We start from the raw sequence: 72,089 nt of genomic DNA, 5'->3' as shown, positions 1-72,089 counted from the left end.
TAACACATAGAGAGTAATGAACAGAATAATGCTATCACTACATGCATATTTGGCTGGTAGAAAGCTCTATGGTTACTGTTTTGCAAAAAGCCAATTTTTCCCTACTGCAAAGGAATAAATTTTATTTAACTATCATGGTGGTTGTTAAACATTGAGAATGGTTGACAGCATTCTCAATCCCAATTAAGTATCATCATTAACCCAAAAAAATTAATTAAAGTAACATGATGAGATTCACATGATAATCCAAGTACTAGATACTCAAGATGTCCATAACCGGGGACACGGCTAACCATGATTAGATTGTACACTCTGCAGAGGTTTGTGCACTTTTCCCCACAAGACTCGATCGCCTCCGCTTGATTCTCGCACTACATGATGTTTGAGAAACGGATGACCGAGACACAGTCTTTCAGAAGCGTTAGCACCTTACGATGGGTAGACCGGTACACCTACATCCCCTACATCTGCTAGTCTACCACTGTAAGAGTTCACACAACTTAATCAACTATGCTAGAGCCCATAATAGCTTGTGGCTGCACACGGAAGTTTCTAGCATGAATAATCTCATGATCCCTTTGAACCTGGGTGGCGGTCTAAAAGAAACAGGCAATCCTGGAGTACCCAGGTACCTCAATCCACCCAGATGTGAGTTTTAGTTGCCACCTTAAGTTTAACCATATATTAACAATCTCACATCTGTCATGGAATACACTCAAACCCAATCCACGTCTACTAGCATAGCATAGCAATATAAGCAAACGTAGAAGTAACTCCCAAGGGTTTGATAATAAAACAGGTAATAGGTACTACCTCAACTACTTCCCAATACCCACAATTTAATTAGATCCTAACCATGCAATGTTTGAGGATTTGTATAATGCGATAAAACTGGGTAGTAAAAGAGGTATGATCAAAGTGTTACTTGCCTTGCTGATGATCCGTGAAACTTAGAGATTCGAAGTAGCAAGCGGCGCACTCCGGGTACTCTATCGCAAACAAACAAGCATACAATAAGCACTCATCAAATGTACAGGTAAAACTCAAATAAAAAGATCTAACCAGAAAGTTCAGCTTAAGAACTCCGATTTACAAAAAGAATCAAATCAAACGAAGCAACGAAAGTCAAACGGCGAAAGAAACAAGCTTCATGTACTAATCTGGATCTAAGTCAAATTTTACAGTAGCAAAACTTGTTTGAGTTGATTAAACAGAAAGAGAATTTTGAGACGAAACTCTAGGCGCTTGAATCGCCTGATTCCGATAAACAAGCGAAAAGATAAACCAGAACGAAAATCTGATCAGAAATCGCAATCTGGAATAATCGCGGAAAAACCGACGAAAAAGAAAACTGACGAACAGTTAAACGAACGGACGTTCGTTAACAGCGACTAACCGACGAACACGTTCGTTAAAACGAACAGATCGGTGAACGTTCACTAATTAATTAAACCAAAAAAATAAACCGATCTAAAAAAATAAACCTAGGGTTTCGAAAAAATAAACCGAGCGGTTTTAAAAAAACCGGGCGGCGGCGGCGGCTCGGCTACCTCGGTCCGACGGGACTCCGGCGGGGTCGGAACGGGGCTCCGGCGGGTCGGGCGAGGGGCGGCGGTGCTCGGGAGTCGTCGGGGGCGGCGTCGGCGGCGGCATACGGGCTCCGGGGCGGCGGCTCCTTCGGTGGCGGGGTTGGGCGGCTCCGGCGGCGGGCTCCTCCGCCGTCGGCGGGTGCGGGAACGAGGTGAGGGAGAGGCGGCGGGGTGGGGGGGTGCTGGCTTGGGGAAGGGTCTAGGGGCGGCGGCGTGGCCGTGCGGGACTTGGCGGCGGTCGCGCTGTCGTGCCCGAGAGGGAGACGGGCGCTGGGGACCTGGGCCGTCGGCTGGGCTTCGGCCCAGTCGGCGCGCTCGGCGTTTTTTTTTAATAATTCCGCCGAACTGAACTAAAAAAATTCTAGAAAATAAATAAAAATGCCAAAAATGCCAAAACAAATTTTCACCGTCTAATTAAAATAATTAGAACGAGATGAACATTTTCTTGGCCTAAAAATGCAGTTTTGAAAACGTGCAATTTTTTTAATGCAATTAAAATTGCAAATAAAATCCGAATAAAACCAAATATTTTTATTTTAATATTTTTCCTCCAATATTTCAATTATTTTGGAGAAGTCATATTTTCTCCTCTCATTTATTTTAATATGAAATATTTTTCGGAGAGAGAAATAATTAAAACCCAAAATCCTCGTTTTATTATTTGATAAAAATCAAATATGAAAACCGGGAAAAATCCCCAACTCTCTCCGAGGGTCCTTGAGTTGCTTAGGATTTTCGAGGATTTGCCAAAATGCAATAAAATATGCTATGCAATGATGTTCTAATATATAACATTCCAAATTGAAAATTTGGGATGTTACAAGCCCCCGAGATTCGGGCCAACTGCGTAGCAGTTAGGTCGAATCTTATCTTGCTGTCTCGCGCTGATCGTTTCCTTCTGTAGCAACTTGACTCCTACCGGGTCAACGTCTTCAACCGGCTCCTCGATACGCATCGGCGTCTCCAGGAGAGGCTTGCCGCCAAGGAGGAGGAGCTCCGTGTTGCAGCAGGTACTTCTTCTTCATGCTCTTTTCTAGTGGGGGCGCGTGAAGGAAATATGCCCTAGAGGCAATAATAAAGTTATTATTTATTTCCTTATATCATGATAAATGTTTATTATTCATGCTAGAATTCTATTAACCGGAAACATGATACATGTGTGAATACATAGACAAACAGAGTGTCACTAGTATGCCTCTACTTGAGTAGCTCGTTGATCAAAGATGGTTATGTTTCCTAGCCATAGACATGAGTTGTCATTTGATTAACGGGATCACATCATTAGGATAATGATGTGATTGACTTGACCCATTCCGTTAGCTTAGCACTCGATCGTTTAGTATGTTGCTATTGCTTTCTTCATGACTTATACATGTTCCTATGACTATGAGATTATGCAACTCCCGTTTACCGGTGGAACACTTCATGTGCTACCAAACGTCACAACGTAACTGGGTGATTATAAAGGTGCTCTACAGGTGTCTCCGAAGGTACTTGTTGGGTTGGCGTATTTCGAGATTAGGATTTGTCACTCCGATTGTCGGAGAGGTATCTCTGGGCCCTCTCCGTAATGCACATCACTTAAGCCTTGCAAGCATTGCAACTAATGAGTTTGTTGCGGGATGATGTATTACGGAACGAGTAAAGAGACTTGCCAGTAACGAGATTGAACTAGGTATTAAGATACCGACGATCGAATCTCGGGCAAGTAACATACCGATGACAAAGGGAACAACGTATGTTGTTATGCGGTTTGACCGATAAAGATCTTCGTAGAATATGTGGGAGCCAATATGGGCATCCAGGTCCCGCTATTGGTTATTGACCGGAGACGTGTCTCGGTCATGTCTACATAGTTCTCGAACCCGTAGGGTCCGCACGCTTAACGTTACGATGACAGTTTTATTATGAGTTTATGAGTTTTGATGTACCGAAGGAGTTCGGAGTCCCGGATGAGATCGGGGACATGACGAGGAGTCTCGAAATGGTCGAGACGTAAAGATCGATATATTGGACGACTATATTCGGACATCGGAAAGGTTCCGAGTGATTCGGGTATTTTTCGGAGTACCGGAGAGTTACGGGAATTCGTATTGGGCCTTAATGGGCCATACGGGAAAGGAGAGAAAGGCCCTAAAGGGTGGCCGCACCCCTCCCCATGGACTAGTCCGAATTGGACTAGGGAGGGGGGTGCCCCCTTCCTTCCTTCTCCTTCTACCTTCCCTTCTCCTACTCCAACAAGGAAAGGAGGAGTCCTACTCCCGGTGGGAGTAGGACTCCCCCCTTGGCGCGCCCTCCTCCTAGGCCGGCCGCCTCCCCCCTTGCTCCTTTATATACGGGGGCAGGGGGCACCCCATAGACACAACAATTGATCATTGATCTCTTAGCCATGTGCGGTGCCCCCCTCCACCATATTACACCTCGATAATATCGTAGCGGTGGTTAGGCGAAGCCCTGCGTCGGTAGAACATCATCATTGTCACCACGCCGTCGTGCTGACGAAACTCTCCCTCAACACTCGGCTGGATCGGAGTTCGAGGGACGTCATCGAGCTGAACGTGTGCTGAACTCGGAGGTGCCGTGCGTTCGGTACTTGATCGGTCGGATCGTGAAGACGTACGACTACATCAACCGCGTTGTGTTAACGCTTCCGCTTTCGGTCTACGAGGGTACGTGGACAACACTCTCCCCTCTCGTTGCTATGCATCACCATGATCTTGCATGTGCGTAGGAATTATTTTGAAATTACTACGTTCCCCAACTGTGGCATCCGAGCCAGGTTTTATGCGTAGATGTCATATGCACGAGTAGAACACAAGTGAGTTGTGGGCGATATAAGTCATATTGCTTACCCGCATGTCATACTTTGGTTCGGCGGTATTGTTGGATGAAGCGGCTCGGACCGACATTACGCGTACGATTACGCGAGACTGGTTCTACCGACGTGCTTTGCACACAGGTGGCTGGCGGGTGTCAGTTTCTCCAACTTTAGTTGAACCGAGTGTGGCTACGCCCGGTCCTTGCGAAGGTTAAAACAGCACCAACTTGACAAACTATCGTTGTGGTTTTGATGCGTAGGTAAGAACGGTTCTTGCTAAGCCCAGTAGCAGCCACGTAAAACTTGCAACAACAAAGTAGAGGACGTCTAACTTGTTTTTGCAGGGCATGTTGTGATGTGATATGGTCAAGACATATACTAAATTTTATTGTATGAGATGATCATGTTTTGTAACCGAGTTATCGGCAACTGGCAGGAGCCATATGATTGTCGCTTTATTGTATGCAATGCAATCGCCCTATAATGCTTTACTTTATCACTAAGCGGTAGCGATAGTCGTAGAAGCATAAGATTGGCGAGACGACAACGATGCTACGATGGAGATCAAGGTGTCGCGCCGGTGACGATGGTGATCATGACGGTGCTTCGGAGATGGAGATCACAAGCACAAGATGATGATGGCCATATCATATCACTTATATTGATTGCGTGTGATGTTTATCTTTTATGCATCTTATCTGGCTTTGATTGACGGTAGCATTATAAGATGATCTCTCACTAAATTTCAAGATAAAAGTGTTCTCCCTGAGTATGCACCGTTGCCAAAGTTCGTCGTGCCCAGACACCACGTGATGATCGGGTGTGATAAGCTCTAAGTCCATCTACAACGGGTGCAAGCCAGTTTTGCACACGCAGAATACTCAAGTTAAACTTCATGAGCCTAGCATATGCAGATATGGCCTCGGAACACTGAGACCGAAAGGTCGAGCGTGAATCATATAGTAGATATGATCAACATAATGATGTTCACCATTGAAAGCTACTCCATTTCACGTGATGATCGGTTATGGTTTAGTTGATTTGGATCACGTGATCACTTAGAGGATTAGAGGGATGTCTATCTAAGTGGGAGTTCTTAAGTAATATGATTAATTGAACTTAAATTTATCATGAACTTAGTCCTGATAGTATTTTGCAAATTATGTTGTAGATCAATAGCTCGCGTTGTTGCTTCCCTATGTTTATTTTGATATGTTCCTAGAGAAAAATTATGTTGAAAGATGTTAGTAACAATGATGCGGATTGGATCCGTGATCTGAGGATTATCCTCATTGCTGCACAGAAGAATTATGTCCTTAATGCACCGCTAGGTGACAGACCTATTACAGGAGCAGATGCAGACGTTATGAACGTTTGACTAGCTCAATATGATGACTACTTGATAGTTTAGTGCACCATGCTTAACGGCTTAGAATCGGGACTTCAAAGACGTTTTGAATGTCATGGACCATATGAGATGTTCCAAGAGTTGAAGTTAATATTTCAAGAAAATACCCGAGTTGAGAGATATGAAGTCTCCAACAAGTTCTATAGCTAAAAGATGGAGGAGAATAGCTCAAGCAGTGAGCATGTGCTCAGATTGTCTGGGTACTACAATCGATTGAATCAAGTGGGAGTTAATCTTCCAGATAAAATAGTGATTGACAGAATTCTCTAGTCACCATCACCAAGTTAGTAGAACTTCGTGATGAACTATAGTATGCAAGGGATGACGGAAGTAATTCCCGAGCTCTTCGTGATGCTGAAATCGACGAAGGTAGAAATCAAGAAAAACATCAAGTGTTGATGGTTGACGAGACCACTAGTTTCAAGAAAAGGGCAAAGGGAAGAAGGGGAACTTCAAGAAGAACGGCAAGCAAGTTGCTGCTCAAGTGAAGAAGCCTAAGTCTGGTCCTAAGCCTGAGACTAAGTGCTTCTACTGCAAAGGGACTGGTCACTGGAAACGGAACTACCCCAACTATTTGGTGGATAAGAAGGATGGCAAAGGGAACAAAGGTATATTGGATATGCATGTTATTGATGTGTACTTTACTAGTGTTTATAGAACCCCTCGGTATTTGATACTGGTTCAGTTGCTAAGAGTAGTAACTCGAAACGGGAGTTGCAGAATAAACAGAGACTAGTAAAAGGCGAGGTGACGATGTGTGTTGGAAGTAGTTCCAAGATTGATATGATCATCATCGCACACTCCCTATACTTTCGGGATTAGTGTTGAAACTAAATAAGTGTTATTTGGTGTTTGCATTGAGCATGAATATGATTTGATCATGTTTGTTGCAATGCGGTTATTCATTTAAATTAGAGAATAATTGTTGTTCTGTTTACATGAATAAACCCTTCTATGGTCATACACCCAATAAAATGGTTTGTTGGATCTCGATCGTAGTGATACACATATTCATAATAATGAAGCCAAAAGATGCAAAGTTAATAATGATAGTGCAACTTATTTGTGGCACTGCCGTTTAGGTCATATTGGTGTAAAGCGCATGAAGAAACTCCATACTGATGGGATTTGGAATCACTTGATTATGAATCACTTGATGCTTGCGAACCATGCCTCATGGGCAAGATGACTAATGCGCCATTCTCCGGAACTATGGAGAGAGCAACAGATTTGTTGGAAATCATACATACAGATGTATGTGGTCCGATGAATATTGAGGCTCGTAGCAGGTATCATTATTTTCTGACCTTCATAGATGATTTGAGCAGATATGGGTATATCTACTTAATGAAACAGAAGTCTGAAACATTTGAAAAGTTCATAATAATTTCAGAGTGAAGTGGAAAATCATCGTAACAAGAAAATAAAGTTTCTACGATCTGATCGTGGAGAAGAGTATTTGAGTTATGAGTTTGGCCTTCAGTTAAAACAATGTGAGATAGTTTCACTACTCACGCCACCTGGAACACCACAGCATAATGGTGTGTCCGAACGTCATAACCGTACTTTATTGGATATAGTGCAATCTATGATGTTTCTTACCGATTTACCACTATAGTTTTGGGGTTATGCATTAGAGACAGCTGCATTCACGTAAAATGGGCACCATCTAAATCCGTTTGAGACGACACCGTATGAACTGTGGTTTGGCAAGAAACCAAAGTTATCTTTTCTTAAAGTTTGGGGTTGCGATGCTTATAAGAAAAAGTTTCATCCTGATAAGCTCAAACCCAAATCGGAGAAGTGCGTCCTCATAGAATACCCAAAAGAGACTATTGGGTACACCTTCTATCACAGATCCGAAGGCAAGATCTTTGTTGCTTAATATGGATCCTTTCTAGGGAAGGAGTTTCTCTCGAAAGAAGTGAGTGGGAGGAAAGTAGAACTTGATGAGGTAACTGTACCTACTCCCTTATTGGAAAGTAGTTCATCACAGAAATCTGTTCCTGTGATTCCTACACCAATTAGTGAGGAAGCTAATGATGATGATCATGTAACTTCAGATCAAGTTACTATCAAACCTCGTAGGTCAATCAGAGTAAGATCCGCACCAGAGTGGTACGGTAATCCTGTTCTGGAGGTTATGTTACTAGACCATGACGAACCTACGAACTATGAAGAAGCGATGGTGAGCCCAGATTCCGCAAAATGGCTTGAGGCCATGAAATCTGAGATGAGATCCATGTATGAGAACAAAGTATGGACTTTGATTGACTTGCCCAATGATCGGCGAGCCATTGAGATTAAATGGATCTTCAAGAGGAAGACGGACGCTGATAGTAGTGTTACTATCTAGAAAGCTAGAATTGTCGCAAAAGGTTTTCGACAAGTTTAAGGTGTTGACTACGATGAGAGTTTCTCACTCGTATCTATGCTTAAGTCTGTCCGAATCATGTTAGCAATTGCCGCATTTTATGAAATCTGGCAAATGGATAAACAAAACTGCATTCCTTAATGGATTTATTAAAGAAGAGTTGTATATGATGCAACCAGAAGGTTTTGTCAATCCTAAAGGTGCTAACAAAATATGCAAGCTCCAGCGATCCATCTATGGACTAGTGCAAGTATCTCGGAGTTGGAATATACGCTTTGATAAGTTGATCAAAGGATATAGTTTTATACAGACTTGCGGTGAAGCCTGTATTTACAAGAAAGTGAGTGGGAGCACTACAGCATTTCTGATAAGTATATGTGAATGACATATTGTTGATCGGAAATAATGTAGAATTATTCTGCAAAGCATAAAGGAGTGTTTGAAAGGAGTTTTTTAAAGAAAGACCTCGGTGAAGCTGCTTACATATTGAGCAGATCTATAGAGATAGATCAAGACGCCTGATAAGTTTTTTCAATGAGTACATACCTTAACAAGATTTTGAAGTGGTTCAAAATGGAACAGTCAAAGAAACAGTTTCTTGCCTGTGTTACAAGGTGTGAAATTGAGTAAGACTCAAAGCCCGACCACGGCAGAAGATAGAAAAAGAATGAAAGTCATTCCCTATGCCTCGGCCATAGGTTCTATAAAGTATGCCATGCTGTGTACCAGATCTATTGTATACCCTACACTGATTTTGTCAAGGGAGTACAATAGTGATCTAGGAGTAGATCACTGGACAGCGGTCAAAATTATCCTTACTGGAATAAGGATATGTTTCTCGATTATGGAAGTGACAAAAAGGTTCGTCGTAAAGGGTTACGTCGATGCAAGTTTTGACACTAATCTAGATGACTCTAAGTCTCGGTCTAGATACATATTGAAAGTGGGAGCAATTAGCTAGAGTAGCTCCGTGCAGAGCATTGTAGACATAGAAATTTGCAAAATACTTACGGGTCTGAATGTGACAGACCCGTTGACTAAAATTATCTCACAAGCAAAACATAATCACACCTTAGTACTCTTTGGGTGTTAATCACATAGCGATGTGAACTAGATTATTGACTCTAGTAAACCCTTTGGGTGTTGGTCACATGACGATGTGAACTATGGGTGTTAATCACATGGTGATGTGAACTATTGATGTTAAATCACATGGCGATGTGAACTAGATTATTGACTCTAGTGCAAGTGGGAGACTGAAGGAAATATGCCCTAGAGGCAATAATAAAGTTATTATTTATTTCCTTATTTCATGATAAATGTTTATTATTCATGCTAGAATTGTATTAACCGGAAACTTGATACATGTGTGAATACATAGACAAACAGAGTGCCACTAGTATGCCTCTACTTGACTAGCTCGTTGATCAAAGATGGTTATGTTTCCTAGCCATAGACATGAGTTGTCATTTGATTAACGGGATCACATCATTAGGATAATGATGTGATTGACTTGACCCATTCCGTTAGTTTAGCACTCGATCGTTTAGTATGTTGCTATTGCTTTCTTCATGACTTATACATGTTCCTATGACTATGAGATTATGCAACTCCCGTTTATCGGAGGAACACTTTGTGTGCTACCAAACGTCACAACGTAACTGGTTGATTATAAAGGTGCTCTACAGGTGTCTCCGAAGGTACTTGTTGGGTTGGCGTATTTCGAGATTAGGATTTGTCACTCCGATTGTCGGAGAGGTATCTCTGGGCCCTCTCGGTAATGCACATCACTTAAGCCTTGCAAGCATTGCAACTAATGAGTTTGTTGCGGGATGATGTATTACGGAACGAGTAAAGAGACTTGCCGGTAACGAGATTGAACTAGGTATTAAGATACCGACGATCGAATCTCGGGCAAGTAACATACCGATGACAAAGGGAACAACGTATGTTGTTATGCGGTTTGACCAATAAAGATCTTCGTAGAATATGTGGGAGCCAATATGGGCATCCAGGTCCCGCTATTGGTTATTGACCGGAGACGTGTCTCGGTCATGTCTACATAGTTCTCGAACCCGTAGGGTCCGCACGCTTAACGTTACAATGACAGTTTTATTATGAGTTTATGAGTTTTGATGTACCGAAGGAGTTCGGAGTCCCGAATGAGATCAGGGACATGACGAGGAGTCTCAAAATGGTCGAGACGTAAAGATCGATATATTGGACGACTATATTCGGACATCGGAAAGGTTCCGAGTGATTCGGGTATTTTTCGGTGTACCAGAGAGTTACGGGAATTCGTATTGGGCCTTAATGGGCCATACGGGAAAGGAGAGAAAGGCCCCAAAGGGTGGCCGCACCCCTCCCCATGGACTAGTCCGAATTGGACTAGGGAGGGGGGGCGCCCCCTTCCTTCCTTCTCCTTCTCACTTTCCCTTCTCCTACTCGGGAGTAGGACTCCCCCCTTGGCGCGCCCTCCTCCTAGGCCGGCCGCCTCCCCCTAGCTCCTTTATATACGGGGGCAGGGGGCACCCCATCGACACAACAATTGATCATTGATCTCTTAGCCATGTGCGGTGCCCCCCTCCACCATATTACACCTCGATAATATCGTAGCGGTGCTTAGGCGAAGCCCTGCGTTGGTAGAACATCATCATTGTCACCACGCCGTCGTGCTGACGAAACTCTCCCTCAACACTCAGCTGGATCGGAGTTCGAGGGACGTTATCGAGCTGAACGTGTGCTGAACTCGGAGGTACCATGCGTTTGGTACTTGATCGGCCGGATCGTGAAGACGTACGACTAAATCAACCGCGTTGTGTTAACGCTTCCGCTTTCGGTCTACGAGGGTACGTGGACAACACTCTTCCCTCTCGTTGCTATGCATCACCATGATCTTGCGTGTGCGTAGGAATTTTTTTGAAATTACTACGTTCCCCAACAGCGCGCTAGCGCACCCACTGGGTGTAGCCCCCGAGATTTGGGCCAACTGCAAGGCAGTTGGGTCGAATCTTAAAATAGTACTTCGTTGCTGAGTTTTTCTTCTGCAGCCGAGGTGCTGTCTTGGAGGACCCGGCTGATTCGGGCCGATTTTCACTATGACCGGCTTGTCGCAGACGTCGGCCAGCTCGGGGCCGAGGTGGAGAAGGCGAAGGCGGAGGCGACGGGAGCCCGGCAGGCGCTCGACGAAGCCAGCTGGCTGCAGGAGCAGTTGGCGGGCGACAAGAGCCGCCTCGAGGCCGAGGTGGAGCGCCTCAAGGCAGAGGCCACCAAGGTCGTGGAGGCACAGCAGGCCCTTGCCGAGGCAGACCAGCAACACGGCAAGCTGGCCGATGACAAGGGGCAGCTCCAGGCCGAGGTGGAGCGCCTGAAGGCGCTGGTGGCCTCGGCGGAGGAGTCCCGGCAGGGGGAGACCCGGCTCCGCGAGGAGGCCGTGAAGGCGGCCGAGGACAAGGACGCCAAGCTGAAGGCGGCCCTTGCCAAGGTTGCCGACCTGGAGAAGGCGCTAGAGGAGCGTGATCGCACTATTGCCCGGAAGCGACGCGCTACGTTGCTCGAAGCGCAGCACCTGGAAGAGTCCTTCTTTCAGTAAGTGCTTTCTTTTGGTGTTGTTGTTGCCGGGTTGGGACTCCGGCTCTTCTTCCTTCGTAATTTTCTTCTGACTTGCTTTTCTTCTTGGCAGGGGCCTTTCCAGAGACACGCCAGCTGGCGGAGGAGGCGGTCCGCTTTCAGCGCGGCCCGCAAGGGATCGTCGGCTCCGGGACGGACCCGCGGGTGGCCTGGACCTTCCCGGAGATGGTTGCCGCTGCCGAGGCCCGTCTGCGGGTTCTGAGTGAGCAGATGGGGCGGCTCTCTGAGGCCGGCGCGACGATGACGGTGGCGCTCTGGCCGGGTGCCGTCGCGCCGACCAGCTTCACGCGGCTGGCGCGGTGGTTGGAGGCGGGCCCGGACCGTCTTCACGAGTGGCAGGTTTCCGCCGCCCGTGCCGGCGCCGAGATGGCGCTCTGGTTCGCGGTGTCGTGGCATCCGGACTTGGCGCTGGACGCGTTGATGGGCCAGCGGGCCGGCTCGGAGAGCCAGCCGCAGGCGGAAGCCGGACGGATCGCCGCCCGAGCTAGCTACATCGCCGGGTTCGCCTTCCATGACGAGTTCCAGCCGGAGTGGGCGGAGGATGGTGGAGTCGTGCCTGCCGACGACTACGTCCTTCTTCTGGACGACCCGGAGGGCAGCTCCGAGGAAACGGATGTCTACCGCGACGCGGACGCCGGGGAGGAGGATACCGGCACTTCTGCGGACCCGGGGGCTGTGCGCTCTGGCGGAGGTGATGCCTGATTTTTTAACTTTATGAAAAATTTCTGTTAGGTAGCAGGTCCACCACCCACTGGGGGTTTGACTGGGTGTAATGAACTCTGGCCTTGGGCCTGTTTAAATTTATGACGTATGAGCTGCGTGACTGTTTGCACCTTTGCTTCTCGTTCTTTTGGAGTTGTTTTCTTGCAACCTTCTCCCTTTAGGCTTCACCCCCGCGAGTCTGACGGCCAAGGCTCTGGTCCGTGACAAGGGGTTCGGCTTTGAGAGGGACGTGCAGTACTTGTGCTTTCGAAACGCTGAGCGCGGGCGAAACACTCACTGGGTCGGCTGGCGGCAATCCGGCGGGGCCGGGTTGGCGGGCAGCCGGTCGTGCGGCAACTTAAAGTGGCGAGGCCGGGTCGAGCGATCCGGTGATATGCGGAAACTTTTGCGGATATCTGCGCTGTTGCTTATCGTTTTTAGAGCCGTTTTCTTGTAACTCTCCCCCTTTGGGTTTTCCCCCCGTGAGTCTGACGGCCAAGGCTCTGGTCCGTGACAAGGGGTTCGGCCTTTGGGAGGAGCGTTCAATACTTAGTCTTTCAAAATGTTGAGCACGAGCGAAACACCCACTGGGCCGGCTGGCGGCGATCCGGCGGGGCCGGGTTGGCGAGCAGCCGGTCGTGCGGTAAATTAAAGTGGCGGGGCCGGGTTGGGCGACCTGGTGGTCCTTGACTTAGTGTTCGTGGCGCGCTGGTGCTTTTGGACTCGTCTACTTGCCAGCCGACAGCCGAAGCCGGATCTGTGGCTTAGGGCGAAGCGAGAGGCTTATGGCGAACCAACGCGTTTGAGAATCGCTAAGGAAAAAACGACGGGTGGCCAAGCCGGCCAGCCCCCGAGCCCCCGGGTTGAGCGAGTCGACCCGGTGGCCGAGTTTGGCTTAAGAGTAAAGTAGTGCACAAATGTGGGAGACACAATAGCTTGGTCGCAAAAGGGGCAGCCCCCGAGCGTCATTCGGGGACCCCGTAGTTTCAGATGGTTACAAAAGGCAGTGATACATACGTGCACTCGGCTAACTGTAAAACGGGCGGAGGACCTCTGCATTCCATGGTCGGATTGTTTCTTCGCCAGCAGCGTCCCTCTTGCGCTTGTTTGTCTTGCAGGCATCGATGAGGTAGTACGCGTTGCGGTCGCACAAGGCCTTGCTGACGATGAAGGGTCCCTCCCACAGAGAGGACAACTTGTGTTGGCCGGTCTGCTCTTGGACGAGTCGGAGGACGAGGTCTTCCTTTCAGAAAGTGAGGGGCTTGATCTTCTTGCTGTGGTAATGCCTCAGACCTTGCTGGTAAATGGCTGAGCGACTGAGCGCTAGGAGACGCGCTTCTTTGAGTAGGTCGACGCCGTCTTCGCGGGCTTCCTTTGCTTCGGCTTCCGTGTACATCATGACGCGCGGCGAGTCGAACTCGAGGTCAGTCGGGATGACAGCTTCTGCTCCGTAGACGAGGAAGAACGGGGTGAACCCGGTCGACCTGTTTGGTGTGGTGCAGAGACTCCAGAGGACGGCTGGCAACTCGTCAAGCCAACTGCCGGGCAAACGGATGAGCGGCTCGACGAGTCGCGGTTTGATGCCGGATAGGATGAGGCCGTTGGCCCGCTCGACCCGGCCATTGGACTGTGGATGTGCAACGGAAGCCAGGTCGAGGCGGATGCCGGAAACGGAGCAGTACTGCGCGAGTGCGCCCTTGGCGAAGTTGGTGCCGTTGTCCGTGATGATGCTGTTCGGCATGCCGTAGCGCACTGCAATGTCCTTGATAAATCGGACGGCCGTTGGACCGTCTAGCTTCTTGATCGGCCTTGCCTCGATCCACTTGGTGAACTTGTCCACCGCCACCAGCAGATGCGTCATGCCGCCTCGAGCAGTCTTGAAGGGTCCCACCATGTCGAGTCCCCAGACCGCGAAGGGCCAGGCGATCGGGATGGTCTGAAGTGCTGACGCCGGCTGGTGGCTGCGCTTGCTGAAGCGTTGGCATCCCTCACACTTGAGGACGAGTGATTCTACGTCTTCGAGGGCCGTGGGCCAGTAGAAACCATGGCGGAAAGCCTTGGCCACCAGGGATCGCGAGGCGGCGTAGTGCCCGCACTCGCCCTGGTGTATGTCGAGGAGGATCTCAATGCCCTTGTCCTGCTCGACGCAGCATTGGAACACGCCGGTGGAGCTGCGCTTGACGAGCTCGTTGTTGATGATGCTGTAGGCAGACGCTCGTCGCTGCACTCCCCGTTTTCCAGGAACTCCGAGATGGGCAGGGCCCAGGATGGTGCCGTGACCCCGGCGAGGACGACCATCACGACGGGTTCCGGGGTGACAGCCCCGAGCCAGGTTCAGCGGCCCCAGGGCCGGGTTGGGGTGTGGTCGGGCTGGCTGGAGCAGTCCCCGGGCCGAGTTGAGGCGCGGCCGGGTCGGTCAGAGCAGTCCCCGACCCGGGTTGAGGCGCGGCCGGGTCGGTCAGAGCAGTCCCCGGGCCGGGTTGAGGCGCGGCCGGGTCGTCCGGGACGTGGATGGACTCGGAGTCCGGAGACGGCTTGATGGAGGGTTTGTGCAGATGCTCGAGGGAGACGCCGGACGGAATGGACTGCCGGGACGAGGCGATCTTGGCGAGCGTGTGGGCCGCTTTGTTTTCTGCGCGCGGGACATGGAGGAACTCGCAGCCTGTGAAGATTTCGGACAGCTTCTGGACGAGGAAGCGGTAGCTCGCCATGTTGGAGTCATGAGCGTCCCACTCACCGGAGCTCTGCTGCACCACTAGGTCCGAGTCGCCATAGCACAGGATGCGCCAGATGCCGAGTTCCTTGGCAAGCCGGAGGCCGTGCACAAGGGCTTCATATTCGGCGACGTTGTTGGAGGCGGTGTCGGTGTCAAAACCGGCGGATCTCGGGTAGGGGGTCCCAAACTGTGCGTCTAAGGCGGATGGTAACAGGAGGCGGGGGACACGATGTTTACCCAGGTTCGGGCCCTCTCGATGGAGGAAATACCCTACTTCCTGCTTGATTGATCTTGATGATATGAGTATTACAAGAGTTGATCTACCACGAGATCGTAGAGGCTAAACCCTAGAAGCTAGCCTATGGTATGATTGTTGTTGTCCTACGGACTAAACCCTCCGGTTGATATAGACACCGTAGGGGGCTAGGGTTACACAGAGTCGGTTACAAGGGAGGAGATCTACATATCCGTATTCCAAGCTTGCCTTCCATGCCAAGGAGAGTCCCATCCGGACATTGGACGAAGTCTTCAATCTTGTATTTTCATAGTCCAACAGTCCGGCCAAAGGATATAGTCCGGCTGTCCGAGGACCCCCTAATCCAGGACTCCCTCAGTAGCCCCCGAACTAGGCTTCAATGACGATGAGTCCGGCGCGCAGATTGTCTTCGGCATTGCAAGGCGGGTTCTTCTCCAAATTCTGAGTACCTGTCGAGTAGTGTCCGGCTTCCCATAAATGTTGCATTCTTTGGCTTCTGCACCCAATAATGGCTATCCTCCACGTGTCGAGCGAATGCGAGAAGTCGGGGCATTTTTACACTTGCCACCCTAACTATTGGAAATATGCCCTAGAGGCAATAATAAATTGGTTATTATTATATTTCCTTGTTCATGATAATCGTTTATTATCCATGCTAGAATTGTATTGATAGGAAACTCAGATACATGTGTGGATACATAGACAACACCATGTCCCTAGTAAGCCTCTAGTTGACTAGCTCGTTGATCAATAGATGGTTACGGTTTCCTGACCATGGACATTGGATGTCGTTGATAACGGGATCACATCATTAGGAGAATGATGTGATGGACAAGACCCAATCCTAAGCCTAGCACAAGATCGTGTAGTTCGTTTGCTCAGAGCTTTTCTAATGTCAAGTATCATTTCCTTAGACCATGAGATTGTGCAACTCCCGGATACCGTAGGAATGCTTTGGGTGTACCAAACGTCACAACGTAACTGGGTGGCTATAAAGGTGCACTACAGGTATCTCCGAAAGTGTCTGTTGGGTTGGCACGAATCGAGACTGGGATTTGTCACTCCGTGTAAACGGAGAGGTATCTCTGGGCCCACTTGGTAGGACATCATCATAATGTGCACAATGTGACCAAGGAGTTGATCACGGGATGATGTGAGTTACGGAACGAGTAAAGAGACTTGCCGGTAACGAGATTGAACAAGGTATCGGGATACCGACGATCGAATCTCGGGCAAGTACCATACCAATTGACAAAGGGAATTGGGTATGGGATTGATTGAATCCTCGACATCGTGGTTCATCCGATGAGATCATCGAGGAGCATGTGGGAGCCAACATGGGTATCCAGATCCCGCTGTTGGTTATTGACCGGAGAGTCGTCTCGGTCATGTCTGCATGTCTCCCGAACCTGTAGGGTCTACACACTTAAGGTTCGGTGACGCTAGGGTTATAGAGATATTAGTATGCGGTAACCCGAAAGTTGTTCGGAGTCCCGGATGAGATCGCGGACGTCACGAGGAGTTCCGGAATGGTCCGGAGGTAAAGATTTATATATGGGAAGTCTTATTTTGGTCGCCGGAAAAGTTTCGCACTTTATCGGTATTGTACCGGGAGTGCCGAAAGGGGTCCGGGGGTCCACCAAGTGGGTCCACCAGCCCCGGGGGGCCACATGGGCTGTAAGGGGTGCGCCTTGGCCCATATGGGCCAAGGGAACCAGCCCCAAGAGGCCCATGCGCCAAGAGATAAGATAAATGGAGAGTCCTAAAGGGGGAAGGCACCTCCGAGGTGCCTTGGGGAGGAAGGACTCCTCCCTGGCCGCACCCTTCCTTGAAGGAAGGGCCAAGGCTGCGCCCCCCTCTCCCTTGGCCCTATATATAGTGGGGGGAAGGGAGGGCAGCAATAACTAAGCCCTGGCGCCTCCCTCTCCCTCCCGTGACACCTCTTCCTCCCCGCTTGCGCTTGGCGAAGCCCTGCCGGGATCCCGCTACTTCCACCACCACGCCGTCGTGCTGCTGGATCTCCATCAACCTCTCCTCCCCCCTTGCTGGATCAAGAAGGAGGAGACGTCGCTGCTCCGTATGTGTGTTGAACGCGGAGGTGCCGTCCGTTCGGCGCTAGGATCATCGGTGATTTGGATCACGACGAGTACGACTCCATCAACCCCGTTCTCTTGAACGCTTCCGCTCGTGATCTACAAGGGTATGTAGATGCACTCTCCTTCCCCTCATTGCTAGATTACTCCATAGATTGATCTTAGTGATGCGTAGAAAATTTTGAATTTCTGCTACGTTCTCCAACAGTGGCATCATGAGCTAGGTCTATGCGTAGTTTCTATGCACGAGTAGAACACAAAGTAGTTGTGGGCGTAGATGTTGCCAATTCTTCTTGCCGCTACTAGTCTTATCTTGTTTCGGCGGCATTGTGGGATGAAGCGGCCCGTACCGACCTTACACGTACGCTTACGTGAGACAGGTTCCACCGACTGACATGCACTAGTTGCATAAGGTGGCTAGCGGGTGTCTGTCTCTCCCACTTTAGTCGGAACGGATTCGATGAAAAGGGTCCTTATGAAGGGTAAATAGAAATTGGCATATCACGTTGTGGTTTTACGTAGGTAAGAAACATTCTTGCTAGAAACCTATACAAGCCACGTAAAAACTTGCAACAACAATTAGAGGACGTCTAACTTGTTTTTGCAGCATGTGCTATGTGATGTGATATGGCCAAAAGGATGTGATGAATGATATATGTGATGTATGAGATTGATCATGTTCTTGTAATAGGAATCACGGCTTGCATGTCGATGAGTATGACAACCGGCAGGAGCCATAGGAGTTGTCTTTATTTTTTGTATGACATGCGTGTCATTGAATAACGCCATGTAAATTACTTTACTTTATTGCTAAGCGCGTTAGCCATAGAAGTAGAAGTAATCGTTGGCGTGACAACTTCATGAAGACACATTGATGGAGATCATGATGATGGAGATCATGGTGTCATGCCGGTGACAAAGATGATCATGGTGCCCCGAAGATGGAGATCAAAGGAGCAAGATGATATTGGCCATATCATGTCACTATTTGATTGCATGTGATGTTTATCATGTTATGCATCTTATTTGCTTAGAACGACGGTAGTAAGTAAGATGATCCCTTATAAAATTTCAAGAGACGTGTTCCCCCTAACTGTGCACCGTTGCGAAGGTTCGTTGTTTCGAAGCACCACGTGATGATCGGGTGTGATAGATTCTAACGTTCGAATACAATGGGTGTTGACGAGCCTAGCATGTACAGACATGGCCTCAGAACACATGCAAAACACTTAGGTTGACTTGACGAGCCTAGCATGTACAGACATGGCCTCGGAACACAAGAGACCGAAAGGTCGAACATGAGTCGTATAGTAGATACGATCAACATGGAGATGTTCACCGATGATGACTAGTCCGTCTCACGTGATGATCGGACACGGCCTAGTTTGACTCGGATCATGTATCACTTAGATGACTAGAGGGATGTCTATCTGAGTGGGAGTTAATAATCAGATGAACTTAATTATCATGAACATAGTCAGAAGGTCTTTGCAAATTATGTCATAGCTTGCGCTTTAGTTCTACTGGTTAAGATATGTTCCTAGAGAAAATTTAGTTGAAAGTTGATAGTAGCAATTATGCGGACTGGGTCCATAAACTAAGGATTGTCCTCATTGCTGCATAGAAGGCTTATGTCCTTAATGCACCGCTCGGTGTGCTGAACCTCAGCGTCGTCTGTAGATGTTGCGAAACATCTGGCATACACGTTTTGATGACTACGTGATAGTTCAGTGTGTGATGCTAACGGTTTAAAATTGTGGTGACAAGACGGTTTTGAAACGTCGCAGAACATATGAGATGTTCCGAAGACTGAAATTGGGATTTCAGACTAGTGCCCACGTCAAGAGGTATGAGACCTCTGACAAGTTTCTTAAGCCTGCAAACTAAGGGAGAAAAGCTCAATCGTTGAGCATGTGCTCAGATTGTCTGAGTACTACAATCGCTTGAATTGAGAGGGAGTTAGTCTTCCAGATAAGATAGTGATAGTTCTCCATAGTCACTGCCACCAAGCTAGTAAAGCTTCGTGATGAACTATTAACATATCAGGGATAGTTATGATGATCCTTGAGCTATTCGCGATGTTTGACACCGCGAAAGTAGAAATCAAGAAGGAGCATCAATTGTTGATGGTTAGTAAAACCACTAGTTTCTAGAAGGGCAAGGGCAAAAGGGATACTTCATGAAACAGCAAATCGTTTGCTCCTCTAGTAAAGAATCCCAAGGTTGAACCCAAACCCGAGACTAAGTGCTTCCGCAATGAGGGGAACGGTCACTGAAGCAGTACTACCCTAGATACTTGGTAGATGAGAAGGCAGGCAAGGTCGACAGAAGTATATTGGATATACGTTATATGAATGTGTACTTTACTAGTACTCCTACCAGCACCAGGGTATTAGATACCGGTTCGGTTGCTAAGTGTTAGTAACTCGAAATAAAAGCTGTGGAATAAACAGAGACTAGCTAAAGGTGAGATGACGATGTGTGTTGGAAGTGGTTCCAAGGTTGATGTGATCAAGCATCGCATGCTCCCTCTACCATCGAGATTTGGTGTTTGCGTTGAGCATGATTGGATTATGTTTATCGCAATACGGTTATTCATTTAAAGAGAATAATGGTTACTCTGTTTATTTGAATAATACCTTCAATGGTCTTGCACCTAAAATGAATCTCGATCGTAGTGATACACATGTTCGTGCCAAAAGATATAAAATAGTAATGATAGTTCCACATACTTGTGGCACTGCCATTTGAGTCATATTGGTATAGAACGCATGAAGAAGCTCCATGTAGATGGATCTTTGGACTCAGTCGTTTTTGAAAAGATTGAGACATGCGAACCATGTCTATTGGTATATATGCATGAAGAAACTCCATGCAGATGGATCGTTTGGACTCACTTGATTTCGAATCACTTGAGACATGCAAATCATACCACATGGGCAAGATGATTGAAAGTCCTCGTTTTTCAGTAAGATGGAACAAGAGAGCAACTTGTTGGAAGTAATACATTTTGATGTATGCAGTCCAATGAGTGCTGAGGCATGCAGTGGATATCGTTATGTTCTTACTTCGCAGATGATTTGAGTAGATGCTGAGTGTATTTACTTGATGAAACACAAGTCTGAATTATTGAAAGGTTCAAGTTATTTCAGAGTGAAGTTGAAGATCATCGTGACAAGAGGATAAAATGTCTGTGATATGATCATAGAGATGAGTATCTGAGTTACGAGTTTGGCACACAATTAAGACATTGTGGAAAGTGTTTCACAATTAATACTGCCTGGAACACCATAGTGTGATGGTGTGTCCGAACATCATAACTGCACCCTATTGGATATGGTGCATACCATGATGTCTCTTATCGAATTACCACTATCGTTTATGGGTTAAGCATTAGAGACAACCGCATTCACTTTAAATAGGGCACCACGCAATTCCGTTGAGACGACACTGTTTAGAGAAACCTAAGTTGTCGTTTTCTTAAAAGTTTGGGGCTGCGAAGCTTATGTGAAAAAGTTTCAGGCTGATAAGGTCGAACCCAAAGCGGATAAATACATCTTCATAAGAATACCCAAAACAGTTGGGTATACCTCCTATTTCAGATCTGGAAGCAAAAGTAATTGCTTCTAGAAACGAGTCCTTTCTCGAGGAAAAGTTTCTCTCGAAAGAATTGAGTGGGAGGATGGTGGAGACTTGATCAGGTTATTGAACCGTCACTTCAACTAGTGTGTAGCAGGGCACAGGAAGTTGTTCCTGTGGCACCTATACCAATTGAAGTGGAAGCTTATGATAGTGATCATTAAACTTCGGATCAAGTCACCACCAAACCTCGTAGGACGACGAGGATGCGTGCTACTTCATTGTGGTACGTGATCCTGTCTGGGATATCATGTTGTTGGACAATACTGAACCTACGAGCTATGGAGAAGCGATGGTGGGCCCATATTCCGACAAATGGTTAGAAGCCATGAAATCCGAGATAAATGGAACTTTAAGAAGAAGACGGACATGGACGGTAATCTTACCGTCTATGAAGCTCGACTTGTGGCTGAAGAGTATTTCCACAAGTTCAAGGAGTTGACTACAATGAGATTTTTCTCATCCGTAGCGATGCTTAAGTCCGTCGGAATCATGTTAGCATTAGCTGCATTAATGAAATCTGGCAGATGGATGTAAAAAACAAGTTTCCTTACCAGTTTTCGTAAGGAAAGGTTGTATGTGATACAATCAGAAAGGTTTTGTCGATCCTAAGGATGCTAAAAGGTATGCTAGCTCCAGCGATCCTTCCATGGATTAGAGGAAGCATCTCGGAGTCAGAATATACACTTTGATGGAGTGATCAAAGGTTTTGGGTTATACAAAGTTTGTTAGAAACTTGTATTTACAATAAAGTGAGTGGGAGCACTACAACATTTCTGATAAGTATATGTGAATGACATATTGTTGATCCGAAATTATGTAAAATTTCTGGAAAGCATAAAGGGTTGTTTGAAAGGAGTTTTTCAAAGGAAGACCTGGATAAAGCTGCTTACATATTGGGCATCAAGATCTATAGAGATAGATCAAGACGCCTGATGATACTTTCAAAGAACGCACACCTTGACATGATTTTGAAAGAGTTCAAAATAGATCAGCAAAGAAGGAGTTCTTGGCTGTGTTACAAGGTGTGAGTATTGAGTAAGACTCAAGACCTGACCACAGCAGAAGAGAGAGAAAGGACGAAGGTCGTCCCCTATGCTTTAGACATAGGCTCTACAGTATGCTATGCTGTGTACTGCACATGAAGTGTGCCTTGCCATGAGTTGGTCAAGGGGTACAATAGTGATCCGGGAAAGGATCATATGACAGCGGTCGAACTTATCCTTAGTATCTAGTGGACTAAGGAATTCTCTCGATTATGGAGGTGAAAAAGGAGTTCGTCGTAAAGGGTTACGTCGATGCGAACTTTGACACTAATCCGGATAACTCTGAGTAGTAAACCGGATTCGTATAGTAGAGCAATTATTTGAAATGGCTCCAAATAGCGCGTGGTAGCATCCACAAGATGACATAGATATTCGTAAAGCACACACGGATCTAAAGGGTTCAGACCCGTTGACTAAATAACCTCTCTCACAAGCATAACATGATCAAACCAGAACTCATTGAGTGCTAATCACATAGAGATGTGAACTAGATTGTTGACTCTACTAAACTCTTTAGATGTTGGTCACATGGTGATGTGACCAGTGAGTGTTAATTACATGGTGATGAGAACTAGATTATTGACTCTAGTGCAAGTGGGAGACTGTTGGAAATATGCCCTAGAGGCAATAATAAATTGGTTATTATTATATTTCCTTGTTCATGATAATCGTTTATTATCCATGCTAGAATTGTATTGATAGGAAACTCAGATACATGTGTGGATACATAGACAACACCATGTCCCTAGTAAGCCTCTAGTTGACTAGCTCGTTGTTCAATAGATGGTTACGGTTTCCTGACCATGGACATTGGATGTCGTTGATAACGGGATCACATCATTAGGAGAATGATGTGATGGACAAGACCCAATCCTAAGCCTAGCACAAGATCGTGTAGTTCGTTTGCTCAGAGCTTTTCTAATGTCAAGTATCATTTCCTTAGACCATGAGATTGTGCAACTCCCGGATACCGTAGGAATGCTTTGGGTGTACCAAATGTCACAACGTAACTGGGTGGCTATAAAGGTGCACTACAGGTATCTCCGAAAGTGTCTGTTGGGTTGGCACGAATCGAGACTGGGATTTGTCACTTCGTGTAAACGGAGAGGTATCTCTGGGCCCACTCGGTAGGACATCATCATAATGTGCACAATGTGACCAAGGAGTTGATCACGGGATGATGTGAGTTATGGAACGAGTAAAGAGACTTGCCGGTAACGAGATTGAACAAGGTATCGGGATACCGACGATCGAATCTCGGGCAAGTACCATACCAATTGACAAAGGGAATTGGGTACGGGATTGATTGAATCCTCGACATCGTGGTTCATCCGATGAGATCATCGAGGAGCATGTGGGAGCCAACATGGGTATCCAGATCCCGCTGTTGGTTATTTACCGGAGAGTCGTCTCGGTCATGTCTGCATGTCTCCCGAACCCGTAGGGTCTACACACTTAAGTTCGGTGACGCTAGGGTTATAGAGATATTAGTATGCGGTAACCCGAAAGTTGTTCGGAGTCCCGGATGAGATCCCGGACGTCACGAGGAGTTCCGGAATGGTCCGGAGGTAAAGATTTATATATGGGAAGTCTTATTTTGGTCGCCGGAAAAGTTTCGCACTTTATCGGTATTGTACCGGGAGTGCCGAAAGGGGTCCGGGGGTCCACCAAGGGGTCCACCTGCCCCGGGGGGCCACATGGGCTGTAAGGGGTGCGCCTTGGCCCATATGGGCCAAGGGAACTAGCCCCAAGAGGCCCATGCGCCAAGAGATAAGATAAATGGAGAGTCCTAAAGGGGGAAGGCACCTCCGAGGTGCCTTGGGGAGGAAGGACTCCTCCCTGGCCGCACCCTTCCTTGAAGGAAGGGCCAAGGCTGCGCCCCCCTCTCCCTTGGCCCTATATATAGTGGGGGAAGGGAGGGCAGCAATATCTAAGCCCTGGCGCCTCCCTGTGACACCCAAGTTTTTATTTGGATTTTTCAAAAGATTTTATTTGACTTGAGGGGAGTGATTTAAATTTTTTTTTCTTCAAGAGAACTCTCACTCTCAAATATTTTTCTTTATGGAAAAAGTTTTATTTGGATTCAACCAAGATCTGTCTTTGGTCTTGGAGGTTCTTGCTTTTCATTTGGACTCAAGGCAAAATATTTTCACTTGGGAAATGACTTTTGAAAATCTCCTTGAAATTTGCACTATGGCTTTTGGAAAGTCCTTTGCCACTTTCAACAAATTCCTTCTTGCCATGGCCCTAGTGCAAATCCTCTCTCCTAACCCTTTCCTCACCTTTGGATCATGATTTGCATCAAATCCAGCAAGATGAACCTCCCCATGTATCTATTTCCATTTAAATCTTATTCAAACAAATTTTCTGCCTCCTTTTCTAGCACTTGGAGAGTTACAAAGGAACTCCTTTTTCTGTTTTGATTTTTGCCACCAAACCAACTCTCCTCCCTAGTCCTTTGAACCCTCAACCAAGATCCATGAAGATCCACTGGTCTTCACTTCAAAATTTTGAAACTACACCTGCTGCAAGTTTGGACCAGATTTGTCAAATTTGGTGAAATTCATTCAAAACCTTCTCCAAAAATTCCAAGTAAAATCAGGCAGCCTCTGGGTGCATTGAGTGGTCATCTCACCAAGTTACAGCTCCAGAAAAATTTATCTCATTGCAAAATCCTCCTGTCGAACACCTGCAGTGCACTGTCTATGTCAAGTTCAGAAAGTTCAGAGAACACTGCAGTGGCCTACTGTTGTTTTCTTCAGAGAAGGACGTCGATCTCGCTAGTACCACCGCGTCGCCTTGCTCCTCGTCCCCGCCCTCTTGTTCCTGCACCGCACGAACGCCTGGCGCCTTGCGGGCGTCGGCGACGAGCAGCAGAAGGTGCGCCGCCCCGTGACCGACGCCGGTGGCGGCTTTGCGGACGCCAGCGAGAGACACGGCGCCGACGACGCCACCCAGCGCCGCCCAAACCACAGGAGCTCGCCGCGTGGCCTTCCACTCCCGCGAACGCGCTGCCGCTCTCGTCGTGAACCACAGGGCGCGGAGCACGCTCTCTGCCGCCGTTGAGCCCGTGCAGTCACCTCACCGTGGACTGACGCCATTACGCCAAGACTGACCCCGTTTAGCTGTGAAACGACTCCAGTAACCCCCACTGATGCTGCCTGGCCACTCAAACCTCCTGCCAATCCACTGCTCCGCCGTAATCGCTCGCCGGAGATTCTCCGTTCACGGCCACCCCATCGATCTGCCTATAAATAGAGGCCCCGAGCTTCAACTCGAGCACCCACCATCCCTGCACTCCCCCTAGAGCAAGCCTAGCCACTGGTAGAGCCCCGAGGAGGTCTCCTCCCTCGACTCCGGCCGCCGCGACCCGCCACGGGATCCAGCCCGATTCGCCCCCGTGTGTGCTTCCCCGCCCCCATTCTCTTGCCAGTAGCTTCACCTTGCATCCCTCGTTCTGACCCGTGCCTCAATTCGTAGTTTGCAGCCCTCCACCGAAGTTCCCCATCCTCACCCGAGCCGCCGTCCGCCGGAGATAGTGTCGCCGTCGACGTGGTGCTCCCCGTTGGACGAGTCCACCACCCACCGACGCGGAAGAAGACGCTGAAGCTCTTGGTACCCTCCGTTTCTCCTAACTCGCCGTGGTTCGACGCCGGCGTCCACCGCAGTCTTCGGGCGCCGGCGAGCTTTTTGAACCTGACAGGTGGACCCCGCCTGTCAGCCTCTATTCTATTCTCCTTCGAACCGTTTTCTGTTGGCGCCTTCGGGCAAATACGTTTTCTCCTTTGCGCTTGCGCATTCCCAACCGAAGCGTTTTCTGTTTTCTCAGTTAAAACCCTGGAACTTTTCTGTTTCATTACAGATAAGTCCCTGGACAGAAACCTTTATAACTTTTTAATAAAAAGGTATTTTTGAGTGATTCTTTTTCTGACAATCTTCAAATTTTGTCTAGTTTTTTATGGGATTTATTTGAAAAATATTTGGAAAAGTGTCTGTGCATGTGTTGGTTTTCACGTTAGTACCCGTTTCGTGATTGCCGTAGGTTCCGGGAGAGGTGACGGAGCCGCGAACTTCGCCGAGCTAGACTCCGACTTCTCCGAACCAGGCAAGCATGTTTTGAACATTTGATAAGACAGGTGTTTTGCATGTTCGCGTGAAAGTTTGTGCGTGGCATATGAGTGTCGGTAAAAACCTCGTTGCTTGTAAGGCAACGACCCGGATGTTCCAAAGTTGCGATGATCTCTGATGAGAGATGGCATAATCATGTGGTGACATGAAGGGCAGCAAGGTGGTACTGTTGTAGCATACCAGCCTTGCGTCATCCGACTTTCTCCGACGTTAACGTGGTTGGAGCCACGTTACCGTTCTTTCCCCTTTCCGTGCTACCACATGTCTCATTGCCAGGATGCGGTTTAGTAAGTTGGTAACCTCTTTCCGTGTACACACCAAACAGAGAGGCCGAGATGATGGTACCTTGGCCCAGGATTAAAGCCAGTCATCCGGTCAGGGGGCATGGGTGTTTCCGGTTGGGACCGAGAGGGGGGGCACCCTCTTAGAGCGCGCGTATAGAAATTTGATCCCATGCTACGCGAGGTTGTAGCCTCCCCGTCTCAAGGTTTTTCTTGAATGTTGCCGAGGGTGATCCCTGGCTTCGGATGGTTGAATTGGGTGTGTACTGGTTAGACGTGTTTCTTCCAAAACACCGTAGACGGAACTAGTCCCCGTGACTACTGAAATCCGTTGGCTGTGGTTAAGTACAAACTCTGCAGAGTCAATTCTTTCCAAATCATCGTATCCATGATCAAGTAGTGTAAACATTTTTATCCATATCTATCCGTGTGAAAAAAACTTGTCCCCGGTGAACAAGCTCAAGTGGTAAATCCAGTTTTATGGTTATTCCTGTGGATGGACTAACTTTATATTTGTCGCATGCTTGTGATAATTTATGTTCCCGAACGATTGTATTATTGAGCTGTGATATAAGCCCTTTATGTGACGTCGCGCAGACGTCCGACTGTGGCGTGTACTTGTTTCTTACTTTAAATATAAGCCCTTTAAGTGATGTCGCACAGACGTCCGACTGTGGCATGCACTGTCTTTATTTTCTATTGCAAGCCCTTTATGTGGTGTCGCCTCGACGCCCGACTGTGGCATTATTATTCCGCATTTTCCGCTCGAGGAGTCTTTCAGACACTCGTTTGGCACCTGTATTATTATTCCGCATTTTCCGCTCGAGGAGTTTTTCAGACACTCGTTTGGCACCTGTATTATTATTCCGCATTTTCCGCTCGAGGAGTCTTTCAGACACTCGTTTGGCACCTGTATTATTATTCCGCATTTTCCGCTCGAGGAGTCTTTCAGACACTCGTTTGGCACCAGTATTACTATTCTGCAGTTTCCGCTTGAGGTGTCATTCAGACCCTCGCTTGGCACCCAGTATTTATTATCTCTATGTCTGATCGCACTGGTTAACTTGTTCATGTGCTTCGTGTTTACATTTGTTATACCTTATGTCCGAACTGTCTTGCGAGTACTTTCATAGTACTCACCTGGCTTGTTGATTTGGCCAGATGTTGACGAAGGCGATCTCTTGGATGAAGAGTTTGATAGCGCGTCCGATGCCTAGAGGAGTCCCAGTCAGTCCTGCGCGATCCCGGATTTTGGTCACTTGTATTGTATACGCTTCCGCCACCCGCAATAAGTCTTCTCGAGCCTCACTCCGACGCTCGATGAGCTGTAGTCTTCTGGAATCATATCACTCGCTTCGCGGTGATATTTCCACCACCGTTATCATCGTGAGTTAGTAGTTTGCCACCCTACCCGCCGTCTTATTTTATCGGCATGCATGTAATAAATTGTTGGGCAGTCTCTGCTCAACCTTGTATTATATTTAGTACTCCTGGTATTTTTCTTCTGTGACTAAGATATTGTCTACCAGTGAGAAGGAATTCTTCCTCGCTGGTCCGTAAAAGGGATTGGTCTCTCAATAATTATTTTATTGAAAAACCGGTCGTGACAAGCTTGGTATCAGAGCCAGGCTGACTGTAGGAAGCCACTAGGTGCGTTCGCTAATCGGTTATTAGCGTTTTTGTGCTTTTTCAACATTTTGCAATTGTAGCTATTTTCTGTTGGTCATCATAAATTTATGACATGACTACTCAGAATTTTTGCCTACTTTTGTAGATGGCTGGCAGCAGCTGTGAGAATCGAGTGTTCACCAACGTGCCCGAGGGGTTTGTCAAGCTCCTCGTCTCCATCACCAAGCTCGCGATCGGGCCAGCAGCTCGCCCGGAGTTCACTCTCTATCAACACAAGCTTAGTGACGACGTGTCTATGCACCAAGCCGTGGTGCAGTTCAAGGGAGGACGATCTGCTGCTCGCCACTTCCATTTTGTGGGAAGGGCCATGCCTACGGAGAGGCATGCCATGCAGATGGCTGCCCGCGAGGCGATAGCTCGCCTTCGGGACATCCTTCCTACGATGAAGACTCGTCGCTACCGCTACCTCCCATGCCATGTGCCCTACACCAGCCACTATGCGTTCGCCTGCCATCGGGGAGAAAGAGATGAAGCCATCGAGATGGTTGTGGAGTATCTCAAGGCTCTGGAGGAGTCTTTCGACAACCTCGTAGATGATCTTGTGGCTGCCCGCATGGACTTAGTCCGGGGCGGTCCTGCCAGCAGGAAGGAGCTTCTCCACACGGCGCCGCCTCTGACATTCGTCTTGTCTTCAGCCTCGTATGCACCGGCCGTTTTGGCCACTGCTCGCCGTCTGCCTACCACTGAGGAGTTCGACCGAGTCATCGCTCCTACTCCAGTCAGAGCCGCACCACCTGCCGCACACGCTCTACCACCAGTCGCCCCCGCACCGTCACCGCAGCGCAGCGTCACACGCCAGGAGCCAGCTAGAGAGGAGGTGGAGGTTGATTCTCCTGGACCGCTGAGCCTTGCAATCGGCAAGGGGAAGGAGATCTTCACCATCTCCGACTGAGAGCACCGAGTAGCCGCGTGTTATGTCTGCCTGTATGATGTGCTGTTTATTTCCGTACGCTAGTTTGTATTGGTGTGTTTGCTGCCTTCCGGAGTAGTACGCTAGTTTTTAATAACATGTCAGGATGTGTACGCGCATCCTGAGTGCTGTATCACGTGTTTGCTTTTCGCATGTAAGATTTATGTTAAGCACTTCTTCTCCATAAAAAAATCATTTGTGTTTCTTTGAAAACCTTGAAGCCTTTTGATTATTGCCTTTGCAAGATTTTTTGTGCTACACAATTTTTCTCATGGGTTTTGCAAATAATACCCCAGACTGGAAAAAATGTCTCGCCCGTGAACTCGCTCCATGCCCAATCAGCCAGAAGAGGTTTACGGGACACAGACCAGCAACAATTTCACTCAGGGTCAGTCCAGGCAACAGGACAGCGAAGTAGCACTGTCTCAAGTATGCCGTCTCTTCGAGCAAAGCCAGCAACAGCACCAAGAGATGATGAACCATGTCATCAACATGGGAAACCACCATGAACCCTATCAACCCCATTCCAAGTTATCTGAGTTACAGAAGACTCGCCCCTCAACTTTTTCTCACACCGACAGACCGCTGGAAGCCGATGATTGGCTTCGTGAGATTGAAAGGAAACTGATTATTGCTCAGTGCTCAGATCATGAGAAGGTGCTTTATGCACCACACTACCTTACTGGAGCAGCCGCAGCATGGTGGGAAAACTTCCTACACATGCATCCCAGGGAACACAACCTCACCTGGGAAGAGTTCAAGGAAGGCTTCCGTGGGGCACACATCCCCAGGAGCATCCTAAAGATCAAGAAGAGAGAGTTCGATGACCTGAAGTAGAGAGGCACGTCAGTCACAGAATACAACGGTCAGTTCACCCAGCTGTCTCGTTATGCCTACGACGAGCACATGACAGAAAGCAAGAAGATGGAAAAATTCCTGGACGGCCTGGCACCAGCACTGAGATGCCAACTGATTGTGCACACCTTTCCGTATTTTAAGACGCTGGTGGACAAGGCCATCACCTTGGAGAATGAGCGCCGTAGTCTGGAAGATATCCGTAAGCGGAAGAGGGACAAGACGACTCTTGCCCGCAGCAACCGAGGCAAGACTGAGGTCCCAAGGACAGATGCAAGGAGATCCACGACTACTGAGCCGAGCCCCGTCGGACAGTTTCATGCCAGGGACAAGGAGTTCACATACCGTCCAGGGGTCACCTGCTATGCTTGTGGTCAACAAGGGCATTATGCTAAACAGTGCCCGAAGCCAAGAGACTCGGCACCCAAGCCGAACAATGGTGGAAACAATCCAGCCCCCAAGCACAACAACTTCAACCCCAGCAACAACCACAGGAAGGGTCACCTGAACCATGTGACCAGGGAAGAAGCGCAGAATGCCCCAGACATCGTGCTCGGTACGTTCCCTGTCAACACAGTACCTGCCACGGTTTTGTTTGATTCTAGAGCTTCCCATTCGTTCGTTTCGAAGAGTTTTGTTTCGCAACACGGTTTTCCGATACTCCCCTTGGAAAAATCTATGATCATCAAGTCCCCCGGAAATAAGCAAATCGCTCAAGGTTACTGCCAAGGAGTGGTCATTGAGTTCGAAGGACTACAATTCCACGCGAATCTCATCGTGTTGGAAAGTAAAGGACTGGATGTCATTTTAGGGATGGACTGGTTGACCACCAACAAAGGATTCATTGACTGCTTCAATCGGACAGTGATCCTCACTCACCATCACGGCAAGACTATAAGAGTTTCCGCTCAAGAAAGGCCATGATCACAGCAGCCAAAGCTGAACAAAATGGACATTGCAGAACTGAGAAAAGTTCCAGTGGTATGCGAGTTTCCTGATGTGTTCCCGGAAGAACTACCAGGCATGCCACCAGACCGAGAGATCGAATTCAGCATCGAACTAGCACCTGGCACCGCTCCCATCTATAAGAAGCCGTATAGAATGGCACCCTCAGAATTGGTGGAGTTGAAGAAGCAGATAAAGGAATTGTTGGACAAAGGATTTATTCGAGCCAGCTCCTCACCTTGGGGTTCGCCTGTGTTGTTCGCCAAAAAGAAAGATGGGACACTAAGGCTGTGCATAGACTATCGAGCCCTCAATATGGTCACCATCAAAAACAAATATCCGATGCCACGAATAAATGATTTGTTTGACCAGCTTGCACAGGCCAAGGTATTCTCAAAAATTGATTTGAGATCGGGATATCACCAACTGAAGGTACGGACAGAAGATATCCCCAAGACAGCTTTCACTTCCAGATATGGGTTATACGAGTTCACAGTGATGCCTTTTGGACTAACGAACGCCCCCGCATATTTCGTCCACCTCATGAACAAAGTGTTCATGAAATTCATGGACAAATTTGTGGTGGTATTCATTGACGACATTCTGGTTTACTCGAGGACACCAGAAGAGCATGCTGAGCACCTCAGAATTGTTTTGGGAGAATTGAGGAAACATCAGTTGTACGCCAAATTTAGCAAGTGCGAATTTTGGCTAAGACAAGTTGGTTTATTGGGACATATACTGAACCAAGAAGGCGTGGCCGTAGACCCAGAAAAAGTCAAGGCCATACTGGACTGGAAGCCACCCGCCAATGTTACTGATGTGCGGAGTTTCCTGGGAATGGCCGGATATTACAGAAGATTTATTGAAGGTTTCTCCACAGTGGCAAAACCTATAACACAGTTACTCAAGAAGGACAAGAAATTTGTATGGACGGAAGCATGCGAGCAGAGCTTCCAAGAACTCAAGAAGAAGCTGACAACCGCACCAGTCTTAACTGCGCCAGACATACACAAGAGCTTTGAAGTGTATTGTGACGCGTCCTGAAAAGGTCTCGGATGCGTGCTAATGTAGGATGGCAAGGTTGTCGCATATGCCTCCAGGCAGCTGCGAAAACATGAGGAAAATTACCCAACACATGACTTGGAGCTAGCAGCAGTCATACATGCACTCAAGGAGTGGAGGCACTTTTTGTTGGGGAATCGCTGTGAAATATATACGGACCATAAGAGCCTCAAATATATATTCACACAGCCAGAGCTGAATTTACGCCAACGACGCTGGTTGGAACTGGTCAAGGACTATGACGTCGGTATTCACTACCATCCAGGGAAAGCTAATGTAGTGGCCGATGCCCTTAGTCGGAACCCCAGCCCGGACAATGACGGTCCGCAAAACTTGAGGCCTGAGTTTCAGCGAGAGTTCACTAGGCTCAACATGATGTTAGTCTCCAAGGGCACCGTATCGAACCTGGAGATACAACCCACCCTGGTGGAACAAATCAAGAAGGCTCAACAGGGACATCCCAGCATCGAAGGCATAAAGAAGAAAATGAACCTTCGTAAGACTTCCGAGTTCGTCACCGACAGTGAAGGAACATTATGGTACCGAGACAGACTTTGCGTACCTAACATTGAGGAACTCAAGCAGCAGATCTTGACGGAGAGCCACACCGCTCCATACTCAATTCATCCTGGAGGAACCAAAATGTACAAGGACATTCAGGAAAGATTTTGGTGGCACGGTATGAAAAGAGATATAGCCACATTCATTGCTTGTTGCGATTCATGTCAGCGCATCAAGGCCGAGCATCAAAAGCTAGCAGGGCTACTCCAACCAAACAGAATACCGGAGTGGAAATGGGATGAAATAGGAATGGATTTCATCGTCGGACTACCCCGATCACAGCATGGGAATGACGCCATATGGGTCATCACAGACCGACTAACCAAAGTTGCTCATTTCATTCCCGTGAAGACTACCTACTCCACACAAAGACTGGCAAAGCTTTATCTCTCCCGTATAGTTTGTTTGCACGGAGTCCCAAAGACTATAATATCAGACCGAGGCACCCAATTCGTCTCCAAATTTTGGGATCACCTACAACAAGCTCTGGGCACGCAACTAGCCTTCAGTACAGCATACCACCCTCAGACTGATGGACAAACGGAACGTGTGAACCAAATCCTAGAGGATATGCTAAGAGCCTGTGTGCTCACCTATGGATCCAGTTGGGAAGAGAGTTTGCCGTATGCCGAATTTGCTTACAACAACAGTTACCAAGCCAGCTTGCAAATGGCACCCTTTGAAGCATTGTACGGACGGAGGTGTCGTACCCCACTGAATTGGTCAGAAACAGGTGACAGCCGTATCTTCGGCCCAGACATGCTTAAAGAGGCCGAGGAGAAAGTTAAGCAGATCAGGGACAGACTCAAGACAGCACAGAGCCGACAAAAGAGCTACTATGATCAGAAGCATCGTGAGGTCAGCTTTGAACCCGGTGATTCCGTATACCTCCGAGTATCTCCTATGAGGGGTCTGCAACGGTTCAAAATAAAGGGGAAGCTAGCCCCAAGATTCATTGGACCATTTTGTGTAAAGGCACAAAGAGGCACGGTAGCCTACCAACTAGACCTCCCCAAGGAGCTGTCAGACGTCCATGACGTGTTCCACGTCTCACAGTTAAGAAAATGTGTGAGCAACCCAGAAAAGCATGTACCTCATGAGGACATTGATATGCAACCAGATCTCACCTACAGAGAAAGGCCAGTAAAGATTTTAGAAGAGTCTGAACGGAGGACCCGTCAGAAAACGACAAAGTTTTTCAGGGTTCAGTGGAGCAACCACACTGAGGATGAAGCTACATGGGAAAGGGAAGATTTTCTTCGGGTAGAGTATCCATATCTATTTGAGGATCAGCAGAAATCTCGAGGACGAGATTTTTCCTAAGGGGGTAGGTGTTGTGACACCCAAGTTTTTATTTGGATTTTTCAAAAGATTTTATTTGACTTGAGGGGAGTGATTAAATTTTTTTTTTTTCAAGAGAACTCTCACTCTCAAATATTTTTCTTTATGGCAAAAGTTTTATTTGGATTCAACCAAGATCTGTCTTTGGTCTTGGAGGTTCTTGCTTTTCATTTGGACTCAAGGCAAAATATTTTCACTTGGGAAATGACTTTTGAAAATCTCCTTGAAATTTGCACTATGGCTTTTGGAAAGTCCTTTGCCACTTTCAACAAATTCCTTCTTGCCATGGCCCTAGTGCAAATCCTCTCTCCTAACCCTTTCCTCACCATTGGATCATGATTTGCATCAAATCCAGCAAGTTGAACCTCCCCATGTATCTATTTCCATTTAAATCTTATTCAAACAAATTTTCTGCCTCCTTTTCTAGCACTTGGAGAGTTACAAAGGAACTCCATTTTCTGTTTTGATTTTTGCCACCAAACCAACTCTCCTCCCTAGTCCTTTGAAGCCTCAACCAAGATCCATGAAGATCCACTGGTCTTCAGTTCAAAATTTTCAAACTACACCTGCTGCAAGTTTGGACCAGATTTGTCAAATTTGGTGAAATTCATTCAAAACCTTCTCCAAAAATTCCAAGTAAAATCAGGCAGCCCCTGGGTGCATTGAGTGGTCATCTCACCAAGTTACAGCTCCAGAAAAAATTATCTCATTGCAAAATCCTCCTGTCGAACACCTGCAGTGCACTGTCTATGTCAAGTTCAGAAAGTTCAGAGAACACTGCAGTGGCCTACTGTCGTTTTCTTCAGAGAAGGACGTCGATCTCGCCAGTACCACCGCGTTGCCTTGCTCCTCGTCCCCGCCCTCTTGTTTCTGCACCGCACGAACGCCTGGCGCCTTGCGGGCGTCGGTGACGAGCAGCAGAAGGTGCGCCGCCCCGTGACCGACGCCGGCGGCGGCTTTGCGGACGCCCGCGGGAGACACGGCGCCGACGACGCCACCCAGCGCCGCCCAAACCACAGGAGCTCGCCGCGTGGCCTTCCACTCCCCCGAACGCGCTGCCGCTCTCGTCGTGAACCGCAGGGCGCGGAGCGCGCTCTCTGCCGCCGTTGAGCCCGTGCGGTCACCTCACCGTGGACCGACGCCATTACGCCAAGACCGACCACGTTTAGCTGTGAAACGACTCCAGTAACCCCCACTGATGCTGCCTGGCCACTCAAACCTCCTGCCAATCCACTGCTCCCCCATAATCGCTCGCCGGAGATTCTCCGTTCACGGCCACCCCGTCGATCTGCCTATAAATAGAGGCCCCGAGCTTCAACTCGAGCACCCACCATCCCTGCACTCCCCCTAGAGCAAGCCTAGCCACTGGTAGAGCCCCGAGGAGGTCTCCTCCCTCGACTCCGGCCGCCGCGACCCGCCACGGGATCCAGCCCGATTCGCCCCTGTGTGTGCTTCCCCGCCCCCATTCTCTTGCCAGTAGCTTCACCTTGCATCCCTCGTTCTGACCCGCGCCTCAATTCGTAGTTTGCAGCCCTCCACCGGAGTTCCCCATCCTCACCCGAGCCGCCGTCCGCCGGAGATAGTGTTGCCGTCGACGTGGTGCTCCCCGTTGGACGAGTCCACCACCCACCGACGCGGAAGAAGACGCTGAAGCTCTTGGTACCCTCCGTTTCTCCTAACTCGCCGTGGTTCGACGCCGGCGTCCACCGCAGTCTTCGGGCGCCGGCGAGCTTTTTGAACCTGACAGGTGGACCCCGCCTGTCAGCCTCTATTCTATTCTCCTTCGAACCGTTTTCTGTTGGCGCCTTCGGGCAAATACGTTTTCTCCTTTGCGCTTGCGCATTCCCAACCGAAGCGTTTTCTGTTTTCTCAGTTAAAACCATGGAACTTTTCTGTTTCATTACAGATAAGTCCCTGGACAGAAACCTTTATAACTTTTTAATAAAAAGGTATTTTTGAGTGATTCTTTTTCTGACAATCTTCAAATTTTGTCTAGTTTTTTATGGGATTTATTTGAAAAATATTTGGAAAAGTTTCTGTGCATGTGTTGGTTTTCACGTTAGTACCCGTTTCGTGATTGCCGTAGGTTCCGGGAGAGGTGACGGAGCCGCGAACTTCGCCGAGCTAGACTCCGACTTCTCCGAACCAGGCAAGAATGTTTTGAACATTTGATAAGACAGGTGTTTTGCATGTTCGCGTGAAAGTTTGTGCGTGGCATATGAGTGTCGGTAAAAACCTCGTTGCTTGTAAGGCAACGACCCGGATGTTCCAAAGTTGCGATGATCTCTGATGAGAGATGGCCTAATCATGTGGTGACATGAAGGGCAGCAAGGTGGTACTGTTGTAGCATACCAGCCTTGCGTCATCCGACTTTCTCCGACGTTAACGTGGTTGGAGCCACGTTACCGTTCTTTCCCCTTTCCGTGCTACCACATGTCTCATTGCCAGGATGCGGTTTAGTAAGTTGGTAACCTCTTTCCGTGTACACACCAAACAGAGAGGCCGGGATGATGGTACCTTGGCCCAGGATTAAAGCCAGTCATCCGGTCAGGGGGCATGGGTGTTTCCGGTTGGGACCGAGAGGGGGGGCACCCTCTTAGAGCGCGCGTATAGAAATTTGATCCCATGCTACGCGAGGTTGTAGCCTCCCCGTCTCAAGGTTTTTCTTGAATGTTGCCGAGGGTGATCCCTGGCTTCGGATGGTTGAATTGGGTGTGTACTGGTTAGACGTGTTTCTTCCAAAACACCGTAGACGGAACTAGTCCCCGTGACTACTGAAATCCGTTGGCTGTGGTTAAGTACAAACTCTGCAGAGTCAATTCTTTCCAAATCATCGTATCCATGATCAAGTAGTGTAAACATTTTTATCCATATCTATCCGTGTGAAAAAAACTTGTCCCCGGTGAACAAGCTCAAGTGGTAAATCCAGTTTTATGGTTATTCCTGTGGATGGACTAACTTTATATTTGTCGCATGCTTGTGATAATTTATGTTCCCGAACGATTGTATTATTGAGCTGTGATATAAGCCCTTTATGTGACGTCGCGCAGACGTCCGACTGTGGCGTGTACTTGTTTCTTACTTTAAATATAAGCCCTTTAAGTGATGTCGCACAGACGTCCGACTGTGGCATGCACTGTCTTTATTTTCTATTGCAAGCCCTTTATGTGGTGTCGCCTCGACGCCCGACTGTGGCATTATTATTCCGCATTTTCCGCTCGAGGAGTCTTTCAGACACTCGTTTGGCACCTGTATTATTATTCCGCATTTTCCGCTCGAGGAGTCTTTCAGACACTCGTTTGGCACCTGTATTATTATTCCGCATTTTCCGGTCGAGGAGTCTTTCAGACACTCGTTTGGCACCTGTATTATTATTCCGCATTTTCCGCTTGAGGAGTCTTTCAGACACTCGTTTGGCACCAGTATTACTATTCTGCAGTTTCCGCTCGAGGTGTCATTCAGACCCTCGCTTGGCACCCAGTATTTATTATCTCTATGTCTGATCGCACTGGTTAACTTGTTCATGTGCTTCGTGTTTACATTTGTTATACCTTATGTCCGAACTATCTTGCGAGTACTTTCATAGTACTCACCTGGCTTGTTGATTTGGCCAGATGTTGACGAAGGCGATCTCTTGGATGAAGAGTTTGATAGCGCGTCCGATGCCTAGAGGAGTCCCAGTCAGTCCTGCGCGATCCCAGATTTTGGTCACTTGTATTGTATACGCTTCCGCCACCCGCAATAAGTCTTCTCGAGCCTCACTCCGATGCTCGATGAGCTGTAGTCTTCTGGAATCATATCACTCGCTTCGCGGTGATATTTCCACCACCGTTATCATCGTGAGTTAGTAGTTTGCCACCCTACCCGCCGTCTTGTTTTATCGGCATGCATGTAATAAATTGTTGGGCAGTCTCTGCTCAACCTTGTATTATATTTAGTACTCCTGGTATTTTTCTTCTGTGACCAAGATATTGTCTACCAGTGAGAAGGAATTCTTCCTCGCTGGTCCGTAAAAGGGATTGGTATCTCAATAATTATTTTATTGAAAAACCGGTTGTGACACTCCCTCTCCCTCCCGTGACACCTCTTCCTCCCCGCTTGCGCTTGGCGAAGCCCTGCCGGGATCCCGCTACTTCCACCACCACGCCGTCGTGCTGCTGGATCTCCATCAACCTCTCCTCCCCCCTTGCTGGATCAAGAAGGAGGAGACGTCGTTGCTCCGTACGTGTGTTGAATGCGGAGGTGCCGTCCGTTCGGCGCTAGGGTCATCGGTGATTTGGATCACGACGAGTACGACTCCATCAACCCCGTTCTCTTGAATGCTTCCGCTCGCGATCTACAAGGGTATGTAGATGCACTCTCCTTCCCCTCGTTGCTAGATTACTCCATAGATTGATCTTGGTGATGCGTAGAAAATTTTGAATTTCTGCTACGTTCCCCAACACTAACCATGTAAGTAAATCGTCTATTTAAAGAGACGGGGATCCTCAGATCCAGATCACACCATCCTCCCATAGCGAGTATCCATCGGAGCGCGCCCGGAAAAGCCCATCCCATCATGGCCGGCCATCGCAGCTCCTCCTCTCGCTCCCGTAGCCCAAAGCCAAGCAATTGGAAGAAGTGTTTGTTGGGGATCGTTGCAGAATTTTAAAATTTTCTACGCATCACCGAGATCCATCTATGGAGTTTACTAGCAACGAGGGGAAAGGAGTGCATCTACATACCCTTGTAGATCGCGAGCGGAAGCGTTCAATTGAACGGGGTTGATGGAGTCGTACTCGTCGTGATCCAAATCACCGATGACCGAGTGCCGAACGGACGGCACCTCCGCGTTCAACACATGTACGGAGCAGCGACGTCTACTCCTTCTTGATCCAGCAAGGGGGAAGGAGAGGTTGATGGAGATCCAGCAGCACGACGGCCTGGTGGTGGAAGTAGCGGGGATCCCGGCAGGGCTTCGCCAAGCGCAAGCGGGAGAGAGAGGTGTCACGGGAGGGAGAGGGAGGCGCCAGGGGCTAGGGTACAGCAGACCTCCCTCCTCCCTTTATATAGGCCCCCTGGGGGGGCGCCGGCCCCTGGGATCCCATCTACAGGGGGGCGGCGGCCAAGGGGGGGAAACTCCCCCCCCCCAAGTCAGGTGGGGCGCCCCCACCCCCAGGGTTTCCAACCCTAGGCACAGGGGGAGGCCCATGGGGGGCGCACCAGCCCACCAGGGGCTGGTTCCCCTCCCACTTCAGCCCATGGGGCCCTCCGGGATAGGTGGCCCCACCCGGTGGACCCCCGGGACCCTTCCGGTGATCCCGGTACAATACCGATAACCCCCGAAACTTTCCCGGTGGCCGAAACTGGACTTCCTATATATAATTCTTCACCTCCGGACCATTCTGGAACTCCTCGTGACGTCCGGGATCTCATCCGGGACTCCGAGCAACTTTCGGGTTTCCGCATACTAATATCTCTACAACCCTAGCGTCACCGAACCTTAAGTGTGTAGACCCTACGGGTTCGGGAGACATGCAGACATGACCGAGACGCCTCTCAGGTCAATAACCAACAGCGGGATCTGGATACCCATGTTGGCTCCCACATGTTCCACGATGATCTCATCGGATGAACCACGATGTCGAGGATTCAATCAATCCCGTATACAATTCCCTTTGTCAATCGGTACGTTACTTGCCCGAGATTCGATCGTCGGTATCCCAATACCTTGTTCAATCTCGTTACCGGCAAGTCACTTTACTCGTACCGTAATCCATGATCCCGTGACTAACTCCTTAGTCACATTGAGCTCATTATGATGATGCATTACCGAGTGGGCCCAGAGATACCTCTCCGTCATACGGAGTGACAAATCCCAGTCTCGATCCGTGCCAACCCAACAGACACTTTCGGAGATACCCGTAGTGCACCTTTATAGTCACCCAGTTACGTTGTGACGTTTGGCACACCCAAAGCACTCCTACGGCATCCGGGAGTTGCACGATCTCATGGTCTAAGGAAATGATACTTGACATTGAAAAAGCTCTAGAAAACGAACTACACGATCTTTGTGCTATGCTTATGATTGGGTCTTGTCCATCACATCATTCTCCTAATGATGTGATCCCATTATCAATGACATCCAATGTCCATAGTCAGGAAACCATGACTATCCGTTGATCAACGAGCTAGTCAACTAGAGGCTCACTAGGGACATGTTGTGGTCTATGTATTCACACATGTATTATGATTTCCGGATAACACAATTATAGCATGAATAATAGACAATTATCATGAACAAGGAAATATAATAATAACCATTTTATTATTGCCTCTAGGGCATATTTCCAACAGTGTTCTGTCCCCCACAGCCAATTAGTTGAGTTACAGACCCAGGGATTTCTCCCTCCAGCGTATATGGTCCCCGTTCGAGCCGGACTCGCCACCTACAACGGGGGGAGCAATGGAGAGCTTTCCCAACCCATCCATGGGGGAGCGGGTATGCCTTGTCCCTTACTAATTAAGGGGGCTTGGATTTCCAATTCATATGTTCCTCCGCAGGCTCCTGGAGTTCTACGGCCTCCAGTTGCATAACTTTACTCCCGCCTCCATATTACACATTGCTGGCTATGTCGCCCTTTGCGAGCTGTTTCTGGGCTGCGAAGCTCATTTCGAGCTATAGAAGAGGCTATTCTACCTCGTACCCCATACACAGGAGGGGTCAATATATCAAGTGGGCGGAGCCGAGATGTGGCGCATCGCCGGGACCGGATACCTGTCCGGTACTCCAAAGAAGACATCCGAAGACTGGCCTTCGGAGTGGTTTATATGGAGGACGTCCCCCTTCCGTAACCTATTCGGATGGGCCTTCCTGAGTTCGACAACGCTCCCTTGAAGAAACGCCACAGCTGGCGCCCTTGGAGCCCCCAGGAGGAAGATAACGGAGAAGTCCTTTACCTGATGGGCCGGATAAAGACGCTGGCCCAATCAGGATTGACAATAATCGAGGTTATGTCAATATGTATAATGCGGGGGGTGCAGGCACTTCAGTATCGGGGTCAACCCATGTGGTACTTAATTGGCGAAGACGATGCTACCCGCTGCGGCCGTAAGGGACCGGACTCCATCGCTGCTCTAGCAAAAATATTTTCTGATTTATATAAAGGAGAGGAAGAGGAGTTCATCCGCATTAAGCCACGGGATGGATTCTCCATGTACAACCCCCAAACTGGGTGAGCTGCTACTTCTTACTCCAAATCTTTCCGCATTCTTCGTCATAAGTATTTACCTTGCCATTTCATAGCAGGAACTGCGAAAAGCTGTGAGGGAGGTCCACAGCCCGCCTCCACAACCAGAGGACCCTGACCGGGCCCTCAACCCCGGACTCGAAGGAGATCCGGACACATTTGTGGAGCTCATTGACAGGATGTTCTATCAATTAAGCTGCGACGGTGCCCTGGTGGCCATCATAGCCGATTATCCTAGACTACTCCCTGCATCGCATGTAAGTAAAACCGGAGTCCCAACTTCCGAGAAGGATCCCTTTTCCTGCACTTCACCTACCGCACACATATGGTGTCTTACAGGGAGGCCCTCGGGACGCCATGCCGAACCCGCAGTGACTCACCAACAAGGGGCACCGAAGCCGGGTAGGCTTAAAAGGAAGGCGGTCAGGACTGAGACGCCGTCGCAGAGGTATGAAAAAGAACCTCGCTCCGTGGTTGTCGTCTTTTAAAATATAATAACGCCCATGTTTCCTAGTAGGAAAAACGCCCGCCGGACTATATCCGGAGAGGTTGCCGGCCACACCTCCACCAGTCGGGCTCCAGAGCCGGACTTAGAGGCAGACGCTAACATGGGGCCAACACCGGATGTTCCTCCTACAGAGGATGCAGATAGGCTGTCCGCTACGAATTCCGAAGTGGAGAGCGCCATGAATCACAGGCGTCGCCGGGCCGTACTCCGCGACGCTTGTTTCTCCCAAGAGGCGTTTGATGCCTTCAACTCAGGAGACGCGTACATCCGAGCTGCTCAAAATGGTCTTGCTAGAGCCACGGACCAATATGTAAAATATATACAGGTAAGAAAATCTAATAATTATGTATATCAGTAGCCCCTAAGACTTAAAACAGTTGGCACAACTGATTTAAGGATCATTGTTTGCACAGGTTCTTACGGAGAAGAATACCCAGTTGTCTCAAGAGCTGGAGGAGTGCAAAGTCCAGCTTCAGGCCGCATTTGCCGCAGTGAAGTAATCCGAGAAGGCCCCATCTAGTAACACTTGTTTCCATTGCAAAGAATGTCATGTACCAGGTAGTATGCGACATGCGTGCAAATCTAACAATAGATTCTGTAGATGACTCCGGAGTGAATCCGGAGGTCGTGCGAGGGGATGAGCAACATGCTAAATGACAGCTAAAGGCTGGCGAGCGCGTGCTTACACGGGTTAGGCGGGAGAAAAACGATCTTGAAGACGCCAATACCTGGCTGGGCGTTGAATTGAAAGATGTTCGAGGCCAGCTTGCTGACTCTGTAAAGGAGAATAAGAGGCTTCGACGCGGCATTTTCAGTAAGTGCTTGAACGAACTTTTAAAGAGTTCGGCGAAGAAACCGGCTGACAGAGTTATATCTGTAGGTATGCTGACGGGTCGTCCCGCCAAGGAAATGCCCGGGTCTGCAGGTGATCTTCTGCCAGAGCTCTCCCAACTGCACAAACAAGTTCGGCAGGTGATGCAGGGTATTGCCCAACCCTTGTGGCCATCTGCCTCCCTGCCAGGAGAAATGGGGGAGCTTGTAAAGAAGCTCAAGGGAGCGCCACGGCGCTTCCGATTATGGAAGATATGAGCCTGCTGACAAGGTGCAAGGGAAGCCTAGGCCATGGTGAAGACGCGATATACCAAGGCTGACCCGAACCACATGGCCGAGGTCGGACCTGTGGGGTCTGATGGGAAAGAGATCCCCGTCAGTTTGGTGTATGACCAGGTAGAATTAGCCGCAAAGTATTCCCAACAGGATTGTAGGCTAGACAGCCTGTTGGATGGCATAGAAGAAGAATTTAGTGAGTCTAAGTAACTATGTATTTTAAGTGACATGTATTGTCCCTAGCCGGATTGTAAATCATTTGTCATGGCGGACCTTTTCGCTTCGACCTCCGGACCCGACAGTCCGGAGTGGATCCGAATACCCGCTTAGTTATGTGAAAACCGGGGTACGCGTGGAAACCAGGCGTAGGGGTCATAAGTGCTTGAACAGACAAGTACCCAACTAGCTATGTTATATTACATGGATAGTAAGAAACATCTTCCAGGGAGAATAGTTCTGTTAAGGGTTCCTTTCCCTGGGTACGCATGCATTAATGTGCATGTCTGAACTGCGAAAAGAGACGCAGGATATAAACATCTGGGGGCATGTAGTACAATAAATAAAAATCATCTTTTGTTCACCGACCGAATATTCCCTTAAGGACGCTAGCTTTCGACTTCACCCAGTCCGAGGTACACATCCGGCTGGCCCGGCAGTAATAATCGCAGAGGTGCTCCCCTTATGCCCTAGCCGAATTAACGGGAACGTAGGGCATAAACACAAGAGCCACGCAACCCAACTTGGCCAAAACTTAAGTCATATCGATGCATATAATGGAGAAAAAAGGTACATGTGAAAAATAACACATGTGTGGGGCCTAGAGCCCGGGACGTAGCTATATTAAGCTTCTATATAAGAAGCCCCCAGGTATCATGAGCGCGGCTGGCGCGTCAAGATTGTGTAGTCAAGACACATTTTAGCCTTTTAAGGCCTTGAAGAAAAAAGGGAAGAAAGAAAGAAAGAAAAGACAGATAACAAATATATAAAAATTTGACAGAGGTAAGGAGACGAACATAGAGTCCGACACTAGGCGTAGAACCTTCGGAGTCTGGCTGCGTTCCATGGGTTTGGCTCGAGTCGATTGTCCGATGCATCCCGCAGACGGTACGCTCCACCGGTCAGAACTTGGTCAATAACGAAGGGACCTTCCCATTTGGGCTTGAGCTTGTTCTTTTTCTTCTCCGGTAGGCGTAGAACGAGTTCGCCAACGTTATAAGTTTTGGCACGTACTTCTTTGCTTTGATACCTTCGAGCGTGTTGCTGATAGAATGCGGAACAGGTTTTTGCCACGTCACGCTCCTCCTCCAGGGCGTCCAAACTGTCTAGCCGATCAAGCTTGGCTTCTTTCTCTTCATACATGCGCACTCTAGGTGAGTCATAAATTATGTCGCAGGGCAGTACCGCCTTTGCGCCGTATACCATAAAAAACGGTGTGTATCCGGTAGTGCGTTTCGGCGTGGTCCGCAGCCCCCATAGTACAGAGTCGAGCTCCTCTACCTAGTGCGTATCAGATTCCTTCAAGGATCGCACTAATCTAGGTTTAATGCCGCTCATTATAAGACCATTTGCTCGCTCGACTTGACCGTTAGTTTGCGGGTGATAGGCAGAAGCATAATCGAGCTTGATGGCCATGTTGCTGCACCAAAGTTTTACCTCGTCGGCTGTAAAGTTCGAGCCATTATTGGTGATGATGCTGTGGGGAACGCCATAACGGTGTACAACCCCGGATATGAAGTCTATCACTGGTCCGGATTTGGCCGTTTTAACTGGTTTGGCTTCTATCCATTTGGTGAATTTGTCCACCATGACCAATAGGTATTTTTTCTTGTGGCTTCCGCCTTTAAGGGGTCCGACCATATCAAGCCCCCAGACCGCAAAGGGCCAAGTGATGGGGATTGTTTGGAGAGCGATAGGTGGCATATGGCTTTGGTTTGCGAAAAGCTGGCAACCGACGCAACGTTGAACGAGGTCCTGTGCGTCTGCCCGGGCTGTCGGCCAATAAAAACCTATACGGAAGGCCTTGCTTACAAGGGCCCGAGCTGCGGCGTGGTGGCCGCCAAGTCCAGCATGAATTTCTGCCAAAAGTTGCCGTCCTTCCTCTTCAGAGATGCACCTTTGAAGGACTCCGGTAGCGCTTTTCTTATAAAGCTCTCCCTTGTGGACCTTGTAGGCTTTAGACCGTCGCACAATGCAACGTGCCTCGTTTGGGTCCTCAGGTAGTTCCTGCCTAGTTAGGTAAGCCAAGAAGGGTTCTGTCCACGGGGCGATGACGACCATAATCATGTGGGCCGAAGGTGTTATTTCGGTGGCAGAGCCTCCGATTACGTCAAAGTGTTCGGTGTCTAGTGTTGTGGCCGGGTCCGGACTATTGTTACCGGCCTCTCCTTCCCATACCACGGATGGCTTTAACAGCCTTTCCAAGAAGATATTAGGCGGGACAGGGTCGCGCTTAGCGCCGATGCGGGCGAGGATATCCGCCGCCTGGTTGTTTTCCCGGACCACATGGTGGAATTCTAGCCCCTCGAACCGAGCTGACATTTTGAGGACGGCGTTGCGATAAGCTGCCATTTTTGGATCCTTGGCATCAAAGTCTCCATTTATTTGAGATATTGCGAGGTTCGAGTCCCCACGCACCTCCAGGCGTTGAATGCCCATGGAAACTGCCATCCGGAGACCATGTAACAGGGCCTCATATTCTGCTGCGTTGTTGGAGTCTGTGTATAATATTTGGAGTACGTATTGGACTGTATCTCCGGTGGGGGATGTCAGGACGACGCCAGCCCCCAGACCAGCCAGCATTTTAGAGCCGTCAAAGTGCATGATCCAATTGGAGTACGCGTCGTACTCTTTAGGGAGTTCGGCTTCTGTCCATTCAGCGACGAAATCAGCCAGTACTTGTGACTTAATGGCTCACCGTGGTTTGTATATTATGTCAAACGGGAGGAGCTCAATAGCCCATTTAGCAATCCGGACCGTGGCCTCGCGGTTGTTTATTATATCATTGAGTGGTACTTCAGAGGCCACCATAATTGAACACTCTTGAAAGTAGTGTCGTAGTTTCCGGGATGCCATGAAGACCGCGTATGCTATCTTTTGATAATGTGGGTACCGTGATTTGCATGGAGTGAGGACAGTGGATACATAGTATACCGGCTTTTGAAGCGGGAACTTATGTCCGTCCGTCTCTTGTTCGACGACGAGCACTGCGCTTACAACTTGGTGTGTTGCCGCTATATATAACAGCATTGGTTCGCCGGCATTTGGCGCGACCAAGATTGGGTTTGTGGAAAAACGGCTTTTATTTCCTCTAATCCGGCCGTGGCCGCATCCGTCCACTCGAAGTGTTCGGTGCGTCGAAGAAGGCGATAAAGAGGCAGTGCCTTTTCTCCTAATCGGGAGATGAAGCGGCTTAAGGCAGCCACACATCCAGTTAGTTTCTAGATTTGCTTGAGGTCTGTTGGGATGGCCAACTGTGACAGAACTCGGATTTTAGCCGGATTTGCTTCGATTCCTCTGTTGGAGACGATGAAGCCTAAGAGCTTTCCGGCGGGCACGCCGAAGACGCATTTTTCCGGATTGAGCTTAATGTCGTATGTTCGGAGATTGTCGAACGTGAGCCTCAAGTCGTCTATTAAGGATTCGACGTGTCTGGTTTTAATGACCACATCGTCTACGTATGCCTCCACTGTTTTGCCGATCTGTGTCTCCAAGCATGTCTGAATCATGCGTTGATAGGTTGCACCGGCGTTTTTGAGCCCGAAAGGCATGGTGTTAAAACAGAAGGGGCCGTATGGAGTAATAAATGCCGTTGCGGCTTGATCGGACTCCGCCATCTTAATTTGATGGTATCCAGAGTATGCGTCGAGGAAACACAATGAGTCGTGTCCTGCGGTAGCGTTGATAATTTGATCGATGCGAGGGAGGGGGAAGGGATCCTTGGGGCAAGCCTTGTTAAGGTCCTTGACGTCGACACATAGGCGCCAGGATTTGTCCTTCTTTGGTACCATCACCAGGTTTGCTAGCCAGTCCGGATGTTTTATTTCTCGAATGAATCCAGCCTCCAGTAACTTGGCTAGCTCCTCTCCCATGGCTTGTCGCTTAGGCTCAGAGAAGGGCCGAAGAGTTTGCTTGACCGGCTTGAATCCCTTTAGAATGTTAAGGCTATGCTCGGCCAGCCTGCGTGGGATTCCTGACATGTCTGAAGGATGCCAGCCGAAGATGTCCCAATTCGCGCGCAAGAACTCCCATAGCGCGGCGTCTACTGTGGGGTTTAACTGTACCCCGATGGATGTTGTTTTTGTAGGGTCCGTTGGATGGACTTGGAATTTGACTATTTCATCCGCTGGTTTAAAAGAGGTGGACTTGGATCTTTTGTCGATTATCACGTCGTCCCTGTCCACTGTGGAGCGTAGCGCAGTTATCACGTCGTCCCTGTCCACTGTGGAGCGTAGCGCAGTTAATTCTTCGGCCGCGAGGGATTCGGATAACGCCTCGAGGGCCAGTGCATCTGTTTTATTTTCGGCGCGGAGTTCTATGTCCAGATCACTAGCTAGAGTGATGATTCCATTGGGCCCGGGCATTTTGAGCTTCATGTACCCGTAATGGGGTATAGCTTGGAAGATCGTGAATGCCTCCCGCCCTAGAAGGGCGTGGTATCCGCTATTGAACGGGGCCACTTGGAATGTGATTTCTTTGGACCTATAATTCTCCAGCGTGCCGAATACCACATCTAGTGTGATTTTCCCAGCGCATCGTGCCTCCTGACTAGGGATGATTCCTCTGAAGGTCGTGCTGCTTTGCTCAATGCGGCTTTTGTCTATTTCCATTTTTCGAAGAGTCTCCTCTTAGATGAGGTTTAATCCGCTGCCGCCGTCCATGAGCACTTTAGTAAGCCGGAAGCCGTCCACAATTGGACTAAGGACCAAGGCGGCTGGTGCTCGGGCTGTTCGAAATTTAGGTTCGTCACTGGCATTGAAGGTGATAGCCGTATCACTCCATGGATTTATTGCTGCCATGTGGCAGACTTCGGCAAGGCTGCGGAGTGCTCGCTTACGCCTATTTTTTGAGGCGAAAGTCTCGAAGACTGTCAATATTGTATTGCTGTTTTCCACGGGATGGTGCTCTGCGGAATTGTTGATGAGGAGATCCTCACCGCTCTTGGCCACCTGCCGGAGTACCCAACATGCTCTAAGGCTGTGTGTTGGCATGGTATCCGTTGTACTGTGAATTTTGCATGGCCCATTATGCCATCCCTCCAATACGGTTCCGCGCCCTGTAGTGGGCTTTTGTTTCTTTGTAATTGGATCGGGTGACTTACGAGAGTACACCCTTTTAGTTCAGACGGGGGTTTTTGTGAGAGCCGGAGGATCCCAAAATTTTGTTTGGGTTTTCCAGGCGCTTTCCATCGCACAGTACTTGCGTACTATGGCCGCCAAGTCAGCGAAGTGTGCTATGTCACGGCGACTTATGGCGTTGAGGATTCCCCTGTCTATGCAATTTTTGCAAAAGAATGAAATTGCGTCTTCCTCGCGACAGTCCTTAACCTTGCTCATTACAAGGAGGAATCTGGCCCAATAGTGGTGTAATGTATCTTGGGGCTCTTGTCTAATGTGGGAAAGATCATTTATATCTGGGTGGGTGGGTGGATTTAGGTCCGAACCCTGACCCAATCTGAGACCCAGGGGCGGAGGAGTTTCCGAGCTTGGCAGTTCGGGCTCCGGGATGTTGCCCAATAGGTCTGGCCCGCTGCCTGATTCTAGGTTCAAGGATTGGGCCATGTCCTCCCGTAGACGGGTATCCGGCTCGAAGAGCTTGGGAATCCGGACATAGTTTGTCCTCAAGATAGAGGAAGAATCGCTGCATTGCTCCTCCACCACCGCTATCTGATGGGTGACCGGCGGGGAGTTAATCTCCCTTTGGTCGGGTTTAAGCCCGATCTGATCATAGTCCGTAGCGACTCCCAAGGCGGCGATGCGATCCAAGAGCTCATTCAAGGAAGAGAGCTCCATTGGATCCAACTGCTCGGCGAATTCCGAGCCGACGTGGAGGCTGTTTTCGATGACCCGAGAAGTCATCGTCGGCGCAACGGCCGAACGGGCGGTCATGACGAAACCGCCTAGCCGGAGAGTTTGGCCTACAGCCAGGGCTCCCCCAGAGGTGATGTTGTCCTTGACAACGAGACGAGCCATCCAGCCTTATGATGACGGCACAGTGGAACTCTCAATGAAAGCACCAATGTCGGTGTCAAAACCGGCGGATCTCCGGTAGGGGGTCCCGAACTGTGCGTCTAAGGCGGATGGTAACAGTAGGCGGGGGACACGATGTTTACCCAGGTTCGGGCCCTCTCGATGGAGGTAATACCCTACTTCCTGCTTGATTGATCTTGATGATATGAGTATTACAAGAGTTGATCTACCACGAGATCGTAGAGGCTAAACCCTAGAAGCTAGCCTATGGTATGATCGTTGTTGTCCTACGGACTAAACCCTCCGGTTTATATAGACACCGTAGGGGGCTAGGGTTACACAGAGTCGGTTACAAGGGAGGAGATCTACATATCCGTATTGCCAAGCTTGCCTTCCACGCTAAGGAGAGTCCCATCCGGACACGGGACGAAGTCTTCAATCTTGTATCTTCATAGTCCAACAGTCCGGCCACAGGATATAGTCCGGCTGTCCGAGGACCCCCTAATCCAGGACTCCCTCAGGCGGCGAAGTGGATCTGCAGCGCGTATCTGAGCCGGTCGCCCTTGGGGGAGGAAAACACGATGCCGGCCCCTACTCCGAGTCGCATCTTCGAGCCGTCAAAGTGCATGCGCCAGTGTGTCGAGTCCGGCGGCGGCGGCAGGTACTGGGTCTTGGTCCAGTCGACGAGGAAGTCAGCCAAAGCCTGGGACTTGATTGTGGTGCGAGGCTCGTAGAGGATGGTGTGGCCGGCTAGCTCGAGTGCCCACTTGGCGACCCGACCAGAGGCGTCCCGGCACCCGATGATCTCGCCGAGAGGGGCCGTGCTGACCACATTGATGACATGCTCTTGGAAGTACTGCTTGAGTTTCTTGGCAGTGAAGTACACGCCATAACACATTTTCTGGTAGTGCGGGTAGTTCTGCTTCGAGGCGGAGAGCACCTCTCTCAGGTAGTAGACAGGACGCTGGATGGCTTGGACCTTGTCCTTCTCTGGTCGCTCGACCACCATCACCGTGCTGACCATCCGCGAGGTCGCGGCGATATATAGAGCAACAACGGCTCCTTCTCGGCCGGTGCGGCCAGGACTGGTGCGGTGGAGAGCATGCTCTTGAGATCCCGGAAAGCTTCGTCCACCTGGTTGTTCCACTCGAACGGCGTCGTCTTCTTCATCAGCTGATACAGGCGCAGGGCCCTCTCGCCCAGCCGGCTGAGAAACCGGCTGACCGAGGCCAAGCAGCCAGTGAACTTCTGGACATCGCGTAGCCAAGCCGGCTTGCGCATGCGCTCGATGGCCTTGATCTTCTCCGGGTTTGCCTCAATGCCGCGCTCCGAGACGAGAAAGCCGAGTAGCTTTCCGGCCGGGACGCCGAAAACGCATTTCTCCAGGTTGAGCTTGACCTTGTACTCACGCAGGTTGGCGAAGGTTTCCTTCAAATCATTGAGGAGTGTGAGGTGCTGCCTGGTCTTCACCACGATGTCGTCCACGTAGACGTGGATGTTGCGACCGAGTTGCAGCAGCAAACATTTCTGCATGCAGCGCTGGAAAGTGGCGCCGGCGTTCTTCAAGCCGAACGACATGGTGATGTAGCAATACGCCCTGAAGGGCGTGAAGAAGGATGTCTACAGGGCATCGGCCGGGTCCAGCTTGATCTGATGATAGCCGGAGTAAGCATCCAGGAAGGACAGGAGCTCGCACCCGGCGGTGGAGTCGATGACTTGGTCGATCCGCGGGAGGGCGAACAGGTCTTTGGGGCAGGCCTTATTCAGGCTGGTGTAGTCGATACACATGCGCCAGGTCTTGTTCTTCTTCAGTAAGAGGACTGGGTTGGCCAGCCACTCGGGGTGAAACACTTCCATGATGAAGCCGGCCGCCAAGAGCTTGGCGACCTCTTCACCGATGGTCCTTCTCTTCTCTTCGAAAAACTTCGTAGGGGTTGACGGACAGGCTTGGCGTCCTTGTGGACATGGAGTTTGTGCTCGGCGTACTTCCTCGGATACCCGGCATGTCCTTGGGGGTCCATGCAAAGATATCCCGATTCTCACGGAGGAAGTCGACGAGCTCGCCTTCCTATTTGCCGTCGAGGCGGGTGCCTACAACAACGTACTTTCTGTAGCCGGGGTCTTCTGGGTTCAGCTTCACCTTCTTGGTCTCCTTGGAGGGCTTGAACGCGGCCTCATCGGCTGGTTCCTCGGTCGGGATCTGCGTGGCCGACGCCTCCTGAGCCAGGGCGACGATTCGGTCGAGCTGACGCCGCTCCTCGGCTATGACCAGCGACTCGGCTAGCTTGGCGCCGTCTCGGGCGCAGTCCAGGGACTTGCGGTAGTCGCTGCTGACGGTGATGAGGCCCTTCGGAACCGGCAGCTTCATCTTTAGGTAGGCGTAGTGGGGGACCACCATGAACTTGGCGAGCGCGGGTCGGCCCAGCAGCGCGTGGTATGCGCTGGACAGGTCCACCACCTTGAACCAAATTGGTTCGCGTCGGAAGTGGCTGCTGTCGCCGAACAGGACGTCGAGCCGGACCCGGCCAATCGGGGAGCAAGAGAGGCCGGGGACGATGCCGTGGAAGATCGTCCGAGTCGGCTCCAGATCCTTGGCCTCGAGGCCGATCTTGGTCATGGTGTCGCGGTAGAGGATGTTGATGCTGCTGCCGCCGTCAACGAGAACCCGGGAGAATTTGCACGTGCGCCGGGGTGCGACGATGGTGGGGTCGAGGACGAGGGCGTAGCCACCCGTGTTCGGCATGACGGCCGGGTGGTCCTCCCGGGTCCAGGTGACCGGGCGCTCCGACCAATGCATGTACTCCGTTCTGGCCAGGATGACGGTGTTCACCTTGTGCCGAAGGAGGCACTCGCTGTGCTTGTCGTCGCTGAGGCTGGTGAAGACGACGTAGGTCATGTTCTAGGCCGGGTAGGGGTCGTCACGCATTGCACCGCCGGCTGGAGGCGGTGGCGGGGGCGGAGGCGGCTGCCCTGCTCCCGGAGCCGGAGCCGGTGGCGGCGGGATGTCGCCCCTTGCGATGTGCTTGGTGATGGCGCATTGTCGCAGCGTGTGCGTGGACGGACTCGCGCCGCTGTGGTGCTTGCAGGGAGCGTCGAGCATCTCCTCGAAACTCATGGCGGGCTGCCATGTCGTTTTCCCGGCGTTCCGGCGCTTGGCAGCCAGGTCGGTTGCGGGCGCCTGCTCGGCGGCCGCGACGAGCCGGTTGTCGTAGCGCTGAGCCGGCTGATCGGCTTTGCGCTTGTTGTTCTGTTGGTTGTGCTGCTGCCGGCTTCCCTCGCCGGCCGGCTTCGGAGGCGGCACCGGCTTGGCCTTGCCGGCTTCATCCAGTGCCACCTGGATCATCCGACCGGGTTGAAGCAGGGGGTCGAGGCGGCGCCAGGCCTCCGAGGCCGGCTCGTCCGCCAAGCCACCAGTAGTCATCGGGGCGAGGTTGCGCCGGGTCCGGGTGCGGCTGGAGTGCGCCTCGCCGGGTGGAGAAGACGCCGTATGCTGGTTGTCGCCGGGTCCGGCAACCCGGATGGAGCCGGATCCGGCCGGCCTGGCGAGCTGGTTGAGGCGGTCCTGCTGTGCGTTGGCCGTGACGAGGAGGTCGTTCACCCTCTTGAGGCGATCCTGCAGCTCCTCACCCGCGAGCTAATCCAGGCCGACCGCGGCCGCCTGGGCAGCACACATGTTCTTCACGGGAGTCTCGTAGACGGGAGGGAGGACGCCGAAAGCGCGCCGGATCGCGCCGCCCCGGGCTCGCACGTTGGCGACCCGGCTGGGCTCGGGGGCGGTAGGCGTGAAGCCGTAGGCAGCGTCGCGCTCCAGCTGGGCGGAGTCGAGGCGACGCTGTGTGGCGGCGAGCGTCTCGGTGAGGTCCAACAGGCGCTGGCGATCCTCGTTGAGGCGACTCCGGGCCTCGGCGATGTTGGAGGCGTCGACGTTGATGCCGATGGGAATGCGGAGGCTCTGCATCGTGGCACGCAGCGGGTTGGGCGAATCGGCCCTAACCGCCGCGGCCTTGGCTTCGGTGGCCTTCCTTGCCGCACTCGACGAAGGGGAGGCATCGGTGTCGGTGACGAAGACCTCCACGCAGAGGTCCATCGCTCTGGCGGGAGCACCATTGTTGATGGAGAGCGGGGAGTCGGAAAAGCTAAGTACCTCGCGGGGGTACTCGTCGTCCGTAGGCGCGTCGGAGATGCGCAGTGTGGCGAAGGAGGCGGCGAGCGCGTCGATGATGTCGTCCGCCAGCGGGACGGGCTCGTCAGAGTCGGAGAAGATCCCCGTCTGAAGCATGCTCTTGGCCAGGACCTCCAGCTACCCCACGGTGGGCGCAAACTATCGTGGTGGGCGCACGGCAGATGCCATGGGATGGCTAAAGATAGGAGGAGGCTCGAGGGCACTGGTGGGCTCCAGAGGTGAGGTCGGCATGAGCGAGCGCGGGACGCAAGACATACCAAGGTTCGGGGCTCTCCGGAGAGATAACACCCCTAGTCCTGCCGAGTGTGGTTTATACGTAACAGTACAGAGTTGCTCCTAGAGCTGTATGGAGGAAGAAGGAGGTCGGGCCAAGGCTTAGGCTGCTCCCTCTCCTCGGGTGTTGCTTGCTAGGCGTGTGTGAGTGGGTGGATGGGCGAGTGTGTTGCCTTCTTACTTGCCCGTATGCATGAGGGCTCCTGGGGGGTTTTATAGGTCAACCCCCCAGGGGTACAAGGGTAATGTTACAAGGCCGTAGGGCTGGGTCGTCAGTGTCCAGGAACCCGGTGTTGGGACCTGCCGGGTGCCAGGGCTCGCCGGGTTCGCCGGGCGCTGGCCCCATGCGCCTAGGTGGCACTGTGTGCCGTCTTCTCGATCGTCAGGGCGAGGCCGAGTCGAGTCGGCTACAGTGGCGTTCCGTCAGGTCGCCGCTTACTGGCGTCATGGGTGACGTCGGGCGCACTGTTGCCACGCCAGCCCTGGCCAGCGGGTAGGTGGGGGGCACAGTTGCCTCGTCCGGCTGACCAAAGGCATGGGCGGGGCACTATGGCTTCGGTCATTAGTTGGCAGAGACTCGTTCCATCGTACGGCTGGGATGGGACGGCCGCTGACCCTTGGCCGGGTTTGGAGAGCACGCTAAGGGTGGTGCTGGCTTGTTGGAGAAGTCTTGAGCTTGGTTGTTGGGGCCGAGTCGAGGATTCCGGCCGGGTTGCAGATCCTGCCGGGTCGCAGGGCCTGGCCAGGTCGAGTGACCCGGCCAAGGGCGAGCCGGATCGAGGGGCGATGCTGGGCCCGTTGTTTTTGAAAAGGATTCGGGTTCCGTTGCCTGCTTGGGGTTCATCCCCCCGACAATCTTGTTACCGACAAGTCTCTTTACTCATTCCGTAATGCATCATCCCGTAACTAACTCATTAGTCACATTGCTTGCAAAGCTTATAGTGATGTTCATTACCGAGAGGGCCCACAGATACCTCTCCAACAATCGGAGTGACAAATCCTAATCTCGATCTATGCCAACTCAACAAACACCATCAGAGACACCTGTAGAGCATCTTCATAATCACCCAGTTACGTTGTGACGTTTGATAGCACACTAAGTGTTCCTCCGGTATTCAGGAGCTGCATAATCTCATATATAGTCATAGGAACATGTATAAGTCATGAAGAAAGCAATAGCAATAAACTAAACGATCATAGTGCTAAGCTAATGGATGGGTCAAGTCAATCACATCATTCTCTAATGATGTGACCCCATTCATCAAATGACAACTCATGTCTATGGCTAGGAAACTTCACCATCTTTGATTAACGAGCTAGTCAAGTAGAGGCATACTAGTGACACTCTGTTTGTCTATGTATTCACACATGTAGTATGTTCCGGTTAATACAATTCTAGCATGAATAATAAACATTTATCATGATATAGGGAAATATAAATAACAACTTTATTATTGCCTCTAGGGCATATTTCCTTCAGTCTCCCACTTGCACTAGAGTCAATAATCTAGATTACACAGTACTGATTCTAACACCCATGGACTCTTGGTGCTGATCATGTTTTGCTCATGAGAGAGGCTTACTCAACGGGCCTGCAACATTCAGATCCGTATGTATCTTACAAATCTCTATGTCTCCCTCCTTGACTTGATCGCGGATAGAATTGAAGCGTCTCTTGATGTGCTTGGTTCTCTTGTGAAATCTGGATTCCTTTGCCAGGGCAATTGCACCAGTATTGTCACAAAAGATTTTCATTGGACCCGATGCACTAGGTATGACAACTAGATCAGATATCAACTCCTTCATCCAGACTCCTTCATTTGCTGCTTCCGAAGGAGCTATGTACTCCACTTTACACATAGATGCCGCCACGACGCTCTGCTTGGAACTGCACCAACTTATAGCTCCTCCATTTAATATAAATACGTATCCGGTTTGTGACTTAGATTCATCCGGATCAGTGTCAAAGCTTGCATCGACGTAACCATTTACGACGAGCTCTTTGTCACCTCTATAAACGAGAAACATATCCTTAGTCCTTTTCAGGTATTTCAGGATGTTCTTGATCGATGTCGAGTGATCCACTCCTCGATTACTTTGGTACCTCCCTGCTAAACTAATAGCAAGGCACACATTAGGTCTGGTACACAGCATTGCATACATGATAGAACCTATGGCTGAAGCATAGGGAATGACTTTCATTTTCTCTCTATCTTCTGCAGTGGTCGGGCATTGAGTCTGACTCAACTTCACACGTTGTAACATAGGCAAGAACCCTTTCTTTGCTTGATCCATTTTGAACTTCTTCAAAACTTTATCAAGGTATGTGCTCTGTGAAAGTCCAATGAAGCGTCTTGATCTATCTCTATAGATCTTGATACCCAATATATAATCAGCTTCACCGAGGTCTTTCATTGAAAAATTCTTATTCAAGTATCCTTTTATGCTATTCAGAAATTCAGTATCATTTTCGATCAACAATATGTCATCTACATATAATATCAGAAATGCTACAGAGCTCCCAGTCACTTTCTTGTAAATACAGGCTTCTTCAAAAGTCTGTATAAAACCATATGCTTTGATCACACTATCAAAGCGTATATTCCAACTCCGAGAGGCTTGCACCACTCCATAAATGGATCGCTGGAGCTTGCACACTTTGTTAGCACCTTTTGGATCGACAAAACTGCATCATATACAACTCTTCTTTAAGATATCCATTAAGGAATGCAGTTTTGACATTCATTTGCCAAATTTCATAATCATAAAATGCGGCAATTGCTAACATGATTCGGACGGACTTAAGCATCACTATGGGTAAGAAAGTCTCATCATAGTCAACTCCTTTAACTTGTTGAAAACCTTTCGCAACAAGTCAAGCTTTGTAGACAGTAACATTACCGTCAGCGTCAGTTTCTTAAAGATCCATTTATTCTCTATGGCTTGCCGATCATCGGGCAAGTCAACCAAAGTCCACACTTTGTTCTCATACATGCATCGCATCTCGGATTTCATGGCCTCAAGCCATTTCGTGGAATCTGGGCTCATCATCGCTTCCTCATAGTTCGTAGGTTCGTCATGGTCAAGTAACATCACTTCCTGTCGTGGATTTGTCACGGCAGATGTCCTAGTGTGAGGACTTAGTCGTGAGGCATAATGCATCTATGTGGTAGCTTGAGAGGGTTTGATCGGGATGAGAGACGCGAGGCGGATCAACACATAAGACAAGGATTTGGACAGCTTCGGGCCCCGGGAAACATCATCCGGTAATAGCCCTACATGATGTTTGTGGCTAGGTCTCATTATGCTCATGAGGGAGTCGCCGCATAAACCGGCTCTCCTCTAGTTGTGTCTAGCCCTAGAGACTATTTTCTGTCCCTCTTGGGGTGCCCTGCCCCTCCTTATATAAGTTGAAGGGACGGGTTACATGTAGAGTCCAACTCGGATAAAGACTTAAACTATTCTGACTTCTCTTCACGGGCTTCTCACCATGGGCTTCTTAACGTCTTGGGCTTCTTAACTCCAGGCGACTCATTTTCATGGCTAAGTACTTGTCGGGTCATAACTGTCTGCCGGCTTACAATCTGGCTCATAACTGTCCGCCGGCTTACAATCTGGCTTATAACTGTCCGCCGGCTTACAATCTGCCAGCTTACAATCTGGCTCATAACTGTCCGCCGGCTTACAATCTGGCTCATAACTATCTGCCGGTTTACAATCTGCCGGCTTACAATCTGGCTCATAATCTGTTGGGTCACCAACGAGTCACCAGGCTCGGGTGGTTTATCAATGAAACATCAAGTCCTAACCGGGTCATACTTCCAGCCGGGTCATAGCGTGGGGTATATCCCCGACGTTAGCCCCCAGTTTAATTTGGATTTATCCATGTTAAACTGATCATGTAAATAAAACACAAGAACAAATTTGACAGATTGTGCTCCGGGTTAAAAAATTCTTGTAAGCCAGTACCTGAACATCCTTAAGTCCTTGTCATTTCCTTATTCTAGAAATCCAGGTCAATAGGCCAGCCTCATAATCAATTTGCTGACGTTGGCTTCTCACAGAAAAATATTGTGAAGAATAATTCATTTGATTCAACTCCCAATGCTTAATAAAAATATTGGTCTTGAAATACTCATCTGATTTTCAGCCGGCTTGAAGATGTAGAACTTGCCGGTTTTAACATTGCCAAAATTGTCGGTTTGTAAATATTGATGGCGTCGGGTCATAATTGTTGCTAACATCAAGCTTGAAAATGTACCTCTTATATGCATATCACTTGTAGCCCCCAAGTCTTAAGAAGGGAGCGTAGTAACAGCTTAAGACTTGCTTCAATATAAATGTTGCAACCTTGAAGAAATCCCAGTTGTTCATCTCAGTCACTAATCAAAAGTGGATATCCCACATGTGTAGCCCCCAAGTGCTGGGTTGTCATGCTTGCAGCAATATGGGACTTGTAATTGCCTTATGCTCATAAAAAACTTCAACCAGCATAGCCCCTAAGGGCCGGGTCATTATGCAATAATGAGTAGGGACTTTATAGATATGATCATGTAGACTTTTAACAGCAACGTGTAGCCTCCCAGGGCCGGGTCAGTAAGATAATACTGAGCTGGGACTTTATATATACTTCATTGAAAATAACCTCATATGATGTAGCCTCCATCGTAGGGCTTGAACCCACGTCCACAAGGTTAAGATCCTTGTGCTTTACCAACTGAGCAATGAACCCTTCAATATAATGGATTTAACTTGTGTACCTTGAATTTTTAACAGGAGCAATTGGTAGCCTCCAAGGGCCGGCTCATTACGATGTGATGAGTCGGGTCTTCAATAAGGCAAGTAAAAAATGACCTTGCATTAGCCCCCAAGTGTCATGGTGCATTCTTGCAGCGACATGGGACTTCCATATTTGGTATAATCATGATGAATAATGTAGCCCCCAAGTGCCGGGTTGTATGCCTGCAGCGACTCAGGACTATTCCTACCATTGTAGAATAAATCATATCCATTGATAATTTAATAGCCATTGCGCTGAAGCGACTTTGAAAACCTCAATCATAATATTGGTTATTGATAACCATAATAAAAATCCAGCCATGTTGGCTATTAAAGATTTGAATAATATAACCTGGTTTGAAAACCGATTCCTGCCATATAAATCAGTATATCCATGCATATATGACGTATGATGATGCAATGTATGATGATGTATGTGTATGATAACAGAAAAAAATGTCAGCTTTTGAAGCTTGAATCTTACTTCAATGAAACTAGCATGATATCCACTGGAGTATCCTCGCTTTCCATAAGCCGGCTCTCACATGACCCAATCGATGTTTTAACCTGGATAAGTTCAGGGTCTTGTTTCAAGATTGACTTATAGAGAGTACATGAGGTCGGAGTAGCATTATGCAAACAGGCAGGCTTAACCAAGTTTCAATGAAGGCGGCTTAATAGCCTGGGTTCATCCTCGCTATCCGTAAGCCGTGCCCTCTCATGACAAACCGACATTTTAACCTTAACGAGTTCAGTTTCTTGTTTAAAAGATTGACCGTTTAAGAGTACGGCGGGTCAATCAGGATTACCTGATGGAGAAGCATCTGGCATACAGGCAGGATGACCCGGAAGGGTTACGTCCTCTTTGGTGAATACACCTATGTTTTAGCAAGATAACCCAGTTAAGAGGGTAGAAACACTATGTTCTCTTTGGTGAATACACCTATGTTTGAACAGGAAGCCCCCAAGTGATTTTGTAATAAGGCGTGTAAGCCGGATCAAGAAAGCACAGCTATGCTCATTGAGCAAGAAGCTCCCAAGTGATCAATAATATGATAAACCAATAAGGTAGGATACCCATGTTTGAACCGCGCATCATGGCAGCAAATTCTCTTTGGCAACCTTTTAGTTTTTCCTAAGAACTCGAACTTGCGAGAGATGGATTTTTTGAACCGGATGTTAAACCGGATATTGATAGCTTCAAAGCTTTACAGGAGAGATGTCTCTTGAGCCGGAAATTTTCTGACGGCCTTCAAATTTTCATCAATATGGCAGCAGCTTCCGGGACCGGGTTATCTTCCCCTTCAACGTCCTGGGGTTCTTGAATTTGCTGAAACTGGCAAGATTTGCTGAGTCATATCACTATAGCCCCTGAGTCTTAAGACTACTCGAGGAGTTGGCTTGAGACTCTCCATACTTGACCGTGATATGAACCGGCATATAGTTGAACAGCGGATTGCTGAAATATGTTGAATCTCGACAGGTTATAAATGACCCTGTCCATTGATCCATCCGATGTAGGCAAGGGCCATAGTTTGATGGTCTCCTTTGAAATTATGAATTCTGCATAAGAATGTGCACAAACGAGAGTAATTGTTCTCAAAGAAAAATAAAAATGTATCAATAGAAACTTGACAGGATGGATTTCACCTGATATGTTTTGTCAAGAATTATCAGCCGTAGGGTTGCAGCAATGATGACAGAGGTGGCGGCTTAAAGCGCTGCACCGGGCAGCTCAGAAGGGATCCTCTGGGTCATGTTGACCCCCTTTTTTCAATCTTCTAATTGCTTCCCCAATTCCCCTTTCAGGAGAGCATGCAGCGGCGCAGTCAGAAGCCAGGGCGGCTCAAAGTATGAAACGAAGGGGTGGCAGGGGCGACTCAAGGCCAATCCACGGCGGAGAAGGTCGCTCGCGGTGGGTCAGAGGCGGAGCTCAAGGCAAGTCCGTGCGATGGAGGGTCTCAACCTTTGGCGTGGCTGATACGTCTCCAACGTATCTATAATTTTTGATTGTTCCATGCTATTATATTATCCGTTTTGGATGTTTAATGGGCTTTACTATACACTTTTATATTATTTTTGGGACTAACCTATTAACCCAAGGCCTAGTGCAAATTGATGTTTTTTGCCTATTTCAGTGTTTGCAGAAAAGGAATATCAAACGGAGTCCAAACGGAATGAAACCTTCGGGAGCGTGATTTTTGGAACAAACGTGATCCAGAGGACTTGGAGTGGACGTCAAGAAATCAACGAGGAGGCCACGAGGCAGGGAGGCGCGCCTGCCCCCTGGGTGAGCCCCCACCCTCGTGGGCCCCTCGCAGCTCCACCGACCTACTTCTTCCTCCTATATATACCCATATACCCCGAAACCAACCAGGAGCACCACGAAACCCTATTTCCACCGGCGCAACCTTCTGTACCCGTGAGATCCCATCTTGGGGCCTTTTCCGGCGCTCCGCCGGAGGGGGAATCAATCACGGAGGGCTTCTACATCAACACCATAGCCTCTCCGATGATGTGTGAGTAGTTTACCGCAGACCTTTGGGTCCATAGTTATTAGCTAGATGTCTTCTTCTCTCTCTTTGGATCTCAATACAAAGTTCTCCATGATCTTCTTAGAGATCTATTCGATGTAACTCTTTTTGCGGTGTGTTTGTCGAGATCCGATGAACTGTGGGTTTATGATCAAGATTATTTATGAACAATATTTGAATCTTCTCTAAATTCTTTTATGTATGATTGGTTATCTTTGCAAGTCTCTTCGAATTATCAGTTTGGTTTGGCCTACTAGATTGATCTTTCTTGCATTGGGAGAAGTGCTTAGCTTTGGGTTCAATCTTGCGGTGCTCGATCCCAGTGACAGCAGGGGAAACGACATGTATTGTATTGTTGCCATCGAGGATAAAAAGATGGGTTTTATATCATATTGCTTGAGTTTATCCCTCTACATCATGTCATCTTGCCTAATGCGCTACTCTATTCTTATGAACTTATACTCTAGATGCATGCTGGATAGCGGTCGATGGGTGGAGTAATAGTAGTAGATGCTGGCAGGAGTCGGTGTACTTGTTGCGGACGTGATGCCTATATACATGATCATGCCTAGATATTCTCATAATTATGCACTTTTCTATCAATTGCTCGACAGTAATTTGTTCACCCACCGTAATACTTATGCTATCTCGAGAGAAGCCACTAGTGAAACCTATGGCCCCTGGGTCTATTTTCCATCATATAAGTTTCCAATCTATTTTTACTTTGCAATCTTTACTTTCAATCTTTATCATAAAAATACCAAAAATATTATCATCTCTATCAGATCTCACTTTTGCAAATGGCCGTGAAGGGATTGACAACCCCTTTATCGCGTTGGTTGCAAGGTTCTTATTTGTTTGTGTAGGTACGAGGGACTTGCGTGTGGCCTCCTACTGGATTGATACCTTGGTTCTCAAAAACTGAGGGAAATACTTATGCTACTTTGCTGCATCACCCTTTCCTCTTCAAGGGAAAAGCAACGCATGCTCAAGAGGTAGCAAGAAGGATTTCTGGCACCGTTGCCGGGGAGTCTACGCACAAGTCAAGACATACCAAGTATCCATCACATACTCTTATCCCTCGCATTAAATTATTTGCCATTTGCCTCTCGTTTTCCTCTCCCCCACTTCACCTTTGCCGTTTTATTCGCCCTTCTTCCATTCGATCTTGTGTTACCATGTGTCTTCTATTTGCTTGCATCTTTGCTTGCTAAAAATCTATTGATACAGATCCACTTAAAGTGTTCTACTTGGATCATCTTCGATACTTATGCGCTCGTGCTGAAACCCCAACTAGCCTAGTTGATGGGAAATCTTTAGATGAGCATGCTCATTTTGTGCGTCACCGTTTGTCTGAAAAAGGGAGACTCTTATGGGATCAAATAAACAGATTGTTGTGTTATGCTTGGAATCTTTGTGAAATTTATGATTTTACTTGTTGCTCTAAGAACCCTAAAAACACCTTCCCTACCTATGTGAGTTTAATGAAAATGAAATATTATCTTCTTATGCAAAGGGTGTTTATAGTTACTATGATATCGAACAAATTGAAGAATTTGTTGCTTTTAAGGGTGCTTATGAAGTTGCTTCTTTGATTGAAGAGTATGATATTACTCTCTACGAATCTGAAATTTTTGACATACTTAAATATTGCTATGAAAACTATGCTCATAATGTCTGTGTCAAAGAATTTATTGAGAGAATGACCGTTGCTTCTGAAGAAAATAATGATATGCATGAATCTATAGATAATGATGATTCTGATGATTTGATTGAAATATCCCTTGATGAACATGATGCTTGCTATTCTTGTGTCCATGATGCCAATATTTATGAAGATGGATTTTCTATAGTTCCTTATGTTAAACATGAGATCGTTGCTATTGCACCCATACTTGATAGTTCCTTCGATGAAAAGCATGATTGCAATGATGCTATTATAAATTCTCTTAATCTCAATTGTGTTAATGATATGCAAAACCCTAATCTTGGGGATGCTAGTTTTGATATGTCTACTATTTGTTGCAATGATCATGATTGGGGTGGTGCTTTTCATGGTCTTGAAAATTTATTTAAGCCCCATGATGAATATGAGATTGATAATAATGTTTACAATAATATTGAAAGTGGGTTTGGAAGAGTGTCAACTTTAGATCCCACATATTTGGAGAATGTTCAATCTTATGAAGTTTTTTATAAAAGTGGGTTTGGAGAGGTCATGACTTTAGTTAATGATAATCCCACTATTTTGGAAGAGTGTCAACTTTGCATACATGTGGATCGTGTTAAGAATATGTTTTGTGATAGCTATATTGTTGAATTTGCTTATGATCCTACATATAATTTTTATGAGAGAGGAAAATATGGTTGTAGAAATTTTCATGTTACTAAATTACATCTCGTTATGTTAAGATTGCTATTGTTTCTTTCCGCTTCCTTGCATATGCTAGTTTTTGATTGCCTTGATAATTTGTTTGCCTATAATATGCCTATGCATAGGAAGTATGTTAGAATTAGATGTGATTTTCATATGCTACATGATGCTCTCTTCGTGTTTCAATTGCTATCTTTCATGTGAGCATCATTGAATTTATCGATGCCTAGCTAGGGGCGTTAAACGATAGCGCTTGTTGGGAGGCAACCCAATTTTATTTTTGTTTCCTGCTTTTTGGTTCTGTTTAGTAATAAATTTTTGATCTAGCCTCTGGTTAGATGTTTTTTTGTGTTTTAATTAGTGTTTGTGCCAAGTAGAACCTTTGGGAAGACTTGGGTGAAGTCTTTTTGATCTTGCTGTGAAAAATAGAAACTTTAGCGCTCACGAGATTAGCTACAACTTTTCACTGGAGAGTGCTATTTAGTTGATTCTTTTTGCAGATGATTAATAGATAAATTACTCACGTCCAGAAATTTAGTTTAGAATTTTTGGAGTTCCAGAAGTATGCATTTGATACAGATTACTACAGACTGTTCTGTTTTTAACAGATTCTGTTTTTCGTGTGTTGTTTGCTTATTTTGATGAATCTATGGCTAGTATCGGAGGTTATGAACCATAGATAAGTTGGAATACAGTAGGTTTAACACCAATATAAATAAATAATTAGTTAATTACAGTACCTTGAAGTGGTGTTTTGTTTTCTTTCGCTAACGGAGCTCACGAGATTTTCTGTTAAGTTTTGTGTTGTGAAGTTTTCAAGTTTTGGGTAAAGATTTGATGGATTATGGAACAAGGAGTGGCAAGAGCCTAAGCTTGGGGATTCCCAAGGCACCCCAACGTAAAATACAAGGACAACCAAAAAGCCTAAGCTTGGGGATGCCCCGGAAGGCATCCCCTCTTTTGTCTTCGTCCATCGGCAACTTTACTTGGAGCTATATTTTTATTCACCACATGATATGTGTTTTGCTTGGAGCGTCTTGTATGATTTGAGTCTTTGCTTTTTAGTTCACCACAATCATCCTTTCTGTACACACCTTTTGGGAGAGACACACATTATACGTAATTTATTAGAATACTCTATGTGCTTCACTTATATCTTTTGAGCTAAACAATTTTGCTCTAGTGCTTCACTTATATCTTTTAGAGCACGGTGGTGGTTTTATTTTATAGAAATTATTGATCTCTCATGCTTCACTTATATTATTTTGAGAGTCCTTTAGAACAGCATGGTACTTTGCTTTGGCTATAAAATTAGTCCTAATATGATAGGCATCAAAGATTGATATAATAAAAACTTTCATATAAGTGCATTGAATACTAAGAGAAGTTTGATACTTGATGATTGTTTTGAGATATGGAGATAGTGATATTAAAGTTGTGCTAGTTGAGTAGTTGTGAATTTGAGAAATACTTGTGTTGAAGTTTGCAAGTCCCGTAGCATGCACGTATGGTAAACGTTGTGTAACAAATTTGAAACATGACGTGTTCTTTGATTGTCATCCTTATGAGTGGCGGTCGGGGACGAGCGATGGTGTTTTCCTACCAATCTATCCCCCTAGGAGCATGCGCGTAGTGCTTGGTTTTTGATGACTTGTAGATTTTTGCAATAAGTATGTGAGTTCTTTATGACTAATGTTGAGTCCATGGATTATACACACTCTCAACCTTCCATCATTGCTAGCCTCTTCGGTACCGTGCATTGCCCTTTCACACCTTGAGAGTTGGTGCAAACTTCGCCGGTGCATCCAAACCCCGTGATACGATACGCTCTATCACACATAAACATCCTTATATCTTCCTCAAAACAGCCACCATAACTACCTATTATGGCATTTCCATAGCCATTCTGAGATATATTGCCATGCAACTTTCCACCGTTCCGTTTATTATGACACGCTTCATCATTGTCATATTGCCTTGCATAATCATGTAGTTGACATCATATTTGTGGCAAAGCTACCATGCATACTATTTCATACATGTCACTCTTGATTCATTGCCCATCCCGGTACACCACCGGAGGCATTCATATAGAGTCATATTTTGTTCTAGTATCGAGTTGTAATCATGGAGTTGTAAATAAATAGAAGTGTGATGATCATCATCAATAGAGCATTGTCCCAAAAAAAGGAGAAAGGCCAAAAAAAGAAAGGCCCAAAAAAGGAAAAAAAGAAGAGAAATAAAAAGGGACAATGCTACCAACCTTTTTCCACACTTGTGCTTCAAAGTATCACCATGATCTCTATGATAGAGAGTCTCTTGTTTTGTCACTTTCATATACTGGTGGGAATTTTTCATTATAGAACTTGGCTTGTATATTCCAACAATGGGCTTCCTCAATTGCCCTAGGTCTTCGTGAGCAAGCAAGTTGGATGCACACCCACTTAGTTTCTTTTGATTGAGCTTTCATACATTTATAGCTCTAGTGCATCCGTTTCATGGCAATCCCTACTCCTTGCATTGACATCAATTGATGGGCATCTCCCTAGCCCATTGATTAGCCGCGTCAATGTGAGACTTTCTCTTTTTTTGTCTTCTCCACATAACCCCCATCATTATATTCTATTCCACCCATAGTGCTCTATCCATGGCTCACGCTCATGTATTGCGTGAAAGTTGAAAAAAGTTTGAGATTACTAAAGTATGAAACAATCGCTTGGCTTGTCATCGGGGTTGTGCATGATGAGAGCATTCTTGTGTGACGAAAATGGAGCATGACCAAACTATATGATTTTGTAGGGATGAACTTTCTTTGGCCATGTTATTTTGAGAAGACATAATTTCTTAGTTAGTATGCTTGAAGTATTATTATTTTTATGTCAATATTAAAATTTTATCTTGAATCTTTCGGATCTGAACATTCATGCGACATTATAGAGAATTACTTAGAAAATTATGCTAGGTAGCATTCCACATCAAAAATTCTAATTTTATCATTTACCTACTCGAGGACGAGCAGGAATTAAGCTTGGGGATGCTTGATACGTCTCCAACATATCTATAATTTTTTTATTGTTCCATGCTATTATATTATCCATTTTGGATGTTTAATGGGCTTTACTATACACTTTTATATTATTTTTGGCACTAACCTATTAACCCAAGGCCCAGTGCAAATTGCTATTTTTTGCCTATTTTAGTGTTTTGCAGAAAAGGAATATCAAACGGAATGAAACCTTCGGGAGCGTGATTTTTGGAACAAACGTGATCCAGAGGACTTGGAGTGGAAGTCAAGAAATCAACGAGGAGGCCACGAGGCAGGGAGACGCGCCTGCCCCCCTGGGCGCGCCCCCACCCTCGTGGGCCCCTCGTAGCTCCACCGACCTACTTCTTCCTCCTATATATACCCATATACCCCGAAACCCACCAGGAGCACCACGAAACCCTATTTCCACCGCCGCAACCTTCTGTACCCGTGAGATCCCATCTTGGGGCCTTTTCCGGCGCTCCACCGGAGGAGGAATCAATCATGGAGGGCTTCTACATCAACACCATAGCCTCTCCGATGATGTGTGAGTAGTTTACCACAAACCTTCGGGTCCATAGTTATTAGCTAGATGCCTTCTTCTCTCTCTTTGGATCTCAATACAAAGTTCTCCTCGATCTTCATAGAGATCTATCCGATGTAACTCTTTTTGCGGTGTGTTTGTCGAGATCCGATGAATTGTGGGTTTATGATCAAGATTATCTATGAACAATATTTGAATCTTCTCTGAATTCTTTTATGTATGATTGGTTATCTTTGCAAGTCTCTTCGAATTATCAGTTTGGTTTGGCCTACTAGATTGATCCTTCTTGCAATGGGAGAAGTGCTTAGCTTTGGGTTCAATCTTGCGGTGCTCGATCCCAGTGACAGCAGGGGAAACGACACGTATTGTATTGTTGCCATCGAGGATAAAAAGATGGGTTTTATATCATATTGCTTGAGTTTATCCCTCTACATCATGTCATCTTGCCTAGTGCGTTACTCTGTTCTTATGAACTTAATACTCTAGATGCATGCTGGATAGCGGTCGATGTGTGGAGTAATAGTAGTAGATGAATGCAGGAGTCGGTCTACTTGTTGCGGACGTGATGCCTATATACATGATCATGCCTAGATATTCTCATAATTATGCACTTTTCTATCAGTTGCTCGACAGTAATTTGTTCACCCACCGTAATACTTATGCTATCTTGAGAGAAGCCACTAGTGAAACCTATGGCCCCGGGTCTATTTTCCATCATATAAGTTTCCAGTCTATTTTTACTTTGCAATCTTTACTTTCAATCTTTATCATAAAAATACCAAAAATGTTATCATATCTATCAGATCTCACTTTTGCAAGTGGCCGTGAAGTGATTAACAACCCCTTTATTGCGTTGGTTGCAAGGTTCTTATTTGTTTGTGTAGGTACGAGGGACTTGCGTGTGGCCTCCTACTGGATTGATACCTTGGTTCTCAATAACTGAGGGAAATACTTATGCTACTTTGCTGCATCACCCTTTCCTCTTCAAGGGAAAACCAACGCATGCTCAAGAGGTAGCAGTGGCGGCCAAAAAAGACAAGACCGAAGTGTCGAAGGCCGGGGCGGCTCATTCGCGACGGAGACAGTACTGCAGAACCAGGTGCGGGGCTGGACCCGAAGCGGCGGCTCACTGGAGGCCGGCGGCACGGAGCGGCTTGGTAAAGCGACTCGCAGGGGGGATGACTCACGGTGAGGCCTACGAGGCAACAACGACTCGACGAGGTGAGCTGATTGTGGAACCAGCGCGGGCGGGTCTGATGTCTACTACACAACCTTCTTCTTGTAGACATTGTTGGGCCTCCAAGTGCAGAGGTTTGTAGGACAGTAGAAAATTTCCCTCAAGTGGATGACCTAAGGTTTATCAATCTGTGGGAGGCATAGGATGAAGATGGTCTCTCTCAAACAACGCTGCAACCAAATAACAAAGAGTCTCTTGTGTCCCCAACACACCCAATACAATGGTAAATTGCATAGGTGCACTAGTTCGGCGAAGAGATGGTGATACAAGTGCAATATGGATGGTAGATAAAGGTTTTTGTAATCTGAAAATATAAAAACAGCAAGGTAACTAATGATAAAAGTGAGCACAAACGGTATTGCAATGCTAGGAAACAAGACCTAAGGTTCATACTTTCACTAGTGCAAGTTCTCTCAACAATAATAACATGATTGGATCATATAACTATCCCTCAACATGCAACAAAGAGTCACTCCAAAGTTACTAATAGCGGAGAACAAACGAACAGATTATGGTAGGGTACAAAACCACCTCAAAGTTATCCTTTCTGATCGATCTATTCAAGAGTCCGTAGTAAAATAACATGAAGCTATTCTTTCCGTTCGATCTATCCTAGAGTTCGTACTAGAATAACACCTTAAGACACAAATCAACCAAAACCCTAATGTCACCTAGATACTCCAATGTCACCTCAAGTATCCGCGGGTGTGATTAACACCTTAAGTTTCTACCGGAGAGTCAAGACGAAAATGTGTGCCAACCCCTATGCATAAGTTCACAAGGTCACTGAACCCGCAAGTTGATCACCAGAACATACATCAAGTAGATCACGTGAATATCCCATTGTCACCACGGATAAGCACATGCAAGACATGCATCAAGTGTTCTCAAATCCTTAAAGACTCAATCAGATAAGATAACTTCAAAGGGAAAAATCAATCCATTACAAGAGAGTAGAGGGGGAGAAACATCATAAGATCCAACTATAATAGCAAAGCTCGCGATACATCAAGATTGTTCCAAATCAAGAACACGAGAGAGAGAGATCAAACACATAGCTACTGGTACATTCCCTCAGCCCCGAGGGTGAACTACTCCCTCCTTGTCATGGAGAGCGCCGGGATGATGAAGATGGACACCGGTGAGGGATCCCCCCTCCGGCAGGGTGCCAGAACAGGTTCTCGATTAGTTTTTGGTGGCTATAGAGGCTTGCAGCGGCAGAACTCCCGATATAGGTTATGTTCGGGGGGTTTCTGTATATATAAGAGGTTTTGGCGTCGGGAACAAGTCAGGGGGGTCTCCGAGGCGACCGCGAGGTAGGGGTGCGCGCCCAGGGGGTAGGGCGCGCCCCCACCCTCGTGGGTTCCTCGGGACTCTTCTAGCCCATCTCCGGTGCTCTGTGGGCTTCTTCTGGTCCAAATACGATCTCCGTGAAATTTCAGGTCAATTGGACTCCGTTTGGTTTTCCTTTTCTGCGATACTCAAAAACAAGGAAAAAAAGAAACTGGCACTGGGCTCTAGGTTAATAGGTTTGTCCCAAAAATCACATAAAATAGCATATAAATGCATATAAAACATCATAGATGGATAATATAATAGCATGGAACAATAAAAAATTATAGATACGTTGGAGACGTATCAAGCATCCCCAAGCTTAATTCCTGCTCGTCCTCGAGTAGGTAAATGATAAAAAAAGAATTTTTGATGTGGTATGCTACCTAACATATTTATCAATGTAATCTTCTTTATTATGGCAAGAATATTCAGATCCATAAGATTCAAGACAAAAGTTGAATATTGACATAAAAACAATAATACTTCAACCATACTAACCAAGCAATTATGTCTTCTCAAAATAACATAGCCAAAGAAAGCTCATCCCTACAAAATCATATAGTTTGGCCATGCTTCATTTTCGTCACACAAAATGCTCCCATCATGCACAACCCCGATGACAAGCCAAGCAATTGTTTCATACTTTAGTATTCTCAAACTTTTTCAACTTTCACGCAATACATGAGCGTGAGCCATGGACATAGCACTATGGGTGGAATAGAATATAATGATGTGGGTTGTGTGGAGAAGACAAAAAGGAGAAAGTCTCACATTGACGCGGTTAATCAACGGGCTATGGAGATGCCCATCAATTGATATCAATGCGAGGAGTAGGGATTGCCATGCAACAGATGCACTAGAGCTATAAATGTACGAAATCTCAACAAAAGAAACTAAGTGAGTGTGCATCCAACTTGCTTGCTCACGAAGACCTAGGGCATTTGAGGAAGCCCATTGTTGGAATATACAAGCCAAGTTCTATAATGAAAAATTCCCACTAGTATAAGACAGTGACAATATAAGAGACTCTCTATCATGAAGATCATGGTGCTACTTTGAAGCACAACTGTGGAAAAAGGATAGTAGCATTGTGCCTTTTATTCTTTATTTTTTTATTTGGCCTTTTTTCTTTTTTTTCCAGGACAATGCTCTATTAATGATGATCATCACACTTCTCTTTATTTACAACTCGATACTAGAGCAAATTATGACTCTATATGAATGCCTCCGGCGGTGTACCGGGATGGGCAATGAAACAAGTGTGACATGTATGAATTTATGCATGGTGGCTTTGCCACAAAAACGATGTCAACTACATGATCATGCAAGGCAATATGACAATGATGAAGCGTGTCATAATAAACGGAACGGTGGAAAGTTGCATGGCAATATATCTCGGAATGGCTATGGAAATGCCATAATAGGTAGGTATGGTGGCTATTTTGAGGAAGATATAAGGAGGCTTATGTGTGATAGAGCGTATCATATCACGGGGTTTGGATGGACCGGCGAAGTTTGCACCAACTCTTAAGGTGAGAAAGGGCAATGCACAGTACCGAAGAGGCTAGCAATGATGGAAGCGTGAGAGTGCGTATAATCCATGGAGTCAACATTAGTCATAATGAACTCACATACTTATTGCAAAAATCTACAAGTCATCAAAACCAAGCACTACATGCATGCTCCTAGGGGGATAGATTGGTAGGTAAAGACCATCGCTCGTCCCCGACCGCCACTCATAAGGAAAGCAATCAAAGAACACCTCATGCTTCAAATTTGTCACACAACGGTTACCATACGTGCATGCTACGGGACTTGCAAACCTCAACACAAGTATTTCTCAATTTCACAATTACTCAACTAGCACGACTCTAATATCACCATCTTTATATCTCAAAACAACTATCAAGTATCAAACTTCTCATAGTATTCAATGCACTTTAAATGAAAGTTTTTATTATACCCATCTTGGATGCCTATCATATTAGGACTAGTTTCATAACCAAAGAAAATTACCATGCTGTTTAGGACTCTCAAAATAATATAAGTGAAGCATGAGAGATCAAAATTTTCTTCAAATTAAAACTACTGCCATGCTCTAAGAAGATATAAGTGAAGCACTAGAGCAAATGACAAACTACTCCAAAAGATATAAGTGAAGATCAATGAGAAGTTGAATAATTATGTAACTATGTGAAGACTCTCTAACATTTAAGAATTTCAGATCTTGGTATTTTACTCAAAAAGCAAGCAAAACAAAAGAAAATAAAATGACGCTCCAAGCAAAACACATATCATGTGGTGAATAAAAATATAGCTCCAAGTAAAGTTACCGATGAACGAAGACGAAAGAGGGGATGCCATCCGGGGCACCCCGAAGCTTAGGCTCTTGGTTGTCCTTGAATATTACCTTGGGGTGCCTTGGGCATCCCCAAGCTTAGACTCTTGCCACTCCTTATTCCATAGTCCATCGAATCTTTACCTAAAACACGAAAACTTCACAACACAAAATTTAACAGAAAACTCGTAAGCTCCGTTAGTATAAGAAAATAAATCACCACTTAGGTACTGTTGTGAACTCATTCTAAATTCATATTCGTGTAATATCTACTGTATTCCAACTTTTCTATGGTTCATACCCTCCGATACTACTCATAGATTCATCAAAATAAGCAAACAACACATAGAAAACAGAATCTGTCAAAAACAGAACAGTCTATAACAATCTGA

This window comes from Aegilops tauschii, chromosome 6 (assembly GCF_002575655.3).
Source record: "Aegilops tauschii subsp. strangulata cultivar AL8/78 chromosome 6, Aet v6.0, whole genome shotgun sequence".
Taxonomy (NCBI): Eukaryota; Viridiplantae; Streptophyta; class Magnoliopsida; order Poales; family Poaceae; genus Aegilops; species Aegilops tauschii.
The sequence above is the reverse complement of the archived record's forward strand: the minus strand, read 5'-3'. Positions refer to the sequence as shown.